General features: G+C 39.8%; 5 protein-coding genes across 7 annotated transcripts; 3 read left to right on the top strand and 2 right to left on the bottom strand.

Annotated features, from left to right (window-relative positions):
* Positions 1–3,793: 3,793 nt before the first annotated feature.
* On the bottom strand, positions 3,794–4,798 carry LOC118663146 (olfactory receptor 52B6). Its single transcript, XM_036322573.1, is given in 1 exon segment — positions 3,794–4,798. A coding segment is annotated over 1 exon segment (981 nt). The 5' UTR covers positions 4,775–4,798.
* An 11,190-nt stretch (positions 4,799–15,988) lies between these two features.
* Positions 15,989–16,969, top strand: LOC118664398 (olfactory receptor 52H1-like). The gene has a single exon (XM_036324458.1). It carries the CDS (start codon positions 15,989–15,991, stop codon positions 16,967–16,969), a length of 981 nt encoding a protein of 326 aa, XP_036180351.1.
* A 4,549-nt stretch (positions 16,970–21,518) lies between these two features.
* On the bottom strand, positions 21,519–22,469 carry LOC118663142 (olfactory receptor 52B2-like). The gene has a single exon (XM_036322560.1). The coding sequence runs from the start codon at positions 22,467–22,469 to the stop codon at positions 21,519–21,521; it is 951 nt and encodes a 316-aa protein (XP_036178453.1).
* Positions 22,470–38,322: 15,853 nt separating this feature from the next.
* Positions 38,323–56,160, top strand: LOC118664737 (E3 ubiquitin-protein ligase TRIM22-like). 3 transcript variants are annotated; one of them, XM_036325201.1, is made up of 8 exons: positions 38,323–38,452; positions 41,996–42,546; positions 43,119–43,214; positions 43,749–43,979; positions 51,943–51,965; positions 54,366–54,463; positions 54,749–54,775; positions 55,023–56,160. In XM_036325201.1, exons 2-8 carry the CDS (start codon positions 42,064–42,066, stop codon positions 55,616–55,618), a joined length of 1,554 nt encoding a protein of 517 aa, XP_036181094.1. In that variant the 5' UTR covers positions 38,323–38,452; positions 41,996–42,063; the 3' UTR covers positions 55,619–56,160. The 3 variants fall into 3 exon arrangements, with proteins under 3 accessions (XP_036181094.1, XP_036181096.1, XP_036181097.1); XM_036325203.1 differs by having other exon boundaries at positions 41,914–42,546; XM_036325204.1 differs by lacking the exon at positions 38,323–38,452 and having other exon boundaries at positions 42,413–42,546; positions 43,072–43,214.
* A 10,220-nt stretch (positions 56,161–66,380) lies between these two features.
* LOC118663140 (olfactory receptor 52H1) lies at positions 66,381–68,893 on the top strand. Its single transcript, XM_036322544.1, has one exon. The coding sequence runs from the start codon at positions 66,392–66,394 to the stop codon at positions 67,337–67,339; it is 948 nt and encodes a 315-aa protein (XP_036178437.1). The 5' UTR covers positions 66,381–66,391; the 3' UTR covers positions 67,340–68,893.
* Positions 68,894–72,089: the final 3,196 nt, after the last annotated feature.

Below are 72,089 nucleotides of genomic sequence, written 5' to 3'. Positions count from 1 at the left end.
CAGCGGGCGGATACCTGCCTGTGATGGGCACAGGGAGGGAAGAAGCAGCCAGAGAAGCTCCAGGTGTGAGCAGCACCAGAGGGTCAGGGCTCCCCAGAGCAGACCAAGGACTTTTAAATAGACTCTGAAGAACAGAGGGCGCTCACTCTTTCGGTGTTCTTACCTCCCCTCCCCCCAGCACCCAACACAACTAGCATGTGGCCCCACCCCTTTCAGAGACAGGCAGGCCTCCTCCCCCTCCTGCCCGCAGGTCCGGCTGAGCTCGGCCTCAGCTCCCAACTCCCTCAGGGCGAGGTCTGGGCCTCCAGGGTGGAGGACAAACAGTGCTCGCTTTCCGGAGCCGAGGCAGGGAATGGGGGAGGGGCTGCTGACCTCTGAGTCCACGCCCGGCTCGCTTTGCTGTCATTGCCCACCAGCCCTTCCAGAGCTGCCTCGCCACATTCTTCAGCTTCCACAATCAGGGTTTAATCATCACTATCTTTAGAGTCTACTCCTAGCTCCAAAGGTCCCTCTTCTGTGCTCCCTTCCCAAACTAGAGTCAACTCAAAACGGCAGAGGTGCCCCTCACTCTTCCTCCACTCACGAGCCCTCCAACCCAACCTGGAAGGCAAGTCAAACTCTCAGGACTAGTGGGGAAAGCGGTGGCCGGCCAGAAAATGGATTTGCTTACTGACCTGGAATCCGTAGCCTGGATCTGGGCCAGAGATTTGTTGCTGCTCCCACCTCCAGCAAAGCAGAAAGACTCAGGGGCAAAGAGGCGGGGCGGGGGGGAGGGGGGGAGGGGGAGATGCCACTGATAGGGCTGGTCGGCCTAGCAAAGCCCTAGGTCCTGCACTCAGGGGTGTGGTCACCACTGTCCCAACCTGCCCTATGGTGTTCGCTTACAGAATGGCAAATTCTGAGGCCGTAGAGAACAACTGAAGGCTAGAGATGGAAGTCTTCTAGAATGTCTTCATCTTTTGGCTTTCTGACATCATGTCAGTGTTTAATAACACTAATACACCTGTATTCCATATTAATATGTTAACTAAAGTAGCTAAGTGAATAGAAATATCTAAAGTTATAGGAGTGAGTCAAGACAACCGCTTGGCATCCTAATGGCATCTTTTGCAAAATTATAATGAAAATGTATCAATTTAAAATTACAGATTATATTTTTAAATTATATTTCATTTACATTTAACTTCTATAACTGAGAGACTGTAAATGTTTGTGTTTGGATCCTATAAATACATGTAAAGCTTATGAAGTCCAGGAATTGTGACTACAGGGTTTCAATGGCACAGCAACTCTAAGAGGTAGGCCAAACTTCTGTCCCAAGGATACAGAGATGATGAGCCTGACCTGGTTTGAAAATGGGTTGGGGAAGGGGAACCTACAGAGAGGGGGGTGTTTGGGTAAGTCAGAACAGAGGATTGGGCAATGCGTCTTCTTTCACTGAACATAACATTTTCAAGGTTAATTCATGTTGTATAATGTATGAGTACTTCACTCTTTTGATGGCTGAATAATAACAGTGTATGTATTTTCCATGTTTTTATGGAATCCATATATATATATATATATATATATATATATATATCTATATATAGACACACACACACATACATACCACATAATATTGATATGGACATAGATAGGCAAATAGTTGTGTGTTTGTTTGTTTGTTTGTTTTTTAAAAAAACCAAACAAACAACTTCTTATTAATAAAGAAAGAGGGTGGCCATCAATAGGATGTGGTACCTGGAAGCTCAAAAATTGTTTTTCATCTGATGTCTTCTGATTTTTTTTTTCTAAGGCTAAAGTTTAAAATCATAAGGGGATTGAGGGCTGTGAGGCTTGGAAAAAGTCAAGTGGGATGGGGAGAAACTGTTTCAGCTTCTTCCTCTCCCTACTCTTTCAATTTTTAAAAATCTGTCAAATTAAATGGGTAAAGCCATGATTTATTTGGGCATACTCAGGGACAGCAGAGAATAATTAGATACAGATAACAGATAATAACCTTCCTATTAACACATCCTTTTAGTAAAGAATTACATTTTAAAAATGGACAGCAAGCCCTGGCTGGGTAGCTCAGTTGGTTAGAGCAATGTCCCCATATGCCAAGGTTGCAGTTTTAATCTCCAGTCAGGGCACATACAAAATCACCCCTTTCTTTAAGGAACGTGGTTTAGACAAGGAATAAAGGAGCAAACATGAAAAATTTTTTGATAAAACGAGAATAACTATTCTCAGTACCCAAGAGGATGGATCTTTTATTTTGGGCAGAGTATGGGAGTGGACAGAGTTGAGGTGTGAACTGGGTTTTTAAGGATGAGTTGACCTTTGACTAAAGTCCAGGCTGAGTTGCTCTTCTGAGTGTCAGAGAACATTAGTCTAAGCTAATCTGTGGTGTGAATAATTAATGATTAGTGAGCAAGCTACCAAATTACATAGCCATGTTTATATTTCTTTAAACATTTATTAAAGAATATATAAATTAACATCCATTAGATATAAGTAGAATTTTGACTTCTCATTTTAATGATGAATATAATTTTTAAATACAAAACATATTTGGATGGGAAAGAGTGCTCTGTTCCTATACAATTATCTACATTTTGTTGAAAGGATGTGTCCACCTATATATGTTGCTGTGTGTTAGCATCTCTGAACTTGGGTACATACACATCTGTGATTATGGACATGTGTAACTGGTAATAAAAATACTATCATTTCATGGAACTATCAATTTTTAGACATGAGAGTTCTCAGGGGTTCCCACTGTAAGAAAGATATTGCACTGGTAATCAAAATTGCATGCAAGGGATTAGGTAAGTCATTAGAGAGAAAATGCAAGTGAATACTGGGAAAAGTTCTATTTGGATGGTAGATTCCAGGTAAGTTATCACATTTACCTCAGTTTTTCTTGAGATGCTAGGGATCAGAAGGGATTTGAATAATAGGTAGAAGAAAGTGAGGTGGGTATTAGTATAGATTTCTAAACAAATAAATCAAAGGTGGATTTTAGTAGAACATTTATTTTATTTTGCATTCACTTATTTGTATTCTATATTCCACCCGAAACATTTCTGCAAACCAATAAAAACTCTTTGTAAACATTGTTGTTAGTGACTGATTAATATTTGATAGAAAGTATATATAACATAGCATTATTTATTTACTAGAGGCCCAGTGCACAACATTTGTGCACTGGAGTGGGGGGGGGGTCCCTCAGCCTGGCCTGTACCCTTTCACAGTCCAGGACCCCTTGGGGGATGTCTGCCTGCCGGGAGCAGGCCTAAGCCAGCAGGCAGACATCCCCTGAGGGGTCCTTAGTGCTGCCGAGGAGGCAGGAGAGGCTCCTGCCACTGCTGCTGCACTCGTTAGCTGTCAGCTGGCTTCTGGCAGAGCAGCGCTCCCCCTGTGGGAGTGCACTGACCACTACGGGGCAACTCCTGATTGAACATCTGCCACCTGGTGGTCAGTGTGCATTATAGCAACCAGTCATTCCCCCATTAGGTCGATTGACATATTAGCCTTTTATTATATAGGATTGTCATTCATGCAGAATATAAAAGCTATTTTCCTTTTTTTATGCTATTGTAAATAATTCTGGAGTTAATGACTTTTTTTTCATAAATCTTTGTGAAACACCACTCCCATCTGGGGACCAAGAATTTGAGTATAACATTCATTTAAATAAATTAGGACATGGGTGAGAATGACACAAGATAACTGAAAGATGTAGAGATGAGGATATGGTGAATATGAAATATGAAAAGGGATTAAGTTGAGCTCAAATTGGAAACCTTTAGTTACATCCCTTGACAAGATTTGAAAACATCTGTTTAGCCCCTTCCAAAATTGGCTTGGTCCTCACTCCATAAATAATAGGATTGAGCATTGGTGGGATGACCACATAGAGATTGGCCAGAAGGATGTGGACATAGCTTGGGATGAGTCTCCCACCAAACCTATAGGCAAAGACAGAAAAGAGGGCAGGAATGTAGAAGAGTAGAATGACACAGACATGGGAGCCGCAAGTGCTCAGGGCCTTGGACCGGGCATCTTGAGAAGGAAGTTGAAAGACAGCTCGAAGGATGCGGATGTAGGAAACAGTGATAAGGATGATGTCCAGGCCAGTGGAGAGTAGAGCAGCTGCCAGCCCATACCAGACATTGATGGAGATATCAGAACAGGACAGACGGGCAATGCCCATGTGCTCACAAAATGTGTGTGCAATGATGTTGATCCGGCAATAGTGCAGGCGCTTGAGGAGAAAGATGGATGGAAACATGATGATGAAGCTGCGGGTCAGGGTGGCAGCAGTGATCTTCCCAATGACCGTGCTTGTGAGGATGGTGGCATACCGCAGAGGGGAGCAGATGGCAACATAGCGGTCAAAGGCCATGGCCAACAGGACTGCAGAGTCGGCCACAAAGAGGAAGTGGATGAAGAACATCTGGGTGAGGCAGCCATCAAAGGAAATGTGGCTAGAACCTAACCAGAAGTTGGCCAGAGCTTTGGGCATCGTGGCAGTGGAGAGCAAGACATCAGCACTGGCCAACATGGACAAAAATATGTACATGGGCTCATGCAGGCTTGGCTGGGAGAGAATAACACAAATTAAAACGCTGTTGCTTACCAGGGCGGCTACATACATGGCACAGAAGGGGATGGAGAGCCAGATGTGTAGATACTCCAGCCCAGGGATGCCAATGAGGAAGCAGCCTGCCATGCGAGTGTCTGAGTTGTTTGCAGCAGCTATGCTGTTAGTAGATTAGAGAGCCATGATTTTCTGTAGCACCCTCACCTGTGCCACAGGGGAGAAATAGCTTCAGACTTTGTAAACATTAGCAGAGTGCACATAAAAGCTTGCAAACAACCACAAGGTCTGCACATACTCACAGGTCCTCCAACCATTATGGCTTTGCACACAGGTATATTCCCTATAGACACTCACACATGAGTTGTGCACAAAGTGCACAGTTACAGACCCATAGATAGGCTCTCCATACAGCTGCAAGACTTTCTGGAAACACAAGGCTCAAAAACATTACCAGACTTAGCACAGTGCCACAGGTTCTGAAAAGAGTAGGATTAACTAGAAAGTAAAAAACAATCTCTTTAATCTCGATGGGTACAGTTTTTTGCAGTTTTATAAACTGCAAAAGTCTCAGGCTGCAGCCCCATGCAAGAGATCTGCTCTGTCAGACTGTGTGATTTTGGACAAGTCACTGTCTTCTGAATAACAATTTTTTTGACCTTTCAAAAAATGAGCATAATGCTTGTCTTGTTGGTGTGTTAAATTAAATCTCATCTATAGAAACATTATTAAGCTGTGTGGTGCTTCCTGAGTCACCTCTGTGACTCTGAAGTGTGGGGCTGTCACCTAGAACATGAAAGAAGGTGTAGAGTGATGTTTCTGAAAGTGTGGTGTCCAGGCCAGCATCATCAGCAACATTGGGGAACTTACAAATTCTTGGACCCTCCCACCCTTGGGGTTGGAGACAGCATTCTATGTCTCCATGCTAAAGTTTATGAATCACTGATGTAAGAAGTTTTTTTACTTTCTTCACAGTCTATTCTACAATCTACATGTCTATGTCTTCTGCCAGGACCAATAATGTCTCAGCTTTAATTGGTTTCTGCATCATTCTCTGTGAAAATGTTCAGGCTTCAATGAAATCTAACCAGTGTTTTCCTCATCACTTAGCTAGGATGTGAAGGAAATGACAACCATACAAATAGACTCAATTACATGTTAGGCCCATTGACTCTTACTAAGTTCTATTGAATTATTCTCACAATGAATATATAACTTTACCACTGCCCAAATGAACATTCCTCCCTTTCAACTGAATTTCCCTCATACATAATGGAGACTTCAAGAGTATCAGGAGACAACTGCTCATATTATTCCACTCTTGTAAATTTATCTTATCTCTGTACCCATCCTCCTCTCATTTCCTCCATTCTCAGAGAAACTAGTGTTGATGTCCCTTCTGCCTTTCAATATCTCCCTTGTTATAGTTATATTTTACTCTACCTAGGAACAAGAAAGCTCCCTGAGGTCATTTATTTATTTTTTATTTATAGAGTGCAAAGATAAAATAAGTCAATTGTATTTTTCTACACTAGCAGCAAATAACTATACAATCACATTTTAAAAGTTTGTAGTGCAATACAAACATAGATGCATACGAAATGTATGTTAAAAATATAATACACTTAGCTCAAATTTGCAAAGCTCTACACTGAGAATTACAGAATATTGCTGGAAGAGATTTTTTTTAATGTAAACAAATGGAGATATATACCATGTACACAAAATGGGAAGACCAATAGATTGTTAAACTATTGATTTTATCAAAAATAAATGTATAGTTTTTTATTTAATTTGAAATTTTTAGCTTTGTTGAGGCATAAGTAATAAATAAAAATTATATCTATACAAAGTGTAAATATAACTTAATATATGAATACATTTTGACATTATTGCCACAATCAAGTTAATTAACACATCAATCACTTCACATACCTTTCTTTTTTGTGGCCTTAAATTATTTTTATTTTTCCTTTTTATTGAATTTATTGGAGTGACACTGGTTAACAAAATTATACAGGTTTAAGGTGAATAATTTTACAACACACCATCTGTACAGTGTATTGTGTGCTTACTACCCCAAGTCAAGTCTCTGTCCATCACCTTTTGTCCTCCCTATACTCTCCACTACTCCCTTCAGTCCCCCTCCCCTGGCAATCACTGCACTATGTGTCCAAGAGTTTTTTATTTATTTATTTTGTTTTCTTTTTTGCTCAATCCTTGCGCCCCCCCAGCTCCCATTGCCCCACAAACACAGCTGCAAGGCTGCTCTCTATAAATCTATCTCCATTTTGCTTGTTAGTTCATTTTGTTCATTAGATTCCATATATGAGAGAAATCATATGATATTTTTCTTTCTCTGACTGGCTTATTTCACTTAGCTTAATGCTCTTTAGGTCCACACGCACACACACATGTAAACATAAACACGCATATCGTCAGATGCAGTCATGTATATGTTTATATATGCATGCATATGTGTATGTTTGTATGTATGTATATCTTCAAGAATAATTTCCCCACCTATTTTCTGAGTTCTTTTTCTTTCCTACCTCCTCAGGGACTGTGTTTCATCAATTATCTCCCCACTTCTTTACCCCCAGTTTGTCCTAATTTCCTAGATTGTTATCTTTATTATTTATGAACATTCAAATATTTTTAACCTTGAAAACAAACGAAAAGTTAACAGCAAAAATAAAAAAAATATTGTATTCTGCTAACCTGTCTCACTACTTCCTGTCTGTCTCTCTTCTTTCCTTCAGAATCATGTCTTTCATGAAACTCTAGATTTGGCTTTGATTTTTCTACTCAGCTCTAGTTCTTCTCTTGTCCCTGACCTTCCTTTTCAGTCCTCATTAAGGGCTCCTCTGTCCCTGCTGGATGGCTCGCCAAGGTGCTTCCTATTTCTCTGTTTCTAGGCTCCCCTCACTCTTCACTGTCCCTGGCTGATCTTTCCACCTGCCTTGGCTTCATTTAGCCTGCATGTACTAATACCTCCCAAATCTATATTTGCTACCTATATTGCTTTTTAAGCTTCAGATCCATTTACTGAAAGACCTCCCAACTGATTTCCTCACCTGCAGTCCTTCCAGTCTCTAAACCAATCTCCACATACAGAGTGGGGCAAAAGTAGTTTTACAGTTGTTAGTATGGAATCTAATACAATAATTAATAAACAATAATACAAACATAAACTCTGTATTTCACATACTCACAACTGCAAACCTACTTTTGCTCCACTCTGTATAAATTATATTTCCAAAGCTAATTCAGAGCGTACTACTTACCTGACAATAGAGAATAATTTACCATTGCCTAATAAAGTGCACACATTCTCTGCTTTGTCTACCAATACTGGACAAATGCATGTCTCTGAATTTGCTCTTCTTTCTCTGTGATCTTTTATTTATTTTTATTTTTAAAAATATATCTGTATTGATTTCAGAGAGTAAGGGAGAGGGAGAGAGAGCGATAGAAACATTAATGATGAAAAAAAATCATTAATTGGCTGCCTCCTGCATGACCCCTGCTAGGGATTGAGCGCACAACCCAGGCATGTGCCCTTGACCAGAATTGAACCCAGGACCTTTCAGTCTTCAGGCCGATGCTCTATCCACTGAGCCAAACCGACTAGAGCTGTGGTCTTTTATACAATCCACTTCCTTTCTCTTCATCTTTCTTTTTAATGTAGCCAGTTTATATTTCTCACTCAGGAAGACATTCCTCATTTCCCAAGGCTGGGTTATGCCTAAATTGCCCTGCAGTTATCTATTTCTCTCTCTAGCATTTACCACACTTGAAATATTTTCAGTCCCAATATATGATGAGCTCCTTAAGAGTCAGCACTGTGTCTTGTTCACTGGTGTGTGGAATAGAGATGATATGTAGTGAATGTTTTAAAAAATCATAGAATAGGAAAGTCCCCACCCACTCAGCCACGTAAAGTTCACACTGTCAAGGACACATACACAGATAAAAATCACAGGTTTATAGTAACATTCTCATCTCAGCTGTAGTCTGTGCCATTTGCTGTGCTCACTCTTCCCACAGCATCACTCATCATGCTCATCTTCCTCCACTGCACATTCTCACCTTTGTCGGTCACATCAGCACCTGCATAAACTTTTCTCTTCTGATTTCAGTTCTCCTAAATCATCCACCTCCAAGACAGCCTTTGTTCACAGCACCTCCCCACCATTTATCATGTGATTTCTGTTTTTTTTGTTGTTTTTTTTTTAAATATATTTTATTGATTTTTTACAGAGAGGAAGGGAGAGGAATAGAGAGCCAGAAACATCGATGAGAGAGAAGCATCGATCAGCTGCCTTGCACGTCCCCCACTGGGGATGTGCCCGCAACCAAGGTACATGCCGTTGACCGGAATCGAACCTGGGACCCTTGAGTCCGCAGGCCGACGCTCTATCCACTGAGCCAAACCGGTTCTGGCTGATTTCTGTTTTTACTCCAATTAGGCACCCATTGAAGTCGCCATACCCCACACTAGACAACAATCCGAAGAGCTCCACTTACAGTTGTCTCTCTGGCAGCCCCCCTTTCAGATCTTCCATTCATATGTGCAGTTCCCTTACCCACTGGTTCATGCTTCTATCATCTTTGGAAAAATTACCAGAAAAACTATCCCTTCTAGTCCAGTGAATTCATTTTCCCATCTGTCTTTCAATTATTTACATAACTTCACCATCCAGAAACCTTGTTCTTTATAAGTTGTCTCCCAAATGCAGTAGAATAACTGTTCTTTCTGTTGTTCCTCAGTGTCTGAGGATAGAACCTCTATGTCATTTATGATTCTTACATGCCCCTTAGGAGCCAAGTATGACGTGCACTGACCACCAGGGGGAAGATGCTCTTTCAATCACCTACTCATCAATCTCCCCATCCTCACCAGGGAAGTAACCCTCCAAACTGCCCTTCTCCCATCCCACTCTTCAGGAAAACACAGTTCAATCCAGACAACCTAGATAATTCTTTAGCCCTCCACCCCTCCTTGAACATTGCTATAGAGCTGCCCATTTATCTGGTACTTATTTCCTATCAATTCCTCCACATCTATAATCTCTCCATCCTGAAAATTTCTGACCTAGACTTACCTCCTTGATGCCACCTTCTCAGACTCACAGTGTCTCAGTTCAATATTCCACACACAGCTTAACTTCCTTAATATATAGAATTGAATCTCAGGTCTTGCTTCATATGATGTTTATTCCCTCCTGTCCTTTGGGAGCAGAGATTCCCCTCCCTCTTTTTATCTTTCCTTCCTTCAGCTACAAATTCCTCCTCCACCACTTAGGCAAATCTGCCTTTGTTCAAATGGGAATTTAAGGCACACAGGGATATGTTTTGGCAAAGAGCCAGATGGAACAGATATATTGTTAGACACTCTGAGCATCTAAGGGGGGTAGTCAGCACCAACTCAGAGGCTCGTAGCCTAAAAGTTTTCATTGAACTTGCTTTTGCATTTCCCATTTCAATATGACCCTCCATACATTCACTCCTACTCTTTCTCCCCATTGTCCTTCCTATAGCATTTTTCTTTCAGGCTTCTTTCACTTATCACCTGTCTAGAGTTTAGTTTTAAATCCCTAGTTCTTTTTTCTTTTTCTTTTTTTCACCTCATTGCTTTCTCTTTATCCTTTCACTAATCCTAAGATCTATCATATTTATATGTCATCCTAACAGAAAGGATATATGGAAATTATCACCCCAGTCTTATTCAAAAATTTGATAAGCCTGGATTTATCTGTTCTTTGGGTCAGAATTTCAGGTCAATGTCCCCTTACTATGACCAGTAATTATAATACAGCAGTGGGTACAGAGTGCTGTGGGAGTCCAGAGACCAGAAGAATAATTCTTCCTGGTGTTTGTTGGGGAGGCTTTATAGACAGTCCCACTGCAGTTGGGATTAAGACAATCGTGTGTGTGTGTGTGTGTGTGTGTGTGTGTGTGTGTGTGTGTGTGTGAGAGAGAGAGAGAGAGAGAGAGAGAGAGAGAGAGAGAGAGAGAGGATATTGTGAGAGCCAACTGAGGCAATGAATGTGAAAGGATTTCACAAATAAGATAAATAGTGGTGGTAATGCTTTGGGATAAGATGGAAACTAGATTACTAGAACCAGAGCAGAAACCAAGAAACTAAAGAGTAGTATTCAGAAGATAGAAAATTGTATCAATCAGTCTCAGGTTCTTCTAAAATGAGAATGACTCCCCTCTCTGAGCCAGACCTTACTTAATTTTTGGGGTCTGTTTGTTAATTGAGAAAAGGTTTCCTTTCTGAAATAGCTTTCAGTATATTCCTTAGGCTTTTCAACCATGGTCACTACCAAATGTCCATTTGCTATCCCAGAGTTCCACTCAGGAAATCTCTTTACTTTTAGTTGTCATGTCTATGTAGGCTCCTCTTGACTATGGCAGTTTAGTTTTCAATCCATTGTTCTATTACTTCAATTTTTAAAATGGCTTTTTGTGTGTTTTTATTTTAAAATGTTAAATTTTTTCTTTCATATTGTCGGAATGGGTGAGATTGGTGTCGTGTGCTCAATGTGATTTTTTCCCCATGAAATTCCAACTCTGACTTGTTGAAATGGGAGAAAGTTTCATGTAAGGAGCTCAGAGATCTGAGCACTCACTCACACAGCCAGGCAAAAATATAAATATAATTTTAGGGAAACAGAAGTTTATTTTACCCATTTTTATTTGCCACAGTTGATATACCAAGGTAATTGGTGTCCAACCATCTTTAAAGCTCTGGTCTATTTTGCTCTGAAGCATTCTGGACTTGGTCTGGTTCAGTAAAATGGAAAGAGTAGTTAGCATCACAAAATTATAATGTATCTTCAGCTCTTTCTGCAGATGCAAAACTTGCTTTGTTTTATGTATTTGTTACACAGTTAGAAAGACAATCCACAAATGAAAAAACTATGTAAAACACTGAGATCTATAGTATTTTGGGGGAGGAGTGGCAATACATGGACAAAATCAATAAAATGAAAGGAGAATAAGGAAGTGATAATATTAAGAATAACTTAGGTTTTTGCCATAAGCAGTTGGATGTTAACCATACATTTCCAGTCACATGGTAAGCATTCAATGAATATGCAGTGGCCTAAGGAAGTGATTTATGTAAAGATTTAATTTTATACATCTTGTTCAGAAATCACTGAGTTTCTTTGGTTCAAAAAGTATCTCAATGCAATGACAAGTAGAGACTAGAAAGCCCCATTCAGTGAAATAGAATACTATATAATAAAACCCTAGTATGCCAATTGACCAAACAGTGGAACAACTGGTCACTATAACGTGCACTGACCACCAGGGGGCAGATGCTCAAGGCAGGAGCTGCCCCCTGGTGATCAGTGTGCTCCCACAGGAGGAGCACTGCTCAGCCAGAAGCTGGGCTGGCAAGTGTAGCGGTGGTGGCGGGAGCCTCTCCTGCCTCTGAGGTAGTGCTAAGAACCCCTTGGAGGATGTCCCAGACTGCGAGAGGGCACAGGCTGGGCTGAGGGACCACCCCCTCCAGTGCATGAGTGTTGTGCACCGGGCCTCTAGTATGATATAATAATCCAGAAAAACCCTCACCTGATGGAGGAGTTGGGGCTGGGGAACTGAATGCATCAAAATTGGAGGGCATTGAAATCCTGATACTCATATCTGCCCAACAACCATATCACATGGAACTCATCAGTGTCCCTAAACAATCGACTGTCTTATCTCCAAATATTCACATAACTATCTCATGTGATCAGAATTTAAAGGGCCACCAGCACGCCATTCTTCCAAGTCATAACCAGGAGCCTAGCTACAGTGTCTATAAATGACTCATCGACATAGGCCATACCCTGAAGAATCTCAGCACTCCCTGGTTTCTCTCCTGAGTCTAAAACTCTGAATCATATCCCATGTGCATGTGATTAAGATTTAAAAAATGTTAATGTAAACATTTATTATAAATACTAATGATATTGACTGGGGAGTAGAGTCCCTGGAATCCCCCTAGGTTTTAGGCCCCTCATTTTTCAGTCTCTTCATCCCCTGAGAAAACCAATAAAAGATAAAAAGGCTATGCTCTGCAGGTGTGTCTCTTCCCCAGCTAGAATTAAATGTCCTTCTCCCTGTGCCTCACCTGCTCTGTACCCTTTCCTTCTTTCTTTTTCTATGTCCCCCTCCTACCCCCCAGTTGTGTTATGTTCCCTTCTAAATCTCTGTTCTCATCCTGGAGTTATCCTCTTCCAGCCATCTACTGGCTTTCTAACCCAGCACCAACATCAAAACTAGTTGTCTGTGAGTATTATCTGAATGTGGTAATGGTGATAGTGGGAGAAGTCTTGGGAAAGCAGAATGAGAAAGAACAGGCAGTGTTAAAGGACCTTCTGGTCGGCAGAATAATATAGCCCCTCAAAGATATACACAACCAAATCTCTGGAACCTGTACATGTTATTTATATGGCAAAGAAAATTTATGTAGATAATCAGCTGATTTAAAATAAGGGTATTATACTGAATTATCTGGGTGATTCCAGTATAATCACAATGGTCTTCAAAAGCAGAAGAAGGAAATAGAAAAGTTTAGAGTCAGAGAGATATGAAGTCACATTTCTAAAAAGTTTAGAGGAAGATTAAATGTACTGTTATTACCTTTGAAGATGGAAGAAGAGTCAATAAGTCAAGGGAATACATATATATATATATATATATATATATATATATATATATATATATTCAGCAGTGACTGACTTGAAATATCAGTTTTCTACTGAGACTGTATTACTGGTTATTCTATGTGAAATCTTGCCTTCTTCCATGCTGGAAGAAACACATGGAGACAGAAATTATATTCTCAAGAAGAGTTCTTAATCATTAATGCAGGGTTGGCCACATATCTAGGAAAAAGACTTCAAGAGAATAATAAAAATAATGCAAAGCTTAATACAAACATCTGATTGTTTGGTAAATATATGTATAACCCATGAACACAGATGATAGTGTGGTGAAGGCCTGGGAGGTAGGTTTGGGGTGGAGGGATTAAAGTGGGATATCTGTAATACTTTCAAAAGTAAAGATATATTTAAAAAAAGAACTGTGGTTGCACAAGCAGGGCAATAGAGACATGGTTTAGTAAAACTGGAGAAAGTTTCCTGGAGACATTAGCACTTGTCAGGGTCAGAGCAATGAGTAGAATTTAGTCATAGTGAGAAAAGACAAGATTGCATCTATGGAAAAGGAAGCAATACCAGCAAGGGGGTGTAGGAATGATGGAGAAATACGGGGAGTCCTCTATGAATACATTTTAGGGAAGAATGTGAGACACATTCATATAGGTAGAACCACTCTATATAGTGAAAGTATTGACTGTAAAACAGGAAATAAAAATAATTGTTGGCACAGCAGGTGCAATTACATGCTTTTAAGCAATGTGAGTGTTTTGGTAATTTTATATTTTAAAGAGATCAATATGGTAGCATGAGAAGAGAAGGGTTTGCAATATATTAAAAGAACCAAAATCCTTTTTTAAAAAGTGTTTTTATTGATTCTTGAGAGAGGAAGGGAGATGCTGGGGTCCTGCCCCAGCAGGTCCAGGGGTCCCCAAAGGTGTGGACGGAGTTGGCGAAGAAGGAATGACACGGAGACAGCGTTCAGTTGATCAGCAGGCTAGCCAGGATCTCTAGCCAGGATCTCCAGCCAAGTTCTGGTCTGGATCTCCAGCGAAGTTCTGCTTAGGATCTGCAGCCAGGGTCTGTGTCCATGTTCTCTTGCTAGGTTCTCCAGCCAGGTTCTCCAGCCAGGTTCAGTTACCAGGTTCTAGTCAGGTTCTCTTGCCAATTTCTGTAGTCAGGTTCAGTTCAGGATCTTTTGCCATGTTCTCTCGCTAGGTTCTGTCTCTAGGTTCTGAGGCCAGTTTCTGTCCAGGAACTTTTGCCATGTTCTCTCCAGCGAAGTTCTTCTGTCTCTAGAGAACGTTCTGTGTAGGTTCTGTGCCTAGGTTCTGTCTCTCTTGGTTCCATATTCTAAGTTCTGTGTTCTAAGCTCTGTGTTCTAAGCTCTGTGTTCTAAGTTCTGTGTCTTGCTGTCTTATTACATCTGTATTTATACCAGTTGATTCCAATCCTATCAATCTCTATTCCAAAGGTTAGGGCGTTTCTTATCTCCATTCCAGGGAGTAAAGATTATGTAGCTTAAGCATGATTGTTCGTAGTTAAAGTGATTAATTACCCGCCTGGTACTTAGTTAAGAGGTTTTATTCCCTCCCTAACTTCAGGGGAAAATCCCTACCTGGGGAAACAACCTTTCTCAGACACCTTGGTGAAAACACATAGTGCCAAGAAGGTGAGCAAACATATTAAGAACAGTATGCCATATATGCCAGGTCCCTTGAAACAGCAAGCATGGACCGGCTCCCGGCAGGGAGAGGGAGAGAGAAACATTGATTGGCTGCCTCCTGCAGTCCCCCTACTGGGGATCAAGCCCACAACCCTGGCATGTGCCCTGACCAGGAATGGAACTGATTTCTTCTTGGTGCATGGGATGATGCTCAAACAATTAAGTCACACCAGGCAGGATAGAACCAAAACTCTTATTCTATGGTTCCAATTAGTGAGTAAGAAGATGTGAGTAGATGAGGAAGTAGAGAGGAAAAAGAAGTAGGCCGGTCAAACAGGGATTTCAAATAAGGATCATAAGAGCTGGAAGATGAGAGATAGGGGCTGAAGGAGGAAGAAGGGTTACCACCAACTCTCAGATCACTATGTTCCAGCAGTGGGAGAACAATGTGATGACGTATGGGGTAGCTGATCAGGAAGTTGGCAGGTAGAAGAAGATAATGAGCCTTGGAACACTATTTCTGAGTTGAAAAGAATATTTAGATAGAGATTGTCTTCCAGATATTGAAGAGGTGGGAGTAAATTCTGAGCAGTAGTAGATTGACTCACCAGAGTCCTAGTGATACATTGGCATTAAAAAATGCAAATTTGATAATTAACACATGGCCCCTTATTTATTTAAATGGATATTCTTGAGATTTGTGTCAAGTAGGATATTTAATACATCTTTGAGAAACCTCAAACGGAGTTATTTGGTGAGAGCAAGACAACCTTGGAATTTTAATTGACAACCAAGGGCCAATGTGCTCCTAGGTCATAGATCTATTGGGACATGGTTCCAATATAGTAACAATGCAGTTATGGTAAGGTAATATTTATACATGGGTAATAATTAAGGTTTTTGGGAAGCTTTTAGTAAATGCTGTAGAGGTTGTGAGAAGTAGATTGCATTTTTCTTCTAGTGTTTGTTAAGAGATAGGACAGGAGGTATCCCAGTGATGAAAAAGACTTAAAAAAGGATTTTGTGAACAGTCAGTCCCCAGAATTAAATGTGGTATTTTGTCCTCAGGGGATGACAATCAACATGATGACCACATTGAATTTGACAGCTTTTAATCCAGACTCCTTCATTTTGGTGGGGATCCCAGGGCTGGAGCAGTTTCACATCTGGATTGGAATTCCTTTCTGTACCATCTACCTTGTGGCCCTTGCAGGTAATGGCATTCTTCTCTACCTCATCACTATGGACCGCAGCCTCCATGAACCCATGTTCTTCTTCCTCTCCATGTTGGCCTCTACGGACCTCATATTGTGCAACACATGTGTCCCCAAAATGCTTGGCATATTATGGTTGAAAGCTCAGAAAATCACATTTTCTGGCTGCCTCACCCAGTTGTTCTTTCTCCACTTCAGCTTCTTTCTGGACTCAGCCATATTATTGGGTATGGCATTTGATCGCTACCTGGCCATTTGCTCCCCCTTGAGGTACAGCAGTGTCTTGACACCTAGAACAATTGTCAAGATCTCGGTAGGCATTGTTGGTCGGAGCTTTAGTATCATTTTGCCTGTTGTTTTCCTGGTGAAGCGTTTGCCCTTCTGCAGGACACGTATCATCCCTCACACATACTGTGAGCACATAGCGGTGGCACGGCTCTCCTGTGCTAGTATCTCCATCAATATCTGGTATGGCTTCACTATACCTCTAATGGCGATTATGTCAGACCTGATCCTCATTGGTATTTCCTACACTCTCATTCTTCGTGCTGTTTTTCACCTTCCGTCTAGAGATGCCCGCCAGAAAGCTCTCAGCACCTGTGGGTCTCATGTCAGTGTCATTCTCATATTCTACACATCAGCCTTGTTCTCTGCCCTTACACATCGCTTCGGCCACAACATCTCTCTCGCCTTTCACATCATGTTTGCTAATCTCTATGTAGCAATCCCTCCTGCACTCAATCCCATCATTTATGGTGTAAAAACAAAGCAGATCAGGGACAAAGTTGTCCTTCTACTCTTTCCTAAAGGGAACAGTGACCTGGGGATGAGGGCATAGAAAATAAGATTGTGGAAAGTCAAGTAATTATATTTATTTAATATAATTTATTTGTCAGACAGAGAAAAACAAATACCATATGATTTCACTTATGTGTGAAATATAAAGAACAAAATAAACAAAACAGAAACAGACTCATAGATGCAGAGAACAAACTGATATTTGCCTGATAGTAGAGGGGCTGGGGGCTTGGTGAAAAATATGGGATTAAGAAGTACAAATAGGTAGTTAAAAAATAGTCATGGGGATGCTAAAATCAGCATAGGGAACACAGTCAGTAATATTGTAATAACTATGCATGATGTTAGATGGCTGCTAAAATTATGGGTGGGGATCACTTTGTAAATTACATAATTGCATAACCATTATGCTGTACACTTGAAACTAATATAAAGTAATATTGAATGTTGACTGTAATTGAAAAATAAAATAGAAAACCACAATGACAACACAAAATAGAATTTCTTATGTAAATCACTAGCAGAAAGCCCCCAATAATGGATCCAATGGTTATAAATTTCAAGACTTCATTTTTCTTGGAGAAAATAATTGATAGAATTAAAGAAAGAGAGGTAAGGATTATTCAAGTCTCAAGAAAATGATAGGCATCAGAAGGAAGTATCCTAATTTTCTACCATCAAAAACATAAATGCACAAAATTTTTACTCTTTCTTTGGTCCCTTTATCCTGTTTCAATTTTCTCTTCTTAAAATAAAAGAAAAGCTAGTACTTAACTCATAGTCTTGTTGTGAGGTTAAATTTGTCTAACACACAGTCAACTCATAAATTAAATAGTTATTAGTATGGTGAAAAGTTTAAATAAATCCCACTCCCAATTCTTTCTCTGTCCTACATAGTTAATTTTCTATTTGATAACTTCTCTTGACTATTCCATTTTCAAAATCTACATGAAAAAAATACCACCTGTTTCTCTTCCTTTCTTCATGATCAACACATTCTCTCTAACTCTCTATATTAACTAAATGGTACAAAAGTCAACTAGTTTCTCATGTCAAAGATCTGTTTGTTTATTTATTTTCTTTAATTATTTCAAGATTAATTTACTCTTGATTATGCCTTCTTAATATCCTTAAATTCATTCATGTTTCACATTTAAATGTGATCACTACTTTCTCTCTGTCCTGGCTTTTTCTCAGCAGCCTCCTTTAAGAATTTGCTATCTTCACTTTTTTCTCTCCCATCTAATTTTTCACTCAAAAACTGGAATGCTATTACTCTAAACTTCAACTAGATCATGTCAGTCCTTTACTTAAAATCATTGAACATCATTGAACAGTTACTCATTTTGCTTAGAATAAAACCCCAATATTCTAACATATCTTCAAAGACCTTTACCATATGATTGGTGCTAAATATTTATTGCTTGCACTGACCTTACATTATGCTAAGTGAAAAAAGCCGTCACAAAAGGCTGACATATTGTATGGTTCCATTTTTGTCAAAAGTCCAAGAATAGGCACATCCATACTGACAGAAAGTTAATTAGCATTGCCAGGTGATTGGGGGAAGGTTAAATAAAGAGTGACTACTTAGCCCAGCCAGCATGACTCAACAGTGGTTGAGTGTCGACTTATGAACCTGGAGGTCACGGTTCAATTCGCTGTCTGGGCACATGCCCAAGTTGTGGGCTCTATGCCCAGTGTGCGGCATGCAGGACACAGCCGACCAATTATTGTCTCTCATCATTGATGTTTCTATATCTCTCTCTCCTTCTCCATTCCTCTCTGAAATAAATAAAAATATATTTTTAAAAAAGAGTGCATGATGAGTATGGGATTTGTTTTAAGGGTGATGAAAATGTTCTGGAATTAGATAGTGGCATTAGTTGTACAACATTGTAAATGTACTAAAAGCCAGTAAATGACACATGGTAACATTGTTGAAATGGTGAATTTTATGTTATGTGAATCTTACCTTAATAAAGAAGTTTAAAAATATGCTCAATATATACAAATTATATATGAAGAGCCTATAGTAATAAGTGTGCCTGATTCCAAAGTCTCTGTTCTTATCCACTCATAATCCTACCTCCCAGTGAGGCAAGGTTTCTCTATATTGACTTCAGTCCTTCACATCTGAGTTAAACTAGCGCTGAAATTTTCAGGCTCACCCTAATCCCAGTATGTCAGGTCTAATAAGAGCTGCAATCAGTGAGGTGCTGGAGCTTTTCATACTAACTCATAAGAGCAAAGTGTTAAATTTTTAGGAATTTTGCCAGGAAGTCACTTGAAATCAGTCATAGTGGAAGTGTCTACACTTTGTGGCTCAGCAAATCTCCAAATCAAACCCCTAAAAGTTAGTTATTAAGCATTCACCAGCACACCACTGGCTTTTGAAGTTCACTCACCAGCCTGGGTGTGGCCCTGGCCATGATGTCTTAGAACTTGAGCTTCAGCCACTACTGGGCTCTTTTTTTCTGATCTGTGACTTTTATGTCCCCTGGTCATTTTTTCCCCAATGACCCTTATATACCTAAGCCTGATAATATTGTTGGGATGGGGGAGGAACACATTACTATGATTTAGATAGGCTCCTTTAGGTGTGTGTATTTATGTGGCTACAGGGAATAGAGTGGAAAGGAGAGACAAGGATGGGCATAGGGACGGCAGCCACCCAAGACTTACAGGGTTGAGAAGACCATTTATACTGGAAGTTTGTAATGACCCCATGTTGGGTCTTAAATATTCATGTTATCAATTTTATACTGAATGTACACAAGTATTCTGGATCAGGGACAGACTATCATTATTCACATAAAAAACAAATAATAACTGTGTGGTCCCTCACACCCAATTCTAAGCCCCAGGGCTATACAATGAAGTCCAGTTAAAATGTCATATGAATACAAAGTCAAGAAATTAGGAGAACTGTATTTTCTCTGATTATAAAATCCAGAGAGACTGCTCCTGCTCTCTCTACCTTCCCTTCTTCTGAGAAAGTTTCTTTGGAGACTGAGGGGAAATAAATCTCTCTGGGGAAAAGATAAAACCATTGTCTTTAGCTCTAAAACCCAGCCATGTCTCCATGCTTCTGGAGTTTAGTTAATCTCTCTGGAGTCCTCTCACTATCTATAGTTATCTCATTCACTATAGTTATACATTAATTTCCCAAAACCTGGTTTTATCCCAGGATTCCAAGATTTTAACAAAATTTATTCAGAAAGTCCAACTTTGGAAAAACACAAAAATGTATTTTCTCTACATCCCACAATAGGCCAGAAATATGAGCAGACAGCTGGAAAGAAAGAAGTTCCATGGTTATGGAGCAAGGTAAAACTTCTTTGAAAATTTCCGTAGGGGATTTTGAAGGATTGAGTACCTGCACCTGAATTATGCCTGTCTGTGTCATCCTCTGTCTAAAGTGGGTGTTGCAACCTAACCGGTTTGGCTCAGTGGATTGAGCATTGGCCTGCGGACTAAAGGGTCCCAGGTTTGATCTGTCTTGGTTGGGGGCAAATCCCCAGTAGGGGGTGTGCAGGAGGCAGCTGATTGATGTTTCTCTCTCATCAATGTTTCTAACTCTCTATCCCTCTCCCTTCCTCTCTCTCTAACAAAAAGAAAATCAATAAAATATATTTTAAAAATAACTAAATAAAATGTGTGATGCACATCTGATAGGCTGCTTCACTGTAGGTAGATGAACCTGGTGGGAGAAGGAAGAAGGAGGGAGCTAGAAGGACTTTGCCATAGACAAAGGACAGGTTTTTGTTTTGTTTGTTCTTAACCTTTGACCATAAGGAGGGTGAAAGCTCATACCAGAGAACATAATGACATTAATGACAGTGACACAACACATTTGTACAGAATTTTATAGTTTGCAACGTGCTTTAGCATCTATTCTCTTATTGGATCTTCACACAACGATCCTGTAAGATGGATGTTAAAAAGTTTAAAAAGTGGAGGGCTGTATAGGACACCCAGCATCCAAGGCAGATTATATCTCCAAACGCTTTACTTAATTATCTTGTTCCTTTTTTATCTTCCAAAATCATGTACTTACAGCAGTAAATGTAATTTCATTTGTGTGCCTGGTGCTATCTTGCATGAACAGGTATGCACATTTGTATAACAAGACTGTTCAAGTCTTTAGTGAATAAGATGAGCTAGAAGGGAGGGAGCCTTAGTGTTTCCCCAATTTGTACACAATGTTGCTGTTCACTCATTCTAATTTATATTCATCATAGCTGTTGGGGAGGACCCAGAGATCTAAAATTTGAGTTGCAGATGAAGGAGCAGTGTTTTTTAAATTTTATTTTTGTTTGATAGAAATAGAGATGTTATGTTATTAAATACTGCAGAACCCTATGGGCATGCAAAAATAGAAGTTTGTTAATACACTGATTTTCAGGAACCTAGTTACCTCTGAGATAAGGAACTCATGCAATTTCGATCATTCCTAAAAAAAAAAAAAAAAAATAGACTAATTTCACAGCAAGTACAGTCTATCCTGAATGACAACGGTCTTTCCTCTTTTCTAATAGGACCTTTCCTTCGGGCCTATAAGAAACCACAGTGCTATCCAGTCAAACTCAGCAATACTTCCCTTTTGAAGAAAATACAAGGGCCACTCGTTCACGAATTTGTTTGGTCTTTACTCCATAGATAACTGGGTTCATCATGGGGGGAACAAGAACATACAGATTGGCCAGCAGGATGTGGACATGCTTGGGGATTTTTCTGCCAAAGCGCTGAACAATGACAGTGAAAATCCCTGGAAGGTAGAACATGAGGATGACACAGACATGGGAACCACAGGTGCTGAGCGCTTTCATCCGAGCATCATGGGATGGCAGCCTGAAGACTGCCCGCAGAATAAGCCCATAGGAGACGACTATTGTCACCATATCTAGCATAACACTGAGCAATGGCACAGAGATTCCATACCAAATATTGATGGTGATATCAGCACAAGCCAGCTTTGCCAGCCCCATGTGTTCACAGAATGTGTGGGCAATGATGTTTGTCCGGCAGAAGGGCAGGCGTTTCACAAGGAAGACAATAGGGAAAACAGTTGCAAAACCCCTGAGCACTACAGCACCCCCTATTTTGCCAATGACACCATGGCTAAGAATGGTGGTATACCTTAGTGGGTAGCAGATGGCTACATAGCGGTCAAAAGCCATGGCCAAGAGAATGCCTGACTCCACTACAAAGGCAAAATGCATAAAGAAGAGCTGGGCTACACAACCACCAAAGGAGATGTCCACGTCATCAAACCAGAAGATGCTCAGAGCTTTGGGTACTGTGGATGTGGATAGGATCAGATCCCAAAAAGCAAGCAAGGAGAGGAAGAGGTACATGGGTTCATGAAGACTGCGTTCCACTGCCACCACGTAGATCAGGATTCCATTTCCTGCCACGGCCACCAGGTACATCAGGCAGAAGGGGATGGAGATCCACATGTGTAGCTCCCTCAGTCCAGGGATGCCAATGAGGACAAACATATCGTAATTGACAGTGGAGTAGTTGGGAGCTGACATGCTTGAATTATGGTATGAAATGCTCATCACTTACCTGTAAGCAGAAAGAACGTTAAAGAACTAGTCTGTCACACCCAACTAGTATATATTTATTAACTCTCAGTGGGCTCAGATCTGCTATAGAAAATCTCAGTTAATGAGTTTCTAACTACTCAGAAGTTTTAATTATAGACCCAAATGTGTGCAATGATCTGTTTTGCAGAGAAAGATTCCAAAGTTTCAAAGTGGGATCAAAGAATTTTTAAAAGATGCTTCCAAAGAAAATCTATCAGTAGGCACTATTTTCTCACACAATTGACACAAACTTAAAATGATAGTCATTCAAAATGGTAAAACTCATGATAATCAATTTTATTCTCTGGCTAAACATTTTAAGACAAGAAAAAATAATGAATTTTTATAAAGGACATAAAAAATGAATAGAAACACAAAGTATTTTTTCTTATTGAACTAAGCAACAGTTCTGTTATCCAGCACACACATTTATCTAATAAACTGCTTTTTATTTGCTATTCTTTTATTTTTTATTGTTATTCTTTAATTAGGCATTTAACATATTCAAAAGGTTGATGCATTGTGTTTGTTAAAATTAAATAACTACATAGATCATAAATGAAATGTGGATTTTGTTCGAATTCTAGTAATTTTTCCATCTCATTTTTCATGGTTGCCTAATCAACTATTGATCTAAGCATCTATTGATCACTTATCATGTGTACAAAAATACATTAACATGTGCATAAAAGGGGAAAAGGAGTTCAAAGCCTATAAAATAAATATCCTGCACATAGGGTTATAGTCTATGTGAACAAAGGTGTTGATATAAGTGTTTTCTGTTTCTATGTTTAATAAATGATTACCTGTTGATTACAGATATATTTTTGAAGTTTTATTATCATTATCACTGCAGTTAGGGATGCTGCTACTTGAGATTGAGTGGAGCTTCAATGTAGCACTTAGTGAGTACTTGTTCTGAAAGCTAGGATGAGATTCTGTACTAGAGTTTACCCAGATTATTAAAAAATATTACATTTCTATCCCAAAGTTTTCTTTATTATTACATCCCAACTTTATTACTTTAAAGAAGCATGATCAGAAATAAGTAATGAGCAATTCAAAAATTAAATCATAAATAAAAGTGGATACAACCACTTCTTATTTAAACTCTTCTTAAAATAGATTTGATATTTCTTTCTTTATTTTTAATTTAATTTTTTAAATTGTTGACAGTATTACTGATGTCCCACATTCCTCTCTCATTTACCCTTTCATTCAATCTCCCCCCACCCCCACCCCCATCCCAGGCCTTCATCACACTATTGTCTGTGTCCATGGGCTATGCATATATGCATATATGTTCTTTGGTTAATCTCTTTCTATCTCCCCCCCCACTCCTCTCCCCTCTTAGATCTTTCAGTCTGTTCCTTGTATCAATGTCTCTGAAACTATAAACTGACAAGATATATTTTTAACTTTTTGAAGTTGTTCATGCGTGTGTGTGTGTGTGTGTGTGTGTGTGTGTGTGTTTGTGTGCGCGCGCGCGCGCATGCACGCATGCCAGGATTGAATTTGAATAAAATTAGTAAGCAAAAAAATTTTGTCCTTCAGGGAACACAATACAGTTGATCTCCTCAAATCACTCCTCCCAGAGATTTTGTGAAACCCTTCTACTTCATGCTAAATGGGTTTCATCACTGAAAAAGGAACATATGATGAAACAAACTATACTCTTTAAAGAAGATAGAAATAAAAATCCCAACCTTTGAAATAGCCTAAAATTTAATAAATAATCTTCATTACAAAGTAAATTAATTTTCTCATTAACAAAAAGCAACACACTTTTTATTCAGAATCAGGAAAGATAGACCTGCCCAAAGAAATGCTGTTTAAAATTTACCATTCATTATTAAATAAAAACAAGATCACAAAAACATGTTATGCTTGATGTCATTGTGGAACAAATAGCATATTTTCATAGGTAGGCTGTCTAGTAGATAAAACATAGAAATATGACTATTATATCTGGGTATTGAACTAATGAATCACTTTATCTGAGAATTTTTCTATCATATGGAAAAATATTTTACTATTGCCAAATATATGACAATAATTTGTTGAAGTCTGTTTCATTATTAAATTGAGTGCTAAAAATTTGGGCTTTCATTAGAAGTTATTTTTTATAATTTCTTTATTGTTTAAGTTATTACATGTATCCTTATCCCCACATTACCCCCCCACCCCCACCACTCATGCCCTCACCCCCTCATTAGAAGTTATTTAATTCATATCACCAATCCTTAAAGAAATGTACGTAATGTTCTCTCTAATCCACAGTAATTTCATTTTCTGTTGGACTAGCTCCAGGTTCATAAAGTATTTGGAGTTGTACTCTGAAGAGTGTGGTATTGATTACTAGCACTTGAAATTTTTGTTGGTGCCATAAACTGGCATGGCAAAGAAAAGGGAGATACAGTTACCAAAGAATAGTGGTACGCATGGAACAATATATACTTGTTCTTTATTTCATATTAAGACATCTTTCTAATGTTACTTACAGTTAATACAAGGGATTTTTTTTTCTTACAAAGATTAACTTGCTGGGCAAAAAAACAAACAAAACATCTCTGATGTGGTGTCTCAAACTTTTAAAGTAGAAGAAGCTATATGTATCAGCCCAAACTTAATAAGTAACTAAAATGTTAAAGTCAGGATTTAGCCACCCATAGAGAGAAGATTTGAGAAGCACCCACAGCATCCCTAACTTCCCTAACCTATGGAGAGCTCCCTTTCCCCAAACTACCCACCCAGGCACATCTCAGATCAGGAGTTCTACCCTAGCTGGTTTGACTCAGTGGATGGAGCATTGGCCTACGGACCTAAGGATCCCAGGATTGATTCTGATCTAGGGCACATACCTCAGTTACAGGTTCTTCTTGGCCCGGCACTGTCAGGGAGTGTGCAGGAGGCAACCAGTCAATGTATTTCTCTTACATTGATATTTCTCTGTCTTTCCCTCTCTCTCTCCCACTCTTTCTAAAAATCAATGGAAAAATATCCTGTGGTGAGAATTGAAAAAAAAAAAAGGGAAAAAAATAGATTAGAACACTTTCTTGAAATAGACCCTATTGTGGTAAAGGCTTGGGAGGGGTGGCTATGGGGAGGAGGGGGTTAGTGGGGGAAAAAGCACAACAAAAACAAAGGGGACATCTGTAATACTATCAACAGTAAAGATGAATTTAATAAAAAAGGCTATTTCATTCAGGGGCCCCAGACTGCTGACATTCTCCTCATACGTGTGTCTGTGAGTAGAAAACTAGAATGAGATCATCACAGCCGCAAAATATCACTGAGAAAGGCTCAGAGAGCAAGGTACAGAAGTGGACATTATTCCTGGGAAGGAGCACCAGAAGGCTGAACCTAGGGGTAGGAAAAAACCACTGCAGGGGCAGCAGGGGGGATGTAGACCCAGAGAATGAGAAGCATGGGGAAGGGTAGTCAAAAAAGTACACTTTACCTCCTCTCCTGCCCATGTGACCAGTGCTCTGACACAGGAACGCCTTTGTGCAGTCTGGGTGGTGACAGTAACTGCTACGTGTCTGTGTGTCTAAGTTCCCTGGAAATGTTGCACCAGCTATGTGTGCAGCCTAGTTCACTCACCAGCACCCATTCCCTCAGTCACGGAAGGGAGACTCCCCACAGTACAGAATGAGCCTGAGAACACTTATTGCTCCTGGAAAGTCCAAAGGGAGTGACCTCAGGGACTTGGTGCCTGGTGCTGCCCCCAGCTAAATTGCAGACAGGGACAGATGAGTCAAGAAAATACTTCATTCCTTTTCGGCTGCACTGCCAATAATACCTTGATTGTTCACGTACTGAACAGTGAGCCCTTAGAGGTGTCTAGGGCACAGACCTTAAAGGAGCACTTAAGACCCTGAGAGTCAATGCTCCCTTAATTTTGCGTCCTAGGCATCTCACTAGCCTCGTGTTACTCTCAGCTCTGGAGAGAACATTATTCAATTCATTCCTGTGACCTTTCAGCATACCTAGCTCCACATCATCTCTGCCTGGACTACAGTGAAAGTGCTCAAACTAATTTTTCTGTCTTTAAAGCTTTACTCCAAGTGCATCTCACTTCATTCCAGTAGGAAGTCCTCATGACAGCCAGAATGAACTTTATAATATGCCAATTTCACTCTGTCACACTCCCTGGTGAAACCTTCCATTAACCCCTTCATCCCTTAGCTTCTGGAATAAGACCCAACCAAGTTTGAAGGCACAAGGAACAAGTTCCTGCTCACCTCCCAAACTCTTCTGATTTCCTCCTTCCCTCTTAGCCTTAACCACATCCAGGGTGTGTGCATGTCAAGGTGCAGACAGTTCTCCAACTCTCACTATGTTCTCATTTGCTTCTGCACATTTGAAATATTCTCTCTGCCTAACATGTTTCTATTACCATGGTTTGCCTTGAAAACTCCTATTTTTCCTTTAAAAGACAGCTCCAGTATAAACTTTTTGACCATCCTCCTCTCTTTCCTAACTATATCAGTGCCCTCTACTGTGTCCTCACAGCTCCTTGTTTTTGTTTTTGTTTTTCTTGTTTCTTGTCACTCTGTACTGAAATTGCCTGCTTCTGTGTATGTTTTTCCCACTAATCAGCGATCTCCTTAAGGACTGTAAAAATCACCTTATCCATATCTGCACCCACAGCATCTGTTGCACAGTAATTAGAAGAAGATAAAACTTAAGAAGTCGACTGTCATGTAATGTTCCAAACAATTTGCAAAGTGCCTTACATACAACATCACAATCAATCCTCCGACTTATGATATAAGGTAAGATCTCTATGTATACATGGACACATGAGGAATGGTGGAGTTGGTAAATTGCAGCCAGTAGTCAGTGTTTTGCCCTAAGTTCTTTCCTCTTAATCCCATCTTCTATGCTGTCCTGCAGACTACCTCAACCTGTAAGTGCATAAAGAAATAAATGGCAAACTGGGGCAGAGAACATGTTAGCTCAATACCAACTTTCAAGATAATTTCTTGAATAGGCTATTTACATACTAAAAAAGATTTCATTGCCCATAACTTTTATACTTTTTTTTTTTTTTTTTTTTTTTTTTTACAGTAAATAGTTTTTATATTTAGAATTCACCAACTGGACTCAGTTTAGATGTCCCAATTTTGTTTGCATCATTCAAAGCATCATAGTTGGCAGCCAGTCAAACATATGCTTTCTTTTCTTCATCAGGCCTATCGGGGTGTTAACTTTGGCTACTCCATGACATAGAGTTTCTTCACAGCCTATTTGATCTGGCACTTGTTGGCTTTGACATCCACATGAACATACATGTATTGTTGTATTCTATCTTCTTCCTGGCTTGCTTGGTAATCAGGGGGAAACTGATGATGGCATAGTGGTCAAACTAGGATGTGTGCCTCCCACAAATCCCATATTCATCGTTTTATGCTTGCCTCCCTTTGAATCTCTGACTAACCCACATCCTCAGCCCCAGAGAACTAATGTGCTCCCTCCTGACTCTGTATGAGATGTTTGTATGAGGTTCAGTGCTTTTGGAATGAGAAGAAAGAAATCCTTTTGTTAATAAGATGTGTATAAGCTGGCTCTTTTTATTTTTTTTATTTTTTTTTATTTTATTTTTTTTATTTTTTTAATTGCTTAAAGTATTACAAAGGGTATTACATATGTGTCTTCCCCCCCCCCCCTTGACTATCCCCTGGCCTCCCCCACCCCCCAGCGTCCCATGTCCATTGGTTATGCATATATGCATGCATACAAGTCCTTCGGTTGATCTCTTATACCCCTCCCTCCTGCCCCCCAACTTTCCCCAGCCTTCCCACTGCAGTTTGACAGTCTGTTTGAGGCAGCTCTGCCTCTGTATCTATTACTGTTCAAAAGTTTATAATGGTCTCTATTATCCATGAATGAGTGAGATCATGTGGTATTTTTCCTTCATTGACTGGCTTATTTCACTTAGCATAATGCTCTCCAGTTCCATCCAGTCCGTTGCAAATGGTAGGAGTTCCTTCTTTTTTACAGCAACATAGTATTCCATCGTGTAGATGTACCACGGTTTTCTAATCCATTCATCTACTGATGGGCACTTAGGCTGTTTCCAGATCTTAGCTATGGTGAATTGTGCTGCTATGAACATAGGGGTGCATATATCCTTTCTGATTGGTGTTTCTGGTTTCCTGGGATATATTCCTAGAAGTGGGATCACAGGGTCAAATGGTAGTTCCATTTGTAGTTTTTTGAGGAAACTCCATACTATCTTCCATAGTGGCTGCACCAGTCTACATTCCCACCAGCAGTGCACAAGTGTTCCTTTTTCTCCACATCCTCTCCAGCACTTGTCGTTTGTTGATTTGTTGATGATAGCCAGTCTGACAGGTGTGAGATGATACCTCATTGTTGTTTTGATTTGCATCTCTCGGATGATTAGTGACTTTGAGCATGTTTTCATATGTCTCTTGGCTTTCTGAATGTCCTCTGTTGAAAGGTGTCTATTTAGGTCCTTTGCCCATTTTTTGATTGGATTGTTTATCTTCCTTTTGTTAAGTTGTATGAGTTCCCTATAAATTTTGGAGATTAGGCCCTTATCAGATATGACATTGGCAAATATGTTTTCCCACACAGTGGGTTTTCTTGTTGTTTTGTTGATGGTTTCTTTTGCTGTGCAGAAGCTTTTTATTTTGAAGTAGTCCCATTTGTTCATTTTCTCTTTAGTTTCAAGTGCCCTAGGAGCTGTATCAGTGAAGAAATTGCTTCGGCATATGTCTGAGATTTTGTTGCCTTTGGATTCTTCTAGAATTTTTATGGTTTCCTGTCGTACATTTAAGTCCTTTATCCATTTTGAGTTTATTTTTGTGTATGGTGTAAGTTGGTGGTCTAGTTTCATTTTCTTGCATGTATCTGTCCAATTTTCCCAACACCATTTATTGAAGAGACTATCCTGGCTCCATTGTATGTTCTTGCGTCCTTTGTCAAATATTAACTGAGCATATTGGTTCTGGCCAATTTCTGGGCTCTCTATTCTATTCCATTGATCTATATGTCTGTTCTTGTGCCAGTACCAGGCAGTTTTGAGAACAGTGGCTTTGTAATACAGCTTGATATCTGGTATTGAGATCCCACCTACTTTGTTCTTTCTCAGGATTGCTGCAGCTATTCGGGGTCTTTTTTTATTCCAGATGAATTTTTGGAGAGTTCGTTCTAGATCTGTGAAGTATGCCGTTGGTATTTTAATGGGAAGTGTGTTGAATTTATAGATTGTTTTGGGTAGTATGGACATTTTAATGATGTTGATCTTACCAATCCATGAACACGGAATGTTCTTCCATTTGTTTATGTCTTCCTCTATCTCTTTTTTCAACGTCCTGTAGTTTTCTGAGTAGAGGTCTTTTACCTCTTTAGTTAAGTTTATTCCTAAGTAGCTTAATTTCTTTGGTGCGATGGTAAATGGGATTGTTTTTGTAATCTCTCTTTCTGAAAGTTCACTATTGGTGTATAGAAATGCCCCAGATTTTTTGGGGTTAATTTTGTATCCTGCTATATTGCCAAATTCATGTATTAAGTCTAGTAGTTTTTTGATGGAGTCTCTAGGGTTTTGTATGTATAATATCATGTCGTCTGCAAATAAGGACAGTTTTACTTCCTCTTTTCCAATTTGGATGCCTTTTATTTCTTCCTCTTGCCTAATTGCAATGGCTAACACTTCCAGTACTATGTTGAACAGGAGTGGTGAGAGCGGGCATCCCTGTCTTGTTCCTGTTCTTAGGGGAAATGGTGTTAGTTTTTGTCCATTGAGTATGATGTTGGCTGTGGGCCTGTCATATATGGCTTTTATTATGTTGAGGTATGATCCTTCTACTCCCACCTTGCTGAGAGTTTTTATCAAAAATGGGTTTTGGATTTTGTCAAATGCTTTTTCTGCATCAATTGATATGACCATGTGGTTTTTTTCTTTCAATTTGTTTATGTGATGTATCACGTTTATTGATTTGCGGATATTGTACCATCCTTGCATCCCTGGGATAAATCCTACTTGGTCATGGTGTATGATCTTTCTGATGTACTGCTGGATCCGATTTGCTAAGATTTTGTTGAGGATTTTGGCATCTATGTTCATGAGGGATATTGGCCTGTAATTCTCTTTCATTGTGTTGTCTTTACCGGGTTTTGGTATTAGGGTGATGCTGGCTTCATAGAATGAGCTTGGAAGTGTTCCTTCCTCCTGAATTTTTTGTAGTAGTCTGAGGAGGATAGGTTTTAGTTCTTCCTTGAATGTTTGGTAAAATTCCCCTGTGAAGCCGTCTGGTCCTGGGCTTTTGTTTGATGGAAGCTTTTTGATGACTGCTTCAATTTCTTCCATAGTTATTGGCCTATTGAGATTTTTAGATTCTTCCTGATTGAGTTTTGGAATGTTGTATTTTTCTAGGAATTTGTCCATTTCTTCCAGGTTGTCTAGTTTGTTGGAGTAGAGCTGTCCATAGTATTTTTTAACGATCATTTGTATTTCTGTGGGGTCTGTTGTTATTTCGCCCCTATCGTTTCTGATTTTGTTTATTTGGGTCCTCTCTCTTTGCTTCTTGGTGAGCATGGCTAGAGGTTTGTCAATCTTGTTTATCCTTTCGAAGAACCAGCTCTTGGTTTCATTGATTTTCTGTATTATTTTTTTGGTCTCTATGTCATTTATTTCTGCTTTAATCTTTATTATCTCCTTCCTTCTGCTCACTCTGGGGTTTCTTTGTTGCTCTCTTTCTAATTCTTTGAGTTGTAGAGTTAGATGATTTACTACCATTTTTTCTTGTTTTTTGAGATGGGCCTGTAGAGCTATAAACTTCCCTCTCAGGACTGCTTTCATTGTGTCCCATAGGTTTTGGATTGTTGTGTTTTCATTGTCATTAGTTTCCAGGATGTTTTTAATTTCTTCTTTGATCTCATTGGTAACCCAATCAATATTTAATAACATGCTTTTCAGCTTCCAACTGTTTGAGTATTTTGGGTTGTTTTTATTGTAGTTTATTTCTAATATTATGCCATCGTGGTCTGAGAAGATACTTGGTATGATTTCAATCTTCTTGAATTTGGGGAGACTTTGTTGTGGCCCAATATGTGGTCTATTTTTGAATCTGTCCTATGAGCACTTGAGAAGAATGTATACTCCGTGGCTGTGGGGTGAAGTGTTCTGAAGATGTCAATTAAGTCCATCTGATCTAGTGAGTCATTTAGGATTGCTGTTTCTTTGCTGATTGTTTGTCTAGAGGATTTATCCAGTGATGACAGTGGTGTATTAAAGTCCCCTACTATGATTGTATTGTTGTCGATCTCTCCTTTGATATCTTCCAGGAGATTTTTTATGTATTTGGGTGCTCCTGCATTGGGTGCATATATGTTTATCAGGGTTATATCTTCTTGTTGAATTGATCCCTTTAGTATTATGAAGTGGCCTTCCGTATCTCTTGTTATGGCCTTCACTTTGAGGTCTATTTTGTCTGATATAAGTATTGCTACCCCTGCTTTCTTTTCTTTTCCATTAGCCTGAAAGATATTTTTCCATCCCTTCACTTTCAGTCTGTGTGAGTCCTTTCTAATGAGGTGGGTCTCTTGTAGACAGCAAATGTATGGGTCATGATTTTTTATCCATTCAGCCACTCGATATCTTTTGGTTAGAGCATTTAGCCCGTTTACATTTAAAGTTATTATTGAAAGGTACTTGTTTGTAGCCATTTCTTTTTTTGTGTGTGGCTGTTTTCTTTCTGGGATTTTTATTTCTTCTTTTTACACCAGTCCCTTTAGCATTCCTTGCATTGCTGGCTTGGTGGTGATAAACTCCCTTAGCCCTTTTTTGTCTGTGAAGCTTCTTATTTCCCCTTCAAGTTTGAATGATAGCCTTGCTGGATAGAGTATTCTTGGATTCAGTCCTTTGCTTTGCATTCCTTTGTAAATTTCCGTCCATTCTTTTCTGGCCTGATGTGTTTCTGTTGAGAAATCATTTGATAATCTAATGGGAGATCCCTTGTATGTAACTTTCGGTCTCTCTCTTGCAGCCTGTAAGATTCTCTCTTTGTCCTGAATATTTGCCATGGTAATTATGATGTGTCTTGGTGTGGGTCTTTTCGGGTTCACCTTGCTTGGGACTCTCTGGGCTTGTGTGACTTTTTTCTTCCCCACCTCAGGGAAGTTTTCTGATATTATTTCTTCCAATAGGTTTTCTATCCTTGTTCCTCTTTTTGTTTTTCTGGCACCCCTATTATTCGTATGTTGTTTCGTTTCATGTTGTCCCAAAGCTCCCTTAGGCTCTCCTCCTGTCTTTTAATTTTTTTCTCCAACTGATGTACAGTTTGGGTGTGTTTTGCTTCCCTGTCTTCTAATTCACTAATTCGGTCTTCCGCTTCTCCTAGTCTACTGTTGATACTTTCAATGGTGTTCTTTATTGCAGCTATATCGCACTTCATTTCTTCTTGGGTCTTACTAAAGTTGTTGATTTTTTCATCTGTTTCTTCTTGCTTCTTGGATAAGTTGTCGATTTTTTTCCTCCATCCGGTGTATGCACTCTAGGACCCTTATTCTGAATTCTTTTTCTATCATGTTGTATGCCTCTGTATCACTTAGCTGCTTTTCTGGTGAGTCCTCCTTTTCTTTCCTTTGGGGATTTCTTTGTCTACCCATGTTTGATCTCACTGACATATATAGATATTGAGTCGTTCAGTGGCTGCTCCCTAGGTGGCAGTGGCTCCTCGGGCTGTGGTTGCTCCTTGGGCGGTTGTGGTAGCAGTTGCTCCTCTGTTGGTAGCGGGTCTTCTGATGGATGCTGTTCACAGCTGTTGTGGCTCTTCTGGCTGGTGGAGGGAGGCTTCACACACAGCAGCTGTTCCTCAGACAGAGCGTGTGGAGATCAGGAGGCTGCTATTGCTTGGATCTGCTGCGTTGATTTAAAGGCACAAAATACAACACAACAAGGCACAACGTACCAGGCACTGAACACAAATGAATTACGGTATTAATAACCCCAAATAAAGATGGCTACCCGAACTAAGAGAGTTGGGGGGTAAGGAAGAAAGAAGAGAAAAAGATAGAGAGGAAAACAGAAAAAAGAGGAAAAAAAAAAGAAAAAAAAGAAAAAAAAGAAAGAAAAGAAAAAGAGAATGAAGTAGAAGAGGGGAGGAGACTATTCATATGAGGAGAAAACTCCGATAGAACCGCCACTAATCCCAACAAATTCCAGCAATGGATCCCTGGAGTGAATGAAAACTACAAACAGAGCTGGCTCTTTTTTTAAAAAATATATTTTATTGATTTTTTACAGAGAGGAAGGGAGAGGGAAAGGAATAGACAATGAGAAACATCGATCAGCTGGCTCCTGCACAATCCCTTCTGGGGATGTGCCTGCAACCAAGGTACATGCCCTTGACCGGAATCAAACCTGGGACCCTTGAGTCCGGAGGCAGATGCTCTATCCATTGAGCCAAACCCATTAGGGCTATAAGCTGGCTCTTTATAAGATTTCTTCTCTTTAGCTCCCAAGAAATCCCTTTCTTTCAAAACTTAAACCACAACAGATAGTATGCATTTTTGAGTAGGTTGGGGAAGGGCTGCTTTGGGCTGTAAAATATTGGATCAATCTAAAATTTGAAAAAAGCAGATACAGAGAGGACCTGATGTGTTTGAGTTTGTATATGAATACAGTATAAAAATATTAATCTGAAAAATGTTCGAGGAAATCAGAACCCCAAAGAGAGGATTGGAGAGCAGGGGGAGTGGTGCTGGTGTCCTGGGAACTACCTCTGAGACATCAAATGTAAGGTAGAAAGACACCAGTGAGCAAATCAGAGCTTGTTAGGCCAATAGGAACCATCCGCCAATAGGAAACCAGAATGACCCATGCTCCTTCTCCCATCACTTAAAGTCTGTCTCCAGAGCTAAGCACATTGCTGTGGTCCCCACCCCAGCATATTATGTCCTAAGGCCCAGGGAATAATACATTCTCCTCAGGGCTCTGTGTTTCCTTTAGTTTCTACATCTCCTATTGGAGAGAAATTCTCTGACTTTGGATCTATAATTTTTAATTGTTTCTGGTCTGAAAATAGCACAGGGCACAGGAAATAACGTGGTTAGAGGGTGGTGGTGGAAATCAAGCTTGTCTAACTCAAAGGCTAACACGGGCCAAATAAACAGGGTTTAAGTTTATGTGAGCTGCAAAAAAACAAAAGCTTCAATTTTCATAGAAACATAGGTTTATTTCAATAGTGACATAATGAGTACAAAGGGCTGAAATAAATGAGTAATCATTCATATAAAATAATAGAACATTTTAATAAAAATTAATATTTTTTTCTTGAACATTAACTTACCAGACACTGAATAACCGCACAAATTAATAAGCATAATGCAAATAAACCTATTTTTCTTTTTCTCTGAAAGCAGAATATTTCCTGTTGCACACACCAAACAAGTCAGTACAAGACTAATGACATGGCAAGTGGCTGCTAAAATATTCACTGCTAGTATTAGTGGAGAGAAATGGTTCACCTGTGAGTAAGGTGTGTAAGGGAAACGAATGCAACACGATTATAGTAATCAGTCATTAGCAAATGTAGTTCATTATTACTAATTATGTATAACAGCATATTGTAAAAATGAAGTTATGAAATTTTTATTAAAACATTTCTTATATACCGTTATATTGGCTGGGCTGCAAAAATATTCGTTGTGGGCCACATGTGGCCCGCGGGCTGTGAGTTTGACGTACTTAGTATAGGTAAACAACAGACATTCAGATAAGTATCTGAGTACATATTAGGAACAAAACAGAATGTGAGAAGAATTGTTGTTTAAAATCCGTCAAAGGAATTTACACAAATTCTAATAATACCAGAATTTGATTATGACCATAGCAATTATGTTGACCTCAATACCACCAATAGCACAGAACCATTATTATCAGCAAGTTCAATATAATTAAAACTATATTCATAGCAATATAACTGTATGTTTTTCTATTTAAATATCACCCCCCATGTACAATATTTTGTATGTAAATCTGACACAATAAAGGAATATCATAGAGAAGGTTCCTTTCTGCCTTCATAAATCTTACTCTTATTGGGTACAGGGGTGGATGAAGAGGATGTTCAATGATAGTATTATGTAATGACAAAGATGATAAAAGAAAAAAATGTCATATTTCAGAATGTTTTTTGTACAAAATTTACATGCTTGTCATTGCACTTGCAGAGCATCACGAGTTTATTTGCTGTTTAAAATAATTTTATTCATATCCTTGAAACTGAAACTGTCAATATGCCTCAACAATTATGCCTACATAAATTCCAGTTCCTGCCTCATCCTATATAATAAAAGGCTAATATGCAAATTGACCAAACATCAGAACAACCAGTTGCTATGATGCACACTGACCACCAGAGGTCAGATGTTCAATGCAGGAGCTGCCCCCGGTGGTCATTGCACCTCCACAAGGGGGAACGCTGCTCAGTTAGAAGCCGGGCTCACGGCTGGCGAGAGCAGTGGCAATGGTGGGAACCTCTCCTGCCTTCACGGCAGCACTAAGGATGTCCAACTGAGGGGTGTGGGCCTAAGCTGTGAGTCAGACATCCCCTGAGGGCTCATGGACTGCAAGAGGGCACAGCCGGGCTGAGGGACCCTCCACCCCGAGTGCACGAATTTCGTGCACTGGGCATCTAGTAGATATATGTAAATCAGTAAGAGTTTATAAGGTAAGATTGCTTAATCTTCTCTGGGTTACAACCAATACCAAAATATCTGTGCTTTAATTAGAAAAATTATTGATGTTACAGTCACCTTCCCTGTCTCATATAAGTTATTATGTGAAGACTGCCAAGCTCTGCAGTCTTGTCAGTCAGGGACCCTTGTCTGGAGCTTCCAGCAACTTGTAACTGCAGCATCAGAAACATGTTCTCAGAAAAAGATGATCAATAACAGGGTACAAACACATGTAGAGGAAACAAATGTTTCAGTTCTTTTTAAAAAATTATACTTATTTTATTTTACTATTATTCTATTTTTATTATAGTACTATGACATGCCTTAGTTGTACCTTCCTTTTAATTTATTATTTTTTAACTTTTAAAAATATTTTTTCAGTTCTACTTTTGATTGATGGTGTAAAAAGGACCAAATGTTTTCCCCAGGAAATGGGGAAAGTGTATGATTATGGAGGTATGAGTATTGCACAAAAAAAGACTCCACTTGAAGAACACCATGTGTTAACCTTCATGCTCTTTCTGTCCCCTAGTGTAACATGTCACTGACAGAGATGTATTACATTATGACTAGAAGGCTTCCTCATCTGGCCTGCCTAGGTCAGAATGAAAACTGGTAATTAACAGGTGGAACCCTAAGATTCAATGGTGTAGAAAAATTTTCTCAATTTTGAATCTTTTCTAAAATTTTATTTTTATATTTCACAACTAGAGGCCCAGTGCATGAATTTGTGCACCTTGAAAGGAACTGTGGGCTGCGAGGCAGGGTGGGCACAGGGATGGGTCTTGGCCCATCCTCCGTGCCCCTGCCCAGCCCCACCCGCCACAGCCCCCAGTTCCCTGCCTTCTGGAAGCCCCGATCCTGCCACCACCATTCCCATGTGCTGAAGGAGCTGGCCCCACTTGCACCCGCTGATGGCATGGAATGATTGGGGCCAGCTCCCGCAGTAAATGCGAGCAGCGGCTGCTGCCCTGATTGCCCCTCAAGAGCAAGTGGAGGTGGGGAAGTCCTGAGGGGCGATCAGGGCCAGCAGCCACTGCTTGCAGCCTACAGCGCCGAGTGATCAGGGCCAGCGCGGGGTGCTGGCAGCTGGTGAGGGAAGCAGCTCTGGTGTCTGCAGCGGTGAGAGCCCTGGGCAGAACCGTGGCACACTGGAGCAAAGAATTTTCAGTAACCACCAGAGGCTTGCCCCGATGACAGTGACCGGCGCCCCGCCTTGGTCTGGTGTCCTCGCTCACCTGCTCCACCATCCTGCCACAGCTGATGCCTGCCATGTTCCACGTGTGCCCCCTGGTGGTCAGCACACATCATAGTGACCAGTTGTTTTGTTGTTTGGTTGTTCTGCTGTTTGGTGTATTTGCATATTAGGGTTTTAAAACCAAACAACCAAGGGGTGATTGGGGCAGCAGCCGCCACTCGCACCTGCTGACAGTGCTGGCCCCAGTTGCTCCACGCCCTCAGCGGGTGTGAGTGGGGCCGGCACTGTTCGTGCATAGGAGCGGCGGCAGCAGGAGTGGGGCTGTTGGCAGACAGGGGACCAGGGGCCGCAGCAGGAGGGGCTGAGCAGGGATCACAGAGGATGGGCTGAGACCTGCCTCTGTGCTCACCCCTGCCTCACAGCCCACAGTTCCTTTCAAGGTGCATGAATTCATTCACTGGGCCCCTAGTATATAGATAATAGCTGCTACCTCTCAGCTCAAATGAACTGAGCTCTATCACTGATTATCTTCCCCATCAGACTTTGCATTACAAAGTGCAGATACTCAGACTGTGTAGATGATGATTTTATCCATAGTAAGTAGTTTAGTACATGAATATAGGATAAATTAACTGGTATGTATAGAATTGAATTGAAATTTTGAGTATTCAGGCAAGCTGCAGAATGTGTAATTGGATTTCACATTCTTCTTATTCAAATATTCTTACTAGAATAATCTGAGAAAGGGGTAAAAACACAGTGATTCAGGGCCAAGCTGGTGTAGGTCCTAACATACTGAAGCATTAACTTTCCCAAATGTTCCACATGGTGGCGCCCCATTGTTATTGTTCTTAAGTTTCTGTTCTTTTTTAGTTTCATTTCCACTCCCATGAATTTAACTTTCATTTCTCACTCCTGTTGTGTGGAGACACTCCTCTGTGGAGAACTCATTTCTGAATTGATGAGTGAATCTTGACCAGACCTACACTTGATCTCCACTGAGTTAAGACTCCTGAAAGTAAGTGGGGCAGTTTCTTGAGGGAGCAGACTGACTGGTGGTTCTGAAGCTGCTCTGCTAGTGGGTGTCTCTGCTGAGGTGGCAGAAAAGAGAAACACTGCGTCTGGGGGAAGAGTGATTTTTAAAGAAGGGAGGTTTAAAAGAGCAGAGTCTTATTTATTTCTGGGAGGGACTATTATTTCTCCAGGCTGAGTTTTCTTCTTAGTCTGTATTTTTGACTCTCTACCTTGCCAAAGTGATCCAGAATACTTTTTTTTCCAGACAGAAAATCTCTTCCTTCTATTCTCCAGTGAAACCTGTGAGATGGTGCTCTGTTCTCCCTTTTCGTAAAGCCCTGGTGAGGCCAGCGGAGTGAGAGCCCTTGTCAGGATGCATGTGGGAAAGGATGGGATCTCTTGAAACTGGTCCTCTTACTCTTTTGTTAAATTATCATTATTTTTTTTAAATAAAAGCTTTTTCTTAAAAGTACAGCAAACTTGCAGACAACAAGCTTCATCTAGCTATAGGTGGCAACAGACATTACGACAAAGAATACAGATGTTAAAACAGGAATGGAATTTAGGATCAACATTGTCCCAGTTACAAGGAACAGCTAATTTCTGGCCAGATTTCTTAATTACGCAAGTGTCCTGGGGGCCCTTCTCCTTGGCCTTTGCTTTCACTTCCTCAAGTTTCTTATACTCTTTTTTCCTTCTGCTCAAATGACATATCTTCCTCATCCATCTCCTTGGCCTGCTTCGTGGGCTGTTTCAGGGGCTTTTTCTTGCCACCTTTCATACTAGACATGACACCTGCTGCCCCTTCCCATGATCTGATTCTTTTACTCTTGTCTTGGTAACTTCTGGGAAGTGTTCACAACCTTCCTGATAAATGTACAGTCCTTTGGAAAGCTGATGAGAGAGGATGGATGATCAGATTGCTGCCCATCTCTGTAGCTCCCATGTGGTCACTTGTCTCTCTGGAGGTTCAAGAACAGGGAATTTTCTCTCCACTGAGAGCCACATTTCACTGTTACCTCAGTGCATCCCAATAATATTGGTTATAATCTATTTCTTGCAACCTCTCCCTCTATTTGTTTTTGTCTTTTTAAATCTGTGCCGTAGTGGAGAGAACAATCAATGGCAATATTGAGGGCAGTATGTTTCTCAACAATTCTACCTATTTTAAAAATGACCTTGACCTCTGTAAGTCATTTATTTTATTTTCACATTTTGAAGGAAAAAGAACTCTTTTTATTCTTTAAATTTATTTATCTTTCTTTATTATTTTTCAATTACAGTTGATATTCGATATCATTTTGTATTACTTTCTGGTGTACAGCATCTAACCTGTGAGGTGGAGCCTTGTTTAGACAATCATATAAATTAAAAAAGTGTTTTCCCCCTAATCGTACCCACCTGTATCATACATAATTATTAAAATATTTTTGACTATATGCCCTATGCTGTAATTTTATATTTCCATGACTATTTTGTGGCTACCAATTTGTACTTCTGAATCGAAGAAGGGAGTACTCTTATCAAAATACATATATAAGAAATAAAAGGGCCAAAGTGATTTCTAAATTATAACTGGTTATAAAGTGGTTAGTGATGAAATGACCTCTGTATTATGTCTTTGATGTTTCTGAAGGTGTCTTTGGGGGAATGAGTTGGAGGGTATGGGAAGGCTCTGTGTGAGACAGGAGTGCTAGCAGGTAAACACTTCTCAGGTATTGGGGAAGTTCTAATTAATGGGAATAAAGATGAAAGCTGATAAGAAAAATGTCTATCTATGGAGAGATGGGGAATGGGGAACTTCTAGTTTTATATATTCACCAAACATTGTGTTCTTGTTCTTGTGTGATGCACTCTTATAGGTACTGAGTACATCAGTGGACAAAAGAAATACGTTATACACTAGGTAGTAAAAATAAGAAAAATATATAAGGGTACAGCAAGCAATAGTATTGGCAGTTTATAATAGATAAATTAGAGCAGGTCATTCTGATAAGAGACATGTGAGGTGGAAGACAGAATAAAACGTAAGAAGGAGCCATGCTGACATCAGGGAGATCATTCCATTCAGAGATAAGCAAGTATAAAATCTGAAGGGCAGCAGTGGGTTTTTATTTTTATTATGGGAAAGAAAGGCAGGAGAGATGAACCTCAATGACTGCCTGTGAAGTGAGAGAATTCAGACTCAAAGGATCATCTACAATAATAAAAGCGTAATATGCAAATCAACCGAATGACCGACAGCAGAATGTCCATCCAGACGACCTTCTGGATGACCACACTATGACACGCACTGGCACTAGGCCAGCCAAGGCAGGTGTGATGCGATTGGCCAGGGGACCCCCCGATTGCCCCACGATCACCCAGCAGAGGGAGGCCCAGGCCATCCTCCGCGGGGCGATCGATGGGGGTCTCAGTGATCGATTACCCCATAGAGGGAGGCCCAGGCCATCCAGCTGGCAGCACTGCAGCAGGTGGCCTCCCTCTGCAGGGCAATCGATCTAGAGGCCCCGCGATTGATTGCCCACAGAGGGAGGCCCAGGCCACCAGCTAGTGATGCTGTGGTGGGTGTGCAGGGCTGGCCAGTGATCGCCCCACAGAGGGAATTTCAGGCCAGCCAAAAGATCACACCCCACACCTGTCACCTGCAAAGGGAGGTGACCAGTGGTGGGGGACAGGGGGGGGCAATGCAGCACAGATGGCAGGCAGTGGCAGTGGTAGGCATGGGCCGTCTGCTGGCAGCCAGGGGAAGGAAAGCCCTAATAGGCCCTGATTGCCATCCAGGCCTAAGGACCCTACCAGAGGGGTCCTGGATTGCGAGAGGGCGCAGGCTGGGCTGAGGGATACTCCCCACCCCCCGTGCACAAATTTTGTGCACTGGGCCTCTAGTATATTATATTTTTTCTGTTATGAATTAATCAGAAAAAGTAAATTTGTAAAAACACAAGGGAGATTAATGGTAGCCTAAGGCTCGGGGTCAGAATAAGGGTGACTGCTAATGGCATTAAGCTTGTTTTCAAGCAATAGAAATGTTCTAAAATTAGATTGTGGTGATAGTTATTCTGTTTAATAAATGTAGTAGAAACTTTTGTACTCTTAAAATGAATGCAAGCAATGTAAATATACCTCAATAAAACTGTTCAAATAAAGTAAGTCATGCAAGTGTAAAAGGCCAGGGGGCTGCAGTGGGGTTACTGTATCTAACCTGTAGGATGTGTTTGCAGGTGAGAAGTAATAGACAAGAATAATGGATGGTTAACATAAAGCTCTTGGTAGGAAGGGCCTCAAGTTGTTCTCTATTCAGTAGAAGAAGAGAAAATAGCAATCATTGCCTTGATGGGATGAAATTTGTTATGTGACATAAACTAAGATAAAGTGTTTGAAATTATTACAAAGGGACTTTTTCATTCTGTCACTGACTACTCTTCTTCTCTGTCTCTTTTCCTTTCTTACTGAATATTAAAGTTTTGTTCTGTTCTAAATGTTTGCACAATCAGTATCCTTTCTATTCCTGCTTTTCTTATCCTGCCCCCTTCAATATTCCCAGTCTTGCAGGAGTCTGTGAGCAAGAAGAGCCTCTGGAGTCAGGACAGGAAGAAGCAGGAGAGCGTGGCAATGGATTTTTCATCACAAGGGAGCATAAACGAGGAGGTGATCTGCCGTATCTGCCAGCAGCTCCTGACAGAACCCATGAGCCTGCACTGTGGCCACAACTTCTGCCAGCTCTGCATCGCTGCAAATGAGTCAGAGAGCTTCTTTGGAGGGCAGTGTCGCTGTCCTGTGTGCCAGAGCACATACGACCCTTGGCACCTCATGCCTAATAAGGAGTTGGACAACATAGTGAAGAAAATCAGAGAAGTCAACATGTGGTCACACCAGCAGCAGAGGAGTGATCTCTGTGAGCAACATGGTCTTTATGAGCAACATGGTCTCTGTGAGCAACATGGTCTCTGTGAGCAACAGGGTCTCTGTGAGCAACATGGGGAAAATTGCCATCTCTTCTGTAAGGAGGATGGGAAGGCCATTTGCAGCCATTGTGTCCAGGAGCATCCAGGTCACCAAATATCCCTCTTGGAGGAGGTGGTCAAGGAATGTCAGGTAGGCCCCAGAGTGTGGAAACATTGGACAGAATGTTATCCGAAGTGAAATCTTTACTGCTTAATCCTATTTCTTTCCCTTGTCATCATAGAACTGAGTGCTACATTCTCTTTGATATCCTTGGCTTAGCTTCTGAGGCCTGAGGGACATTGTTGTGCATTCATTCATTTTCTTCAATAATATGCATATCAAAGAGAAGTTGTATGAGTGAGAGTTACTTCTCAAGATAAGTTCTGATTGCCCTCATGAACAGATGGGATTTTTAGGAACATGGTTGGTTAGATCTGGGAAGAGGGTTCTTGAGGAAAAAAGTACTTTGCTTGCTGCAGGATCCATTCTTTCTTTAGGAAAAGAGAAATCCAAACTACTTGATACAGAGATGGAAACTTGCATCACTCTGGGATAAAGAACACACATGCTTCCTCAGATTTCTGTCTGCATTCTCAGTTCTAATTGCTAGCTTCAGTTCTGAAATTCTGGTCTCTTATGAGATGAGCCTGATTTCTCCATTTATCCGCTATTCAGGTGCTGAGGAAGCTCATAGCTTGACTTTGGTAGTTCCTTTCTCACAGGAGAAACTGCAGGTGGCTGTGGACAGGCTGATGAAGGAGGAGCAGGAAGCTGAGAGGTTGGAAGCTGTCATCAATGAAGAGAGAGATACCTGGAAGGTAAAAAGACATTATTCCTGAGGCAGTTCTGAAACATCAAAATGGGCCTCTTGCTCCTTGTTACCTCAGAGGGCTGGGAATTACAGAGTAGACACTCCCAAGTGAAAGCAACTATTTGGAGGCAAAGACATAGAGAGGACCAATGGGAAAGTGATTCATGCAGCCATGTCCCATTTCTATAATCAAGTTTGAGGTTCTGATACTTCCAGAAGAAATGTTAAGGGATGGCCCAGGATTCCCTATTTTGGAGATGTGAGTGGAGGAGTTCCATATAAAGTGTGGTATTGTTATCCAGGCCTCATCCAGGTAGCACATGTATTTCCTGGTGGGTCATGAGAAAGCAGACTTGAATGAATTGCTTTGGGAACAGCTCAAGGAAAATAGTAGGGAAAAAAATGCCCTTTTCAGGAATGGCTCACTTCCTTTTACCTTCTAAGTGCCTGAGGAAAATATTGTATTGGCTTTCCAAGGCCCATGAAAAGTAGGTCCTCAGCTAGGCATTCTGACTGCCTCTTTTTCTTCTCATCCCTAAAGAATCGTATGCAGACTGAGAGAGAGAGGATTCTAGAAGGTTTTGAGGAAATGAGAGACGTCCTGGACAAAGAAGAGAAAAGGGAGCTGCAAAAGCTGGATGACAATGAAGTGCATGTGCTGGATAACTTGGCAGTGGCTAAAGACCAGGTGGTCCAGCAGAGGCAGTACACAAGAGAGCTCATCTCAGATCTCCAGCGTCATATGTGTGAATCATCAATGGACAAGCTGCAGGTAGGACTTGGGATGGAGATCCTATATATGAGATTTGGGGGAATTACAGAGATTAGGTTTCCTTCCCCTCTGGGTCCCTGCACTTTCTTCCTCATTGAAAGGTTCCTTTGACCCCTCAGTGCTCCTTCTCTGTCATTCATTTCATGAGTCATTGGGAAAATTCAATGTACAAATGACAAGGGAAACTCACATTATTATTTTATAAAGTGCTGTGCAAAAGTTTGAGAGAGAATTTCTTATTGTATTCTATTATCGTGTAGCATTTATAAGGCATTTCTTCACTAAGCTTAGTCAAGCAACTCATATCTCTCCTTATGTTAGGTTTTGTTGTTTTGTTAAGGGGTAGGAAATGTGATACCTGTGTGAGGGCTGAGAATATATGATTGTGTGTGTGTGCTTGTGCGTGTGTATGTAGGTATGTGTGTGCCTTTGTGCTGGCTAGAAAAGGGTGGGGTAAATATAGCAATTTGATAAAGGGATTGTACCTGGTATTAATGTTATTCTTTCCCATGGAATTAGCTGCAGGACTAATCTTAGCTATGAAACATATTGGGAAATTGAGGAAATTTCAGATTTTCTCTGCTTGACTTCTTGCCATTCTTTTTTGCTAGCTGAACAAGAATTTCTTAACTTTGGTTCCAATACTAAAGTAACCAATTTCCATCTGCTGGATCTTTACTTCTTCCTCAAAAAACTTATTTTTGAAGTATAAATTACATTTAAAAAAATCTACCCTCTCTAAGTATACAACTCAAAGATTTTTAGTAAGTATATTGAATTGTTAAACTGTGCACAAATAAGTTCAACATTTTTGAAAAAAATTTCTCCCTTCTTCCAGGGAATTATTTTGGCACCTTTGTGAAAGGTCAACTTTCTCTATTATATTTTTGGATTATCTTTTATATGAATGTCTATATTTTTGCACTGATATTCTAAATGTTTTTTACTGTGGCTTCATAGAAAAATTTGAAATTGGATAGGGTAATTTTCTAACTCTCCCCCCGCCCCCCGCAAAAAGAAAATTGTTTGAAAAATAGTGAAACAATTCTATTGAGTTCCATTTCAAAACATTCTATTCAATTCCATTTCAAAACAATTCTATTTTATGTTATTAGATCTCTAAGGAGACTAAAGCGCTTCTGTCCCAGAGATTGGGAGAATTCTACTGCCATCTAGTGGGTAGAAACCAGAGATGCTGCTCATCCACAACAAACCACAAGGCAGACTCCATTGCAATTACCTGGGCCAGAAACATTGTCCTAGGTCCATCGAATTTTCTGTTAAAATTGTTGTGTATATTTTCAATTTTTATTAAAAGCCTGATGTGATTTTTATAGAGTGAGGAAATGGCAGTCAGCTAAGAAATGGACAGTATGGGACAGTTGTTTGTCCAATGACATTCAATTATTATTTTTTTTTTGGGGGGGGGGTAACCACCTGTTGAATTACTTTTTGAGTAATTCCAGTTCATGTAGTTGGTTAGAGTTGATACAATCAGTAGTACTAGCACCAAGGATGTATATGTTTTTCAGTTCTAGGTAAATCAGCATATTTACTTTCTATAGGTTTACCAAAGATGCAGTGATTATTTTAAGACATGCACCTGACCCATTCAGGGCAATGATTTGTATGCCTTAGAATTTTATTGTAATGACTAGGAAGAAAAGTTCTCTTTCCCTCTAGGTGATATATTAGGGATTATCATTTAAACCAGGATGTTCAAGTTGATACCAGATAGAGAATGAAGGGAAAGTTCATATAAGCAAGTAGAAAATAGAATTTTGAGAAGAAAGAACTGATCCTGATAACAAGATTTTTCCTAGAAATCTAGCTAATGCAAAAGTTCTGCTTGCCCCCTGAGTTTCTCTTTTTTTCTTTTAAATTTAAGCCAATTTTAGCTGGGCTTTTGTTATAAACAATAACAATGAAAAACAATACAGACAGTAAAATTTTTTTGAGGGAGTATAGCCAACTATAGGCCAAGGCTTTGCTGATATGAAAGAGTTTAGACTAAAGGGGGAAACCAAATATGTTGGTGAATTTATGTTCAAAGAAATAAGGCAAATAATATTATGATGGGGAAGAGAAGATGGCTAAAAGAGGCTTAGCATATGGACTGGATTGGCTTATACAATATTGGAATTCAGGGTAAGATATACTTTTTTTTAAAAATATATGTTTTATTGATTTTTTACAGAGAGGAAGGGAGAGAGATAGAGAGTTAGAAACATCGATGGGAGAGAAACATCGATCAGCTGCCTCCTGCACATCTCCTACTGGGTATATGCCCGCAACCCAGGTACATGCCCTTGACCGGAATCGAACCTGGGACCTTTCAGTCCTCAGGCGGACGTTCTATCCACTGAGCCAAACCGGTTTCGGCAAGATATACTTTTTAAGACAGTGATGAAGTGGATATTAACACCATTCTTGAATATGGAACGTAAATATCTGGGAATCAGTCAATTACATTTTAGACTTTCTCTGCTGCTGGTTTCTGTGGCTTATTTCACACTTACACATTGATGAGATTCCTTTGGGGTAGTGCATAGAATGTACATAGAGTGAGTAGAGGGAGGCCGGAGAAAAAAACATTTGCTTGATGTGCTAGTTTGCTTGTTCCTAGAACAAAATAAAATACCCATTCTAAGAAATGGAATTATTAATTATTCATCTTTGATTCTGCAGAGGGTGGAATGATGTCTACAAAATAGATTTCCCTTTGTCACTAGAATACATAAAATCATAATGAATTAAGGGGGTGTTCTCATGAATATTTTTAAAGAAATAGTAGGCCTCCTTCCTGCTTTTTATTTTTTATTTAATTATTTATTGTTGAAATTATTACATATGTCCCCTTTTTCCCCATTGTTCTCTCCCAGCCTCCCCCGACCCCCCAAGCCTAGGCCTTCACACCCCACTGTCTGTGTCCATTAGTTATGCTTAAATGCATGCAAGTTCTTTGGTTGATCTTCCCCCCACCACCCCCCGCCCACCCTTCCCTGCCTTCCCTCTGAGGTGTGATGGTCTGTTCAATGATTCTATGTTTCTGGATTTATGTATTTATTTTAAATATATTTTACTGATTTTTTTTACAGAGAGGAAGGGAGAGGGATAGAGAGTTAGAAACATCAATGGGAGAGAAACATTGATCAGCTGCCTTCTGCACATCCCCTACTGGGGATGTGCCCGCAACCAAGGTACATGCCCTTGACCAGAATCGAACCTGGGACCCTTCAGTTCACAGGCCGATGCTCTATCCACTGAGCCAAATCGGTTAGGGCTGGATTTATTTTTATTCATCAGTTTATGTTGTTCATTATATTTCACAAATGAGTGAAATCATGTGATACTTATTTTTCTCTGACTGGCTTATTTCACGTAGCATAATGCTCTCCAGGTCCATCCATGCTGTTGCAAATAGTAAGAGTTCTTTCTTTTTTACAGCAGTGTAGTATTCCAATGTATAGAAGTACCACAGATTTTTAATCCACTCATCTGCTGATGGGCACTTAATCTGTTTCCAAATCTTAGCTGTTGTAAATAGCACAGCTATGAATATAGGGATACATATATTCTTTCTGATTGGTGTTTCTGATTTCTTGGGATATGTTCCTAGAAATGGGATCACTGGGTCAAATGGGAGTTCCATTTTTAATTTTTTGAGAAAGCTCAATACTGTTTTCTGCATAGGCTGCACCAGTCTGCATTCCCACCAGGAGGGTTCCTTTTTCTCCACATCTTCCCCAGCACTTGTAGTTTGTTGATTTGTTGATGATAGCCATTCTGACAAGTGTGAGGTGGTACCTCATTGTTGTTTTGATTAGTGACTTTGGGCTTTTTTAAAATATATATATATTTTATTGATTTTTTTACAGAGAGGAAGGGAGAGGGATAGAGAGTCAGAAACATCGATGAGAGAGGAACATCGATCAGCTGCCTCCTGCACACCCCCTACTGGGGATGTGCCCGCAAACAAGGTACATGCCCTTGACCAGAATCGAACCTGGGACCCTTGAGTCCGCAGGCCGATGCTCTATCCACTGAGCCAAACCGGCTAGGGTTGGGTATTTTTTTATATGCCTTTGACCTTCTGTACATTCACTTTAGAGAAGTGTCAATTTAGGTCCTTTACCCATTTTGTTTTAAATTGGATTATTTATCTTCCTTTTGTTATGTGGTATGACTTCCCTATAAATCTTAGAGATTAAACCCTTATCAGATGTAACATTGGCAAAAATGTTCTCCCATGCAACGGGCTCTCTTGTTATTTTGATGATAGTTTCTTTTGCTGTGCAGAAGCTTTTTATTTTGAGGTAGTCTAATTTATTTTCTTCTTAGTTTCCATTGTCCTAGGAGATGTATCAGTAAACATTGCTATGAGATATCTCTGATATTTTGCTGTCTATGGATTCTTTTAAGATTTTTATGCTTTCCCATCTTACATTTAAGTCATTTATCCACTTTCAGTTTATTTTTTTATATGGTGTAAGTTGGTGGTCAACTTTTATTTTTTTGCATGTGTCTGTCCAATTTTCCCAACACCATTTATTGAAGAGACTGCCTTGACTCCATTGTATGCTCTTGCCTCCTTTGTCAAATATTAATTGAGCATAATGGTTTGGGTCAATTTCTGGTTTCTCTGTTTTGTTTCATTGGCCTATATGTCTGCTCTTGTGCCAGTACCAGGCTGTTTTGAGAACAGTGGCTTTGTAATATAACTTGATGTCTGGTATTGTTATCCTTCCAACTTTGTTCTTTTTTCTCAGGATTGCTTCTTTGATCTCTTTGGTAACCAATCATTGTTTAATAGAATGCTATATAGGCTCCAAGTGTTTGATTGTTTTTTATTGTTTTTACTGTAGTTTATTTCTAATTTTATGCCATTGTGAACTGAGAAAATGCTTGATATGATTTCAATCTTCTTGAATTTGTAGAGACTTCTCCTGTGTCCTAATATGTGGTTTATCTTTGAAAATGGCCCATGTGCACTTGAGAAGAATGTATATTACATGGCTTTGTGGTGAAATGTTCTGAAGATATCAGTTAGTTCCACCTGATCTAGTGAGTTGTTTACAATTGCTGTTTCTTTGTTGACTTTTGTCTAAAAGATTTGTTCAGTGATGTATATATGGTATTCAAGTCCTCTACTATGATTGTATTGCTGTAGATCTCTCCCTTGATATCTTCTAGAAGTATTTTTATGTATTTGGGTGCTCCTGTATTAAGTGCATAAATGTTTACCAGAATTATATCCTCTTGTTGAATCGATCTCTTTAGTATTATGAAATAGCCTTCCTTATTTCTTGTTATGGCCTCCACTTTGAGGTCTATTTTGTCAGATATAAGTATTGCTACCCCAGATTATTTTTTTCCATTTGCCTGAAAGATTTTTCCTCTGTTCACTTTCTGTCTGTGTGAGTCCTTTATTCTGCAGTGAGTCTCTTGTAGACAGTATATAAATATGGGCTATTTTTTCTTATATATTAAGATACCCCATGTCTTTTAATTGGGGAATTTAATCCATTTACATTTAAGGTTATCATTGATAGGTGCTTGTTTATTGCCATTTTTTAATTCTTTATGCCTGTATTCCTTCTTACCTTTATATTTCTTCTTTTTACAACAGTCTCTTTAGCATTTATTGCGTTGCTGGCTTGGTGATAATAAACTTCCTTAGCCTTTTCTTGCCTGTGAAGATCCTAATTTCACCTCCAATTTTGAATAATAGCTTTGCTGGATAGAGTATTCTTGGATTCAGTCCCTTGTTTTGCATCACTTTGTATACCTCATTCCATTCCCTTATGGCCTGATGTGTTTCTGTTGAGAAATCATTTGATGGTCTAGTGGGAGATCCATTGTAGGTAACTTTCTGTCTCTCTCTTGCAGCCCTTAAGATGCTTTCATTGTCATTAACATTTGCCATTGTAATTACATTGTGTCTTGGTGTGGGTCTTTTTGGGTTCATCTTGTTTGGGACTCTGTGCTTGTGTGACTTTTTTCTTCCACAAGTCAGGGAAATTTTCTGTCATTATTTCTTCCAATAGGTTTTCTATTCCTTGTTCTGATTCTTGTCCTTCTGACACCCCTATTATGCAGAGTTTGCTTTGTTTCATGTTGTCCCAAAGCTCCCTTCATCTCTCCTGCTTTTTTATTTTTTTCCAATTGCTGTTCAGATTGGGTGTTTTTATTGACCTTGGCTTCTAACTCACTGATTGAGTCCTCTACTTCTGCTGGTCTACTGTTGAAGCCTTCCATTGTGTTCTTATTGCAGATATGTCATTCTTCATTTCTTCTTAATTCTTACAAACGTTGATGAATTTCTCATCCAGACAGTTGAGCATCCTTATAATCATTAATCTGAATTCTTTCCATGACGTATTGCTGGCTTCCATTTCATTTATTTCTTTTTCTGGAGATTCCACCTTTTCTTTCCTTTGGGGATTGTATCTTTGTCTCCCCACTTTGCTGTCTCTTTCTGGCCCTGGGCACCCTGCTTGGGGTCTGAGAGGTTGAAGCCCCTAGCAGTTCAATAGTCTGGGACTCGCCGAAACCAGTTTGGCTCAGTGGATAGAGCGTCGGCCTGCTGACTGAAAGGTCCCAGGTTCAATTCCGGTCAAGGGCATGTACCTTGGTTGCGGGCACATCCCCAGTAGGAGATGTGCAGGAGGCAGCTGATCGATGTTTCTCTCTCATCGATGTTTCTAACTCTCTCTCTCTCTCCCTTTCTCTCTGTAAAAAATCAATAAAATATATTAAAAAAAAAAGAAAATCCTATATATTCTTAAAAAAAAAAAATAGTCTGGGACTCCTTAGCTCAGAGAATGGATCTGCCATGAGTCTTACACCTTTATTGTCTTTGCTTTGAGTTGTACTCCCTTCTCCCATAGATCTGGTCCCTCTGCTGTCTGCTGCAGATGCTTGAGGTGAGCAGGGGTATATGCACAGTTCCTCTTGTGTGCGACTCTCTGTGAGGATCCAGATCCCTATGGCATGCAGTTCACTGTGCAGACCTAGCAACAGTGGCAGGGTGGTGCCCTAGTTCCTCTGGCAGCTCACTTGCAGTGCAGTTCTGGGGCCTGGATGGGGTGCCAGGTGGTTCCAGCTCGCTCTGACAAGGTGCTCCTGTGACCCAAGGCTTGGCATGCCAGGTGTCTCCATGTTGCCCCAGCATCATGGTCCTGGGGCCCAGGCAGGGCACATGCCTGGTGGCTCTGGGTTGCAACAGCAGTGAAAACCTGGGGACTAAGTGGGGCTGGGGTGCAGGGTTCCCCTGGCTTGCACTCACAGTGTGGGGTCAGGGAACACCAGCAAGGAGGCATGGTTTGGGAGGTCTCTATGGCGAGTGCTCACTGCATACATCTGGAAGCCTGCAGTGTGCTACTGCACCACTCATTGCCAGGGCTCAGTGGTGGTCCCACACAAATTGTAGCTGGCAAGTGGCCCCTTGCACAGGACTAGGGTGGTGTGTAGGCCGGTCTGGGTGTTGGTGTGGCTGCACTCCTGGCCTCCTCTGCTCCCATCTCTGCCTTTTAAATATATTCCATCTCTAGATCTTGGAAACACCATTCTAACATCTTCACATGAATCCTCTAGGATGGTTATTTTGGGTCTTTTCTCTTCAATCTCCCCCCCCCCCATATATTTATTCTGACCATCTATTTATTCAAGACATATTAGGGGGTGTTAGAGTATGAGGAAGAAGGTGAGTAAAACTTTATATAGGTAGGAGGGCTTATCATTCATTTGAGGGTTGCCAAAATAAGGAATGTGTAGTTAAATTTGAATTTCAGATAAGCAACACATTATTTTTTAGTAGAAGAGTATCTTAAATATTGTAGAGCTCATGTTTTCACTAAAACATATTTGTGATATTTTCAAATTAAATTTTAACTAGCCATTTTAATTTTCTAAATATGTCAACCTTACTCTTGATTTATGTTTTTTTTTCTCTTCTCCCCAGGATATGATTAACGCCATAAGAAGGTATGTGTATGTGAGACCAGGCATAATCCTTTTTGTGTGATGAAAGAATTATAACTATAAGAGTAATCTTGAATAAATCATAATTTTAAACAATCATAGATGTGGGAAACTTGGGTATTACATTATTTCACCTGCTGATGACAGGTGAAACTTTGTAATGGTATGAAATTTGGGTGGTGGGAGGTCACAGAGTTAGGGATAATAGAAGTATTAGAAATAAGAGTCCCAAACAAGATGAATCCAAAGAAGCCTATACCAAGACATATCTTAATTAAAATGCCACCTGGAAACTATTATATGCTAAGTGAAATAAGCTAATAAGAGCAAGACAAATATCATATGATAGCACTTATTTGTGAAATCTAAGGAACAAAATGAATTGACCATCAAAATAAGAACCAAGGCATGGAGACTTGGACCACATTGACATATCTCAGGGGGGAGAAGGGGAGACAAGAAGAGATAAACCAAATAACTTACATACTTATATGTATAGCCCATGGACACATACAATAGTGTGGGGAAAGTCTGCAATGGGTAGAGAGGGGATAAAGTGTGCAAAAATGGGGGACATCTGTAAAACTGTCAATAATAAAAAATATATTAAATTTAAAAAATGCCAAAGATTAAAGACAAAATGAGAATCTTAAAAGCAACAAGAGAAAAGCAGTTAGTTACCTATAAGGGGGTTCCCGTAAGACTGTCAGCTGATTTCTCAACAGAAACTTTGCAAGCCAAAAGGGAGTGCCATGAAATATTCAAAGCGATGGAAAGCAAGGACCTACAGCCAAGATTACTCTACCCAGCAAAGTTATTTAGAATTGAAGGACAGGTAAAGTGCTTCCCAGACAAGAGACAGCTAAATGCATTCATAGTCATCAAACTAGTACTACATGTAATGTTAAAGAGTCTTGTTTAAGAAGAAGAAATAAAAAGAAAGGTTAAAAAATATGAACAATAAAATGTCAATAAATGCATATCTATCAACAATTGAATCTAAATATCAAAATAAACAAACAAGCACAACAGAAACACACTTAGATACACAGAACATTTTGACAGTTGCCAGATGAGAAGGAGGATGGGGGGACTGGTGAAAATCTGAAGGTATTTAGAAATACAAATTAGTAGTTAAAGAATAGTCATGGGGCTGTAAAGTATAGTATAGGCAGGGGATATATTCAATAGTATTCTAATAACTCCGTATGGTGTCATATGTGTATGATATTTTGGGGGGATGATCACTTAATAAGTTTGATAATGTCTAATTACTGGGATGTACACCAAAACTAATATAATATTGTATGTGAACTGTAATTAAAAAATTTAAAAATGATTTTATAAAAGAAAGAAATAAGAGGTTACAGTATCAGAATTCCATGACTTCACTCATTTTAGTCAAACCTTAGTCTCTTGCTTCTACACTTAATAGGTGCCTGTCTTATCACAGGAAGGATCTTTTCCTCTTTCTCTGCTAGGCCCCCAAATTTTCCACAAAGATGGTTTCTTTATATTTCTTTTTCACTCTAATAATAGAAGAAACAGGTCTTTCTAGGTGATGTTTTTTGGAGAGAAAGAAAGAAAGAAACAAAGAAAGGAAGGAAGAAAGATACAAGTCTCAGGGAATAATGGCTTTAGTCCTGGTGTCAATAATAAATCTCTTTTTGTTTACACATATTAGCAACTTGTAGGAAAGGTGTCTTTCTTTGACTAAAGTTGCATACACACTTGGCAGCATCAAGCACATGAAATTCAGACCATTATTAATTTTGATGTATTAACTTCTCCTTTCTCAAATATTTGTAATGATTCCCCAGAGACTGTAACATTGTATGTTATGCTCAGCATCTGTATTGGGTTAATAGATTTAGAAAACACTTCAGACTTTCAATACAGAAGCCCCCCACTTAATAACCTAAAGCTCTCAGTAGCCAGGTTTTAGAGTCTCTCCACTAAGCGTCTGCTTGGGGACCTTCATCTCTAGCCTCTTCCTGGCGGAACCACTGAGATGGCAGTGACTCCTCCATATGTGAAAAACTTTTTATTAGAGGCACCAAACAACTTTTAAAGGTACCACCAATACATCTAATAGTGTATTATTTTAAGAAATGGAGAGCATGAGGTTATTATTATTATTATTATTATTATTTCATTTTGGTAGGATGAACATGAGCTTCTTGAGAATAAGTTCTTCCCAAGGTCACACAGAGGGTAGATAGAAAGGTAGACGTGAAGACACTTCTGGTTGCAGTGTCAGGGCTTTCATCTGTCCCTCCCTTAGGCTCTTCATTGAAGAGGATTCAAGTGAGAAGGCATCAATGGAATGAAAGGTGAGAAAGACAGTGGTCTTGGAGAGACAAAAGGTAAGAAGTGTGAGGGATCAATTTTTGTCTTATCTAGGAGCGAGATCTGGACCTTGAAGAAGCCAAAAATTGTTTCCAAGAAACTAAGTACATTCCGATTTCCAGATCTGAATGGGATGCTGCAAGTGTTTAAAGGTGAGGAAAGCCAGAGGAAGGGTGTGTGAGATTCTTACAGTACCAGAGCACGTGGAGGAATGGATGTTGTTTCTATATGAGGATAAAAGAGAGGAGGTAGGCCTCACAAGAAGACATAGAGACCATGTGCTGAAGATGTGGACACATATATATGGGAATGGCCAGGTGTCCTCCTTCCCCAGTTGACAGCCTGAGAGGCTTCCCCACCCACTCAAGAGAAAGGGCAGGTTATCAGAGTTTCCTCCTTTGCTTCTAACATCATCATTGAAACTTTTGTCATTTCAGAGCTGGCAGAAGTTCAAAGCTACTGGGGTAAGAAATTACAGGTCCTTCAAATCATCATGTTCTGATCCCATTTCAGAAGTTGTGCTTACTCTTAGGTCCCATGATCTCAATTACATGTGTTCCACCCAGACATACAGACAACAGTTCTTAACTGATCTACTCCTCACTGACCCATTAACTCATGTTCCTCCCAGTCAATTCCCATATTCCTCCTCAAAATGTCACAAGACACATGCCATGTTTAATTCACCTGACTATGTAATTTTTCCTACAGTGGACTTGACGCTGAATCCATTCAATGATGTTTCGAATGTTGTCTTTTCTGAGGATCAGAGACAAGTGACTGTTGGGAATGATATTATGTTTAGGAATGTATACCCATGTAACTTTTCTGCTTTTGATGTATGGGGCAGCCAAAATTTCTCTTCTGGGAAATGTTACTGGGAAGTTGACGTGTCTGGGAAAATTGCCTGGATTCTGGGGGTATACAGTAAAACAAGCAATCTCAATAGAAAGAAAAGCTCTGGGTTTGTTTTTAACCCCCAGACAAATTATCCAAATGCTTACTCCAGATTCAGACCTGAAAATGGCTACTGGGTTGTAGGGTTACAGAATGCATCTGAGTACAATGCCTTTGAGGACTCTTCCACCTCTGATCCCAAGGTCTTGACTCTTTCCATGGCTGTTCCTCCCCACCGAGTAGGGGTTTTCCTAGACTATGAAGCAAGGACTGTCTCATTTTTTAATGTCACAAACCATGGGTCACTCATCTACAAGTTCTCTAAATGTCACTTTTCTCAGACCGTTTATCCCTATTTCAATCCTTGGAACTGCCCAGTTCCCATGAAACTGTGCCCACCGAGCTCCTGAACATTCTCCTTCCCTCACTCACTTCTGTGTAGCGACCCTTGTCCTGGGGCTCATCTCCTGCACCTGAGTTCACTGCTCCATTAAGACCTTCTCTTCCTTGCTGTCTCCCTTCTGTAGAACATTTATTGATTCTTGGGTTAGAAGAGAAGCTTATTTACTCAGTTACTCTTTCCTATATTATCAGCAAAAGGTATCTAAATCCTCCTATCAACAGAAAAGTATTAGTATAATACCTCTACCCTCCCATTTTTCCACATTTTCCTTTAACCCTAACTTGAAGAGACATTAACCATGACTCTAGGACAATCCATAATCATTCCACAACTAAATAGTATTTTAGTGTATATCTATTTGTTGCCCAACATACAGCAGGTTGTCCAGAGAGTTTAGGGGGAGGGAACAAATGTAATATATGTACCAAGAGTGAACATTTTATGTTCAGAGTATTTGAATTTAAATCCTGTCTATTCTCTTACAAGGTGTGTAATGATGGATTTATTTTTGTTTCTTCTCATAAAATAAAAATTGGATTTTAAACTGCACCTAACTTTTAAAGATCTTTGTGAGAAACTGTCAACCAATGTAAAGCACCTATTTAAGGGTTCTGCACAATATAATAAATGTTTGCTCTCATGATCTCAGAAAAGTATGAGCTGTGTCATTGTCCCATGCGATGGATGTGTGCCCTTGAGAGGAACAGAAAATGATTCTACTGAAGCTCATTTGTCAAGTTCCAAAACTTTGCTATCAAGTCTACTCCAGTCCCAGTCTTGTGTTACAGAACATTTTACATGGAGGCTGGAACTGTTTTAAGGCCCTTTATTGGGAATAGGTCAGAAAAAGAAAACATATGAGTTCCCAAGATCTGTCCAGCAGAGAGAGCCATGTCTAGGGACAGCAACTCCTATTAGGGACAGCCTTTTGGCATTCAGAGTTTGTCCTTGTGCTGAAAAGATAGATTTGAGGATCACATCCTATATACCATACCATGCCCTTTTATTTCCCTTACTTTTAAAATCAGTTTCAAACTTTGATGAGGAATAGACTCACCCACGATAATAAAGGAACTTTTCTTGGAGAAGCACACATTATAAATTAAGGCAGCTACTGTACAGAACCCAAATCAAGATATAGGGGTAATAACTTGTCCCAGTGGTATTAAAAGGAGAGTACTCATTCTGGGAAAGGTATGTAGATGCACACTTATACTTACACACACATACACACACATAGGCATATTTATTCAAGTTAATTTTGAAAAATATCATAAAAGAAAATTCCTTCAGGGAGTTAAAGAAATTTATAAAATTATGAGATATGTCCCAATGTCCCACAGCTAATTAGTAGAAGAGACCAGATTAAAATGGAGTATGTGTTTCTACAGTTCATGTGTCTTCTCGGCACTTCACTCCCCAAGAAAAGATTGGAGCCAAATTCCCTAGGATGTTTGGTAGGAGAGAAAACCCATGAGATGCTGATTTGCACAGGAGCTTGGAACATCATGGGAAAATATTAGGTGCCAAGAGATAGTGATTGATGTGCTCAATCCATGTAGATGTTAATGAAGCAGGAGCTGCTCATGGTAATGTTTAAAACCAAGTTGAATACTTAATAACCAGGGTGCTCTTCCACTAATAAGCTGTGGAACATTAGGTTGATTAATTTAGGAACTGAGTTTTATTTCACATATATGGTAGAAAGTTGGTAGAGCAAGTAAAACAATCTATATATATAAAGAGCCAGGGGCTGAAACAATCAAACGGATGACCAAACAGGCTGAGAGGGGTGACAAGGCCGATGGGGGTTAGCGAGGGACGATCAAATGACTGAGCAGCAGGCTGTGTGGGGTGACCAGGCCGGTGGGTGGGAGGGGGGGCTGTGAGGGGCTACCAGGCCAGCAGGGGGGCATTTGGCATCTACCAGGACAGCAGAGAGGGCAGTGAGGGGCAACCAGGCCAGCAGGGGTGGCAGTGGGGGTGACCAGGCCAGCAGGGGGGCCATGAGGAGCAACCAAACAACTGAACAGCAGGCTGCGTGGGGTGACCAGGCTGGCAAGGGGGCCAGTGAGGAGCAATCAGGCCATCAGGGTGGAGTAGTTGGGGGCAACCAAGCCCTTGGGGGGGCAGTTAGGGGAGATCAGGTCAGCAAGCAGAGGTGGTTAGGGGTGATCAGGTTGGCAAGGGGGCCAGTTAGGGGTAATCAGGTAGGCAGGCAAGTGAGCAGTTAGGAGCCAGCAGTCACGGATTGTGAGAGGGATGCCCGACTGCCGGTTTAGGCCTGATTCCCAGGATCAGGACTAAATAGGCAGTCGGACATCCCCTGAGGGGTCCTGGATTGGAGAGGGTGCAGGCTGGGCTGAAGAAAACCCTCCCCCCCACCCCCCCACCCCCCCACCCCCGAGCATGAATTTCATCCACCAGGCCTCTATCTAAAGGGATGGTTGAAATGATGAATTATTTTTAACTTTGATAAAGAGGAATGCAAAGACACCTGGGCAATGAATGAATAGTGGAAAATTCACTTTCCTAGAGAGCTGGAGGTTGTTGAAGAATAAATTAGGAATAATGGAATAATACAATTGGATAGATACAAAGTAAAATGTCTAACTGTGTGAGCATGAGGTTAGCTAATTTTGGATTACAGTATCTTCAAGATATGGCCTTGGAATTGGGTGGCTGACTTTCAGTAAAAAAATAACATCATCCAGGATGTTGTGCTACTTGAAGAAAAGGTTTTGGATAAGTGAGTGACAGGTTGCTAAATTTGCTGTAGCTAGATATGTGTTTTCAAAGAATCAAGAGAATTAGAAGGAGGTCTGTGGAAAATATATATTTTTTTATTGATTAAGGTATTGCAAATTTGTCCTTATTCCCCCAATGTCCCCCCCATCCCCTCAGTCCTGCCCTCACCCTCACCCTCACACCCTGTTGCCTGCATCCATTGCTTATGCTTATACAAGAGGCCCAGTGCATGAAATTCATGCACTGGGTGTGGGGGCGTCCCTCAGCCCAGGCTGCCCCCTCTCATAGTCCAGAAACCCTCAGGGGATGTCCTACTGATGGCTTAGGCCTTCTCCCCATGGGGAATGGGCCTAAGCCACAGTCTGGCCTCCCTCTGCAGGAGGTGACCAGCTGATTAGGGGAAAACGCCACCCCCATCACCCCCCGCTGCTGCCACTGCTGACCTCTGCAACTGCCAAGGTGTTTTCATCAACACGGGCTCCAGTTGCTTCACCATGAAAAAATGACAACTTTCTTTAGGCATTTTCAAGATGTCTCTTTCATAGGATATAACATTTCTTTCTTCCTTTTTTTTTTTTTTTTTTTTTTTTATCCTCACCTGAGGATATGTTCCCATTGATTTTTAGAGAGTGTGGAAGAGAGAGGGAAAGACAGAGGGAAACATCAATGTGAGAGGCACACTTCAATTGGTTGCCTCCTGCATGAGCCCTGACCTGGGCACCAGCCAGGGAGAAGCCAGCAACCTAGGTACATGCCCTTGATCAGAATCAAATCTGGACCCTGCGGTCCACAGGCTGAGGCTCTATCCACTGAGCAAAACCAGCTAGGGCAGAATATGACATTTCTTCGCCCCTCCAGCAGTGGACCTTTGGCTTTTCCTCCAGGAGTGAGGTGGAAAATCCCTAGATCACCTTCTTGGATTCTTATTACCCAAGCAAGTGGTGTACTGCAAGCTTAGCCAATGAGCAGTCAGAAAAGGTGTTTCCTCTACAGGTCCCGAGCAGAGGCAGGACTGACACTGTGGCCGTGGGGCTGTTGGGGGCCAGGCCCTCCTGCGGGTTGGTGTCTCCGCTCCCGCCCCCTGCATGCTGTTCTCTCCGGCTCTGGGGCCAGGCGTGGGCCGCTATGTGTGTTGTTCTTTCCGGCTCTAGGCTGGCACCTGGCCCCAGCGGCTGTGCTACAGGCCGCTAGGGCCAGGTGTGGGCTGCCCTGTCGTTCTCTCAGGCTCCGGGCCCCCGCTTGGCCCCTCCTTCTGAGCTGGTCATGACCATTATGACGTCCCTGCATAATTTGCCTAATATATATATATATACATGAATGCATACAAGTCCTTTGGTTGATCTCTTCCCCTTACCCCTCCCCTCCCCTACTTTCCCTCTGAGGTTTGAGCATCTGATTGATGCTTCTCTGTTTCTAAATCTGTTTTTGTTCATCAGTTTATGTTGCTCATTATAATCCACAAATGAGTGAGATCATGTGATATTTATCTTTCTCTGACTGACTTATTTCACTTAGCATAATGCCCTCCAGCTCCATCCATGCTGTTGCAAATGATAGGAGTTTCTTCCTTTTTACATCAACATAGTATTCCATTGTGTAGATGTGCCAAAGTTTTTTAATCCACTCATCTGCTGATGGGAACTAAGGCTGATTCCAAATCTTAGCTATTGTAAATTGTGCTGCTATGAACATAGGGGTGCATATATCCCTTCTGATTGGTGTTTCTAGTTTCTTGGGATATATTCCTAGAAGTGGGATCACTGGGTCGAATGGAAGTTCCATTTTTACTTTTTTGAAGAAACTCCATACTGTTCTCCACAGTGGCTGCACCAGTCTGCATTCCCACCAGCAGTGCACGAGGGTAACTTTTTCTCCACATCCTCTCCAGCACTTGTCATTTGTTGATTTATTGATGATAGCCATCTGACAGGTGTGAGATGGTACCTCATTGTCATTTTGATTTGTATCTCTCGGATGATTAGTGACTTTGAGCATGTTTTCATATGTCTCTTGGCCTTCCTTATGTCCTCTTTTGAAAAGTATCTATTTAGGTCCATTGCCCATTTTTTTTATTGGGTTGTGTGTCTTCCTTTTGTTATGTTGTATGAGTTCCCTATAAATATTGGAGATTAAAACCTTATCAGAGATATCATTGGTAAATATGTTCTCCCATGCAGTGAGTTTTCTTGTTGTTTTGTTGATGGTTTCTTTTGCTGTGCAGAAGCTTTTTATTTTGATGTAGTCTCATTTGCTTATTTTCTTTTTAGTTTCCATTGTCCTAGGACAGTGATGGTGAACCTTTTGAGCTTGGCGTGTCAGCACTTTGAAAAATCCTAACTTAACTCTGGTGCCGTGTCACATATAGAAATTTTTTGATATCTGCAACCATTGTAAAACAAAGACTTATATTTTTGATATTTATTTTATATATTTAAATGCCATTTAACAAAAAAAAACAACCAAAAATTTGAGTTCGTGTGTCACCTCTCACATGTGTGTCATAGGTTCGCCATCACAGTCCTAGGAGCTGTGTCAGTGAAGGCATATGTCTGAGATTTTGCTGCCTGTGGATTCCTCTAATATTTTTATGGTTTCCTATCTTACATTTAAGTCCTTTGTCCAGTTTGAGTTTATTTTTGTGTATGGTGTAAGTTGGTGGTCTAAATTCACTTTTTTACATGTGTCTGAAAATATGTTTTAAAAAGAGGAAAATTTATTTTATATACTTATATATTTAAAATCAGAGTGCCAAGGAGAGACATCTGAATATGACAGCATGTTCATTAGGTGTGTTTCTTTTAATAGTACAAAGTATCTTTTGCTTCACTTGATATTTTTTACGTTTAATTTTCCCTTTTCTGATTTTTACTTTGCTAGGCTTCTTCCTTTATATTTATTTATTTTTATTAAATTTATTGGGGTGATATTAGTTAATCAGATGATATAATTTTCAAGTGTACATCTCTATGATACATGATCTGTATATTGTACTATGTCCCACCACCCAAAGTCAAGTAATCTTCTGTCATCATATATTTGGCCTCCTTTACCCTTTACTATTCCTCACTCCCTTCCTTCCAGTAACCACCATACTATTGTCTGTGTCTACAAGTTTGTTTTATATCCCACCTTTATATTTTAAATTGTCTGAAGTACACTTGTCTCTCTGTTTTAGATCTTTCCCAGGTGAGCAACATATAATCAGATTTTATTTTAAAAGACTTCAGTGTTAGGAAGTTCAAACAATCTCTAATTGTAACCTAAGTGATGTGCTTGATTTTATGATGCTAATTTGTCACATATAGTCAGTTTTCTATGTTTCCTTTATGTGACTTAATTTTATATCACTTGCTATCAATATATCGTGTACATGCCACGTGCCACATACTTTATAGAGAGGTTTGGTTATATGCACAGGACTCCTTACATTGGATCCTCAGCTCTACCATTTTCTTATTGTGTGACCTTTGGTAAGCTACTTAATATCTCTCTGCCTCAGTTTCTACATCTTTAAAACTGTATAAATGTTTTACCTATTTCATAGGGTTGTTAAGAGAATTATAGAAGTGATTTCATGTAGAGCTTTAGATTTGTGTACTATATTAAATGTTCTCAGAAACGATGAACTCTTGCTATGGAGGTTGCTTATTTATTTGCTTTTATCTTGACCTGGAATTTAGAATGTATAAATTCTATATTTTTCCACTAGAGGTCACCTCAGCATTGATCAAAAACACATTTGTACCAATTTCCTCATTAAATCCTAAGTGTGGGCTGGAGGCTGAGCTGCATATGCTTTATGCTTACATCCACATATATGCTGGTCTTCTAGGGAAACATAAACAGTATAAGACTCCACTGTAGAGTTTATTAGTGTAGTGCCTGGGGCCTCACTCTGAAAAACAATATTTGACTATCTTGAAGTGGGACATTTAATAATTTTAATGGGTGCACTGTGTTATTGATTTTCGCACATTCTGTCCTATTTAATTTGTCGATCCTTATATAACCTTAATGGGTAGGAATTATAGATGATCACACTTTAATAGAAAACTTGTCCAAAATCTTTTATCTAGTAAGTGAGAGCATGGACTCAAAACCTAGTGATGTGATAGGCACACATGCACACACAACTGCACACCCACAGGCACATCATCTCACACGCAAATGCAAAACCAAAACTGCGCCCTGAGGCAATGTTAGTGCGCAATCGTGGGCAGGATTAACATAAGCTTCTTTATACTCTTCCCTTGAGAGTCAGGGTCCCTCAGGCCCTCACTATCTACCTCTTCCCTATGTTGAGCAGTTACCAGAAAAAATAAATGAGCAGGGAATCACCTGCCCATCAGTCTCTTCCTCTCATCTTCATTTATTTCTTTGTTTGGTGGCTCTGTCCCTCTTGTAGATCCTCCGTATGCTGGTCAGCACAATCTTTCTTCTCTCTATTTGGCTCTATTGGAGATTAGGTGAGTCCCTGGCTGTTCCCAGGGATGTTGTTTGGACTCAGATTTGGAGAGAAATGGGGAGGGAATGAAAAACTCTGCGTCTCACTTTCTAGGAGCCAGGAACTAAGTACTATAGCTTTCTTTCTTGAGCAACTCCCAACTATAAGCCAAGAGCATGCTCTCCAGTACTTGTATATGCTCCATCAATGGGACTCAAAAGATTAGAATAAATGGACAATTATATAGTTGGGTTAAGAATTGCCATTGTAAGTTGTCAGGCAATTTCTCTATCAAACATCTGACAAGGACCCGTAGCCCTAACTTAAGAGTGGAATTAAGTCTGGGTTTGTGTGTGCCCAGGGGTGCCCTTAGTTTTTATGCATCTGTCTATTTTGATTCTTTTTTTCACTCTGTGGTTTAACTTCTAGTAATAATACTGATGATATAAAATATAATCTAATAAAAATAAGTAAAAATTATATGCTTATTATGTGCCAGGTACTACACTAAAATGTGGTTTTGGAGAGTGTCTTATTTCATCTTAATAATAACAGCAAAAATTAGAAATATTGGTCCCTTTTTGAAAATGAGGAGCCCAAGGATCATATAGTTCAAGTAAGCTTGCCCAAGTTCCAAGTTCACACAGCCAGTCAATTATGGAACTGGTATTAAAGTGCCTACTTTTCTGGCTCCAGAACACATACTCTTTGCCAATATTTTATTAAGATACTGTGGGCAATTGTGTATGTGTGTGTATATCATAATAACATAATCACATTTAATAAAAATAATACTAATTACTTCATATCATCTAATACCTACTTCATATTTAAATTTACTCAATTATACACTATTTTTCTTTTATACCTGGCTTATTTAATCAGAATCCAGTCAAGAATTGCATTTTCCTCATTTAAGCCCCATCTCTTTTTAATGTTATTGACTTATTGCAAAATCAGACTGTCATGTAGATTGGCCCACGTTGTGAATTTGTTGTAGAATGATAAACTTCAGATTATCTTTCTTTACGTGTGCCCATGTATGTTTGTATGTACTTTTGAATGACTGTGTAAACATCTATTGCATCTGAGTGCATAAAAATATAAAAGCTAGAAAAGACTTCTTCACATGTGTATAAAAGAAGGATGACCTCAGACAAGCTGGAAGAGCTATGATTCAAAATATATAATTTTAGGGGGCTGATGCCATATGTTGTTGGAGTAAATAAGGAGCACAGAAGAGAGGTTTCAACAACCCAATCAGATCTTTGCTGTTGGCAATAGATGAGTGCAGGAACCCAAATGGACAAGAGAGCCAATGTGAAGCTAAATTGGAGAACACAGATATTCAGCAGACGGAGACTGGACTGCTTGGCCCACTGCCTGAACTCTGAGCTGTGTTCCCAGAACCTAGAACCTCTGAATTATGAAGACACAGTAGAGGAAGGTTTTGAGTTGCTGTAAGAAAAGTGTTTGTATTTATAGATAAGGGACGGTCATAAAGAAAAGAAAAGAAAAGAAAAGAAAAGAAAAGAAAAGAAAAGAAAAGAAAAGAAAAGAAAAGAAAAGAAAAGAAAAGAAAAGAAAAGAAAAGAAAAGAAAAGGACAGAAGAGAAGAGAAAGAGAAGGAGAGAAAGAAAAGAAGAGAAGAGAAGAGAAAAGAAAAGAAAAGAAACGAAAAGAGCAACCTGTTCCTCATTTGGCAAAGCAGAAGACTGGAGAAATTAAGTATTGGTCTGGGAGATGGAAGGTATGGTGAGCTGGACCTAAGAATGAGATTCAAAATAGGGGTAGACATAAGGTTGAAGATGAGTTATGTCATTGTCAGATTTGGAATCTGAGGCATATGGCCATCATAAGCTTCCTCTTAGTTCTGATCTTGGGAACCCCTGGCCTTGCTGTACAGTTTGTTATCTGAAGATTATAAATAGTGTTCTATGTATTTGAGAAGAAAGCAGGTATTGGGGATTAGTCTTTAAAAGTGAAATTTTTCAAGTAAAGGTTTTGGGCAGTTGTTACATAGCAATGGAAGTGCCAAAATCCAAAATCCAATCATAGAATATTTTGATTACGATTTCATTGTTGTGTGTGTGCAGTGCATATGTGTCTGGTGTGATTTCATTGGTGTGTGTGTGTGTGTGTGCAGTGCATATGTCTGGTGTGTGCATGTGTGTGTGTGTATGTGTGCATGCATGTGTGAGTGTGTGTGTGTGAGAGAGAGAGAGGGAGAGAGAGAGGAAGGGTTGTTTATGTTTGTGAAAGATAATGTAAGGTAAACATATGATGGTAAAATGTATGAGAGAATGTAAATATAGTTCATAGTATGTTTGGGGTTGTAAGTATTAAGTATGTGCCTGTATCTGAGAAAGTATGTGTACTGGGAGTCTATCGTCTATTTCAAGAATATGTGTTGACAAGGAAACAATCCTTCTTTCGGACAGCAATCTTGACTACTAGTGCCATTAAGTCCAAAAGATTAGATTGTTATACAGCTGTATAGCATATAGGGTTCTGAAAAACAATTTTTAATTTTTATTATTTTGCATGAGCAAGAGCAAGAGCTCACCAACCTCAGCTATAGAAAATGTTTCTAATTTAAAACTGAGTTATAAGCGAGTCAGTGAAAGATAAATGCCATATAGATACAGTGAACAAATATAGACACAGAGGCAAAGAAGCATCGAACAGACTGTCAAACTACAGTGGGAAGGTAGAAGAGGGTTGGAGGGGGGGTAAGAGATTAACCAAAAGACTTGTATGCATGCATATAAGCATAACCAATGGACACAAGACACTGGGGCAGGGGTTGTGAGGGCATGTGTGTGTGTGGGGGGGGGGGGGGGGGAGGGGAGGTCGGTAGGAGATCAATGGGGCAAAAAGAATATGTAATACTACTTATAATACTTTAAACAATAAAATTAAAAAAGGCAAAAAAAATAAAAACAACAAAATGTTTACTTGTGACTTCTTAAGTATATATAATCACCAATTTACTAACTTTATAAAGAGATTTGTTTCTGAGAATGACTATTTTTATTTTATTTTGTTAAAAAATGCCACATTCCAAATAAATGTTTTTTAAACAACTGGAAAAAACAACAACCCTGAGTTATCCAGCATACTGTTGGAACTCAGCTAGTGTTTCTTAAGCTGACTTAGGTTTTTGAATGGCAATAAGGGGTTGTTGACCTTACAAACCTAAGAGCCACAGTCACCAGGTAGTTATGAGTAATTGTCCTGAGGCAGAGATTGATATTCCACAATGACAGACAAGCAGATCTTAACCAATAATGTCCATAAAGTCATGCAAACTATGTTTAAATCAGCAGGAAAAAAGAGAAGATATTCTCTTTATGTAGAACAATCATACATTCCAAATACATCTAAGACAATCGTGGTTTACCTGCCATTATTATGATATAAACCTTTATTCACGTCTAACATTCCTATTTAGGATGATAAATTATATGATCAGTTTATCTTTAGGAATTGATAATGATGAATGGTTGCAGGTGAGAGTGACCCAAGTGACCCTTAACTATCTTCTACCACCCTCTGTCCTCAGGATCCGGGACATCTTGACCTGTCATGATCACTTTCAACCTGAGCAGTTACAACCCAGGACCCTTCATCCTGGTGGGGATTCCAGGCCTGGAGCAATCCCATGTGTGGATTGGGATTCCCTTCTGTATCATCTATATTGTGGCTGTGGTGGGAAACTGCATCCTTCTCTACCTCATCGCTGTGGAGCGTAGCCTTCACCAACCCATGTTCTTCTTTCTCTCCATGCTGGCTATGACTGACCTCATCTTGTCCACAGCTGGTGTTCCTAAAACACTCAGTATCTTTTGGCTTGGGGCTCGAGAAATTACATTCCCAGGGTGCCTCACACAAATGTTCTTCCTCCACTATAGCTCTGTCCTGGATTCAGCCATCCTGATGACCATGGCATTTGATCGTTATGTGGCCATCTGTTCTCCCTTAAGATACACCACTATCTTGACCCCAAAGATGATCATCAAGATTGCTGTGGGCATCTCTTTTCGAAGCTTCTGTATCATCTTGCCAGATGTATTTTTGCTCACACGCCTGCCTTTCTGTCGGACACGCATCATACCCCACACATACTGCGAACACATAGGTGTGGCCCGACTGGCCTGTGCTGATATCTCCATCAACATCTGGTATGGCTTTTGTGTTCCCATCATGACAGTCATCTCAGATGTGATTCTCATTGCCATTTCTTACGCTCTTATTCTCTGTGCTGTTTTTCGCCTCCCTTCCAGAGCTGCCCGGCAGAAGGCACTTGGTACCTGTGGTTCCCATGTCTGTGTCATCCTCATGTTTTATACACCTGCCTTTTTCTCCATCCTCGCTCATCGCTTTGGACATAATGTTTCACGTACTTTCCACATCATGTTTGCCAACCTCTATATAGTTATTCCACCTGCACTCAACCCCATTGTCTATGGAGTGAAGACCAAACAGATCAGAGATAAGGTCATACTTTTGTTTTCTACCAAAGGTATAGAATAATGCACAATAGAAAAGTTAGGATAAGTGTATAGTGTATTATTGTAGCAAGACTTATAAAAGCAAACACTATTGAAAGTAAGAACTGCCTGCAGGCACTTTTGCATACCAAGAAAATGGTATGACCTCTATAGGAGAGATGATTCTATGTAGAAAAATTACTTGATGAGTTGTTTGCTTGTGGAAATTTTACTAGATATGATCAGGAAAAAGGAGATGAAAATACAGAGCTGAGTTATTCCAAATGAAAAAAAAAATTGAAAATTGAGACTTACAGTTTTGGAGAAAGAAAATGTGTTAAATGAGATAGACACACTGAAGAACAGAGACTAAAAGTAAAAATATCAATCAGAAATTTCTTATTTAGGGGATTAGTAGATGGATTTAGGATATTTATAATAATATTTTATTCTAATTAGTTTCCATCTTATGCTTCATTGTAAATCCCTTTAAGTATCCCATCCCCCTGCACACAAAACATTTTCAGTACAATTTGCTATAAGCTATGATTTCTATCAGCAGTGTTGTAATGGAAAGGAGAGAAGTAGTATATTTATCAATGCCAGGGGTATTGGCACTGGTACTGGGAGAGGAGAGTAGCTTCCAGGCTCCAAGACACATTGAGAAAATGAGCTCCCTAGTTGGACATAAAATAATTGGAGATCTAGGCAAAGAACTGGATTTGTCATTGTGGGTGCTTAAAAAAACCTCTTTCTCCTTCCTCATTATACATAGATGAGACTTCAAGGTAGTTCATTTGAACACTGAAGTTAAAAATGCACTCCATTGTCCAGAGGACTAGTGGAGTTCTTATCTATAGAATGTACTTTCTTGATTGTAAGACACAATTACAAGACACACTTCTGCAGTGAGGAAGGGGATGAGGAGGGCAACACTGTAATAAAATAACATTCACGGTCAGGTGCATCCAAATGTCACAAGCATTAGAAGTGAGCAAATACTATATGCTATGATAAAAAAAGTTATAGAGTACTGCCAACAAATTTAAAAATATATATATCATCTGGAAATTATTTATTGAGTAGATACTATATTCCAAACATTACTCTAAGGATTCAGAATATGAGGTCAATAATAATGAAAGAGGATCTGCCTTGTTTCTATGGAGCTTATATTCTGGGAAGAGTAACACATGAGCAGGAAAATAAATACATTCATTGTTTAAAATAGTAATATAACCAATAAGAAATAAAGCTATGTAAAGTGGTGCACTAAAACTGGATGAGGATAACAATGGCAGAGAGACTAGAGAATGCAGAGACCCAGGGCTGGAGACAGGTGACATGAATGAAAGACAGAAGAGGCTGGTGTGTCTGGCGCAGTGTGAGATGGGAATATGAGATGAGGGGTGAAGAGGAGCAGGGCCAGATCCTGTGGGAATGGAATCAGCCAATCTCATTCTTGGAAGAAGAAACTGAAGACCACAGAATATAGTGAGAATGGCTTTTCCAAGGCACACAGTAAGAAGTCATACATGTGGAGTTAGACAGAATAGAATCCGTTGGTGCTGCAAGGGTTCAGGAAGTCTCAGTTCGGGATGCCATTAATGCCAGAGTTCTTGTTCCGGCATCAAGAAGGGTTCAGCAATCTGGAGAAAGGCTGTGTGTAACTTAAGTAAGAGTGTCCAGAGACAAAATATAATTTTCAAAGGCATTTGGGGGTCAGAGGAGCTTAGCTAAAAGGAACTAAGATCTCGTAGTCTCAGGACCCCATGCTTTTTATTAACACAATTTGTCCGAAGGCGAGGTGGAGATATACACTTCAAAGGGTCAGGTTTCCTACACAGAGTCCATTGTCAGATTTGAGGAAATGCCTCCAGCTGTTCAGGTGTTTGGTCAGTAGGAGGCAATAACATGTAGATTAAAATGCCCTGAGCTGCCTGGCAGCAAGATATCAATTTATGCATCCCTTTCAGGTTTTGGGAAATGCCATCAGCCATTCCCAGATGATTCAGCCCTTGCTGACATGCTGGAATTGGCTTCTGGCAAGAATCTCTTACCCCCCAGCGCAGTGATATTCCTTCAGTGATATTCCCAGTGCATCAATGCAGCTTCACTCTTGTGAAATCAGACTCTACAGGAAGACAAAAAAATACCAGAGTCTGTTTTTTATTGTTTTTGTGAACTCTAGTTGTCTTAAGTTAAGCCACATTTGACTAACCAAGGATTCTGCTTTCTGTGCCAACTTGCTAAAAATGCTCACAAATATCCAAAGAGATTATCTCTTATTCTCTTGTGGTTATTTCCATTTTGCTGAGAATGTGAATTGGCCAACAGCTGATATTTTTAAAGTTTACTGAAGGAATAATAAATAAATAGAGTTTGGACCGAGATAATTTAAAAGTACATACATCTTTCATTCTGGTAGGAACTCAAACCCTTGATTATTCACCGACATGCACCAGTGGCTTCCATCAAAGCTTATACCTAGAAAAACAACAAAGGAAGGGATTGTCTCTTGCACTGTCTCCATTTCCTCCTCCAATCCCTGTCTTTGGCCCAGTTATCTGTTATTATTTTTCTACCCTGCCCAGGAGAGTTCATTTATTTACCTGGCTTTGTGGACTCTATGCTGGTAACTCTATATCTCAGTTTTTATATATGATCTTCCTTATAAATTTCATTACCTGCTCTCCTACCTCAGGGAATCAATACTAGGATTAAAAAAAAACACTATAGATGAATATGCTCTGCAGATTTTAAAATGCTATTCTAATGTTAGTTGTTATGTTAGTGTATTTACTAATTACCACAGTCTTTCTCATCTAGGACACATCACGTTTATATCTGAGCCCTCATTACCATTTAAAACTCTCCTACTCCACAACACACTGAATGAAGTCAATAATATTACAATAACTATGTATAGTATCCACTAGACTTATCAAGGTGATCAGTGTAAGTTGTATACATCTAATCACTATGCTGTACACCTAAAATTAATATTGAGTGTCAACTGTAACTGAAAAAACTAATAAAATAAAATAAAGTGCTCCCTCCCCTTTACTATTTATGGGAGAAGAAAACAGATTAGTGTTCTTCCTTCAAGTTTAAATTTACTACCATAGCTTGCAATGACTCTTTCTGGTGTGACTGGTTGCAAAATTCTGTCCCATTGTTAGACCATGAATGAAATTACATGTTTTGGTTCAGATTCAAAAAGAATAATTATACAAAAATCAGCAGGTAATTTTCTCACACATAAATTGCCTCATCCTATATATTTTCCTTGTTGTGAATTCCACATCTCTTATATTAGATATAAGCTAGTAAGACCCTATCAATAAGATAATTGACTTATCTTCCCATCCCAATATTTTAGAACTAACTCTATTCTATAAGAAGTAGGGATCGTGAATATGTTCCTCATACCCTCTCTTCTAGATGTCCCACATCTAACCATTCTTTAGATCTTTAGCCACACTCACTCTGACATCTCATTTGCCCCATCTTGGCCAGATACTTGCACTTTGTACCTAGACCAGTTATTACATATATGCTAATGCCATATGCCAACGACAATTAGATATAGTTATTGTGTTCAGAAGAATAATGTAGGGGTATTTAATATGAGTAACAAAACAGATTTATAACACTTGCCTTAGAAGAAAAGAGGCAGTTGGAGGTTTTTAATGGCTTGTTTTGCCATTTTTGAGCTTATATTATTGAAATAAATTTACAAGTAATTTATGTCATCATTGTAGTCCAGGAGCATTCACAAAGCACCTCTTATATAAAAGAAAATGCATACAACTGGGAGTAGAGATGTAAAGCAAGTACACCTGCTGCAAACAATCAAGAGGTTTATCGTTTAGCCCAAGGAGGAAATTCACATGTAGATTTATTCAGATTATTTTACATTTGCAATGACTGGGGTAGAGAATTAGGGAAGCACAATTGAAGCCTAATCAACCATTTCTTGGAGTCAAGGGAAGCTTACTGGAGGAGTTCATTTCTGTGATTATCTAGAATAGCACAAAAACTCTGAGCTCCAAGAATAAGAGGAACAGAACCTGCCACCAGAGGGGATTGCCTGAGACTGGGTGAGAAACCATGTGTTTCAAAGATCTGCAAGTCCAGGTTGATGGGGGAAACCATCTCTAGTGATGATGGCATTGTTCAGGGAGTTGTATGGGTTGGGCAGTGAAAAATGTGGGAGCTAAAACCTAGTCTTCAGTGGATGTAGGGAACTGACCAAAATATCAGTAGATAAGATCTGTGAACTGTCTCATAGCTTGGTGCTATTGTTGGCACTTGAAAGCTAATAATTAATCACACATTCTCTACTTCCTGTTGCAAACTAATTGTAACATAGGCATAGGAGGCAGACAGATGGATATAAAAATAGGAGCTTTATTTCTGGTAGTATTTAATTCAAGAATGTGATATGACTGGATATTCAGATTGGCTATTTATTTATTTATTTATTTATGCTTTTCACTATTTTATTTCCAAGTCTTAACTTTGGGGGACATGCAGAAGAGAGAGTGAAGGAAGATTCATAGTACAATCAACACTAGCTTATTTTTTTCTGCAGAAGGCAACCATTGGATAACAAATGTGGATGTACATATATGTGTAAATGTAGGGAAAGGCCTTTAGATAAGTTTTTCTCAAACTATCAATGAAGAAGAACCACTTTTTTAATTCACAAAAACTATAGATTAATACTTTCACAAAATACAATGAAATAAATAACTAGAAAAATAAAATTTAAAAATAACGGTAGCACA

Source organism: Myotis myotis, unplaced genomic scaffold (assembly GCF_014108235.1).
Source record: "Myotis myotis isolate mMyoMyo1 unplaced genomic scaffold, mMyoMyo1.p scaffold_m19_p_10, whole genome shotgun sequence".
Lineage (NCBI taxonomy): Eukaryota > Metazoa > Chordata > Mammalia > Chiroptera > Vespertilionidae > Myotis > Myotis myotis.
This window is presented reverse-complemented; position numbering and strand designations above follow the sequence as displayed.

Coding starts and splice junctions, on each gene's coding strand:
- LOC118664398 (XM_036324458.1), top strand. CDS start 15,989: ATGACAATCAACATGATGACCACATTGAATTTGACAGCTTTTAATCCA.
- LOC118663142 (XM_036322560.1), bottom strand. CDS start 22,469: ATGTCAGCTCCCAACTACTCCACTGTCAATTACGATATGTTTGTCCTC.
- LOC118664737 (XM_036325201.1), top strand. CDS start 42,064: ATGGATTTTTCATCACAAGGGAGCATAAACGAGGAGGTGATCTGCCGT. Junction 43,215..43,748: donor AAGAGAGAGATACCTGGAAG/GTAAAAAGACAT, acceptor TCATCCCTAAAG/AATCGTATGCAGACTGAGAG. Junction 43,980..51,942: donor CATCAATGGACAAGCTGCAG/GTAGGACTTGGG, acceptor TCTTCTCCCCAG/GATATGATTAACGCCATAAG.
- LOC118663140 (XM_036322544.1), top strand. CDS start 66,392: ATGATCACTTTCAACCTGAGCAGTTACAACCCAGGACCCTTCATCCTG.